Source organism: Nomascus leucogenys, chromosome 14 (assembly GCF_006542625.1).
Source record: "Nomascus leucogenys isolate Asia chromosome 14, Asia_NLE_v1, whole genome shotgun sequence".
Taxonomy (NCBI): Eukaryota; Metazoa; Chordata; class Mammalia; order Primates; family Hylobatidae; genus Nomascus; species Nomascus leucogenys.
Window position 1 is genome coordinate 24805770 of NC_044394.1, and position 72089 is coordinate 24877858.

Consider the following 72089-nt stretch of genomic DNA (forward strand, 5'->3'; position numbering starts at 1 on the left):
TTTTATGAGGCCAGCATCATCCTGATACCAAAGCCTGGCAGAGACATAACCAAAAAAGAGAATTTCAGACCAATATCCTTGATGAACATTGATGAAGAAATCCTCAAAAAAATACTGGCAAACCGAATCCAGCAGCACATCAAAAAGCTTATACACCATGATCAAGTGGGCTTCATCCCTGGGATGCAAGGCTGGTTCGACATATGCAAATCAATAAATGTAATCCAGCATATAAACAGAACCAAAGACAAAAACCACATGATTATCTCAATTGATGCAGAAAAGGCCTTTGACAAAATTCAACAACCTTCATGCTAAAAACTCTCAATAAATTAGGTATTGATGGGACGTATCTCAAAATAATAAGAGCTATCTATGACAAGCCCACAGCCAATATCATACTGAATGGGCAAAAACTGGAAGCATTCCCTTTGAAAACTGGCACAAGACAGGGATGCCCTCTCTCACCACTCCTATGCAACATACTGTTGGAAGTTCTGGCCAGGGCAATCAGGCAGGAGAAGGAAATAAAGTGCATTCAATTAGGAAAAGAGGAAGTCAAATTGTCCCTGTTTGCAGATGACATGATTGTATATCTAGAAAACCCCATTATCTCAGCCCAAAATCTCCTTAAGCTGATTAGCAACTTCAGCAAAGTCTCAGGATACAAAATTAATGTACAAAAATCACAAGCATTCTTGTACACCAATCACAGACAAACAGAGAGCCAAATCATGAGTGAACTCCCATTCACAATTGCTTCAAAGAGAATAAAATACCTAGGAATCCAACTTACAAGGGATGTGAAGGACCTCTTCAAGGAGAACTACAAACCACTGCTCAATGAAATAAAAGAGGATACAAACAAATGGAAGAACATTCCATGCTCATGGGTTGGAAGAATCAATATCGTGAAAATGGCCATACTGCCCAAGGTAATTTATAGATTCAATGCCATCCCCATCAAGCTACCAATGACTTTCTTCACAGAATTGGAAAAAACTACTTTAAAGTTCATATGGAACCAAAAAAGAGCCTGCATCGCCAAGTCAATCCTAAGCCAAAAGAATAAAGCTGGAGGCATCACACTACCTGACTTCAAACTATACTACAAGGCTACAGTAACCAAAACAGCATGGTACTGGTACCACAACAGAAACATAGATCAATGGAACAGAACAGAGCCCTCAGAAATAATGCCACATATCTACAACTATCTGATCTTTGACAAACCTGACAAAAACAAGAAATGGGGAAAGGATTCCCTATTTAATAAATGGTGCTGGGAAAACTGGCTAGCCATATGTAGAAAGCTGAAACTGGATCCCTTCCTTACACCTTATACAAAAATTAACTCAAGATGGATTAAAGACTTAAATGTGAGACCTAAAACCATTAAAATCCTACAAGAAAACCTAGGCAATACCATTCAGGACATAGGCATGGGCAAGGACTTCATGTCTAAAACACCAAAAGCAATGGCAACAAAAGCCAAAATTGACAAATGGGATCTAATTAAACTAAAGAGCTTCTGCACAGCAAAAGAAACTACCATCACAGTGAACAGGCAACCTACAGAATGGGAGAAAATTTTTGCAACCTACTCATCTGACAAAGGGCTAATATCCAGAATCTACAATGAACTCAAACAAATTTACAAGAAAAAAACAAACAACCCCATCAAAAAGTGGGCGAAGGACATGAACAGACACCTCTCAAAAGAAGACATTTATGCAGCCAAAAAACACATGAAAAAATGCTCATCATCACTGGCCATCAGAGAAATGCAAATCAAAACCACAGTGAGATACCATCTCACACCAGTTAGAATGGCCATCATTAAAAAGTCAGGAAACAAGTGCTGGAGAGGATGTGGAGAAATAGGAACACTTTTACACTGTTGGTGGGACTGTAAACTAGTTCAACCATTGTGGAAGTCAGTGTGGCGATTCTTCAGGGATCTAGAACTAGAAATACCATTTGACCCAGCGATCCCATTACTGGGTATATACCCAAAGGACTATAAATCATGCTGCTATAAAGACACACGCACATGTATGTTTACTGCGGCACTATTCACAATAGCAAAGACTTGGAACCAACCCAAATGTCCAACAATGATAGACTGGATTAAGAAAATGTGGCACATATACACCATGGAATACTATGCAGCCATAAAAAATGATGAGTTCGTGTCCTTTGTAGGGACATGGATGAAACTGGAAAACATCATTCTCAGTAAACTATCGCAAGGACAAAAAACCAAACACCACATGTTCTCACTCATAGATGGGAACTGAACAATGAGAACTCATGGACACAGGAAGGGGAACATCACACTCCGGGGACTGTTGTGGGGTGAGGGGAGGGACAGCATTAGGAGATATACCTAATGCTAAATGATGAGTTAATGGGTGCAGCAAAACAACATGGCACATGGATACATATGTAACAAACCTGCACATTGTGCACATGTACCCTAAAACCTAAAGTATAACAATAAAAAAAAGACCAAATGAACACTATTTGCATAATCAACAACCCAGAAAACTAAATTAATAAACTATTGAAACGAATTATCCAGTAAACTAGACAATTACAAAATAAATATATCTAAAACAATAGCTTCTTAAATAACAACAATAGCCACTTAGTAAATATAACGGTTAAAGAGGTCCATTTCAAATAGCAACAATGACATAAAGTACCTTAAAATAAATTTAACATACAGGACTGCTATAAAGAAAACAACATGCTTTACAAAGATCCATAAAGAATATTTGAAGCTAGAAATGCTATATCATGAGTATGGAAGATAAGATGTAATACTGAAAGCTGTAAATTCTCCTCAAGTTAGTGGAGTTTTACTCAAAACCACAATGGGAATTTTTAGAATCTGAAAGAAACAAAAGATTCTGAATTTCAAAAATTCTTTTGAAAAATTTAAAATGAGAAGAACTTGAACTTCATCTGCCAAAACAAATTAGAAATCTAGCAAATAAAACGATGCAGAGTAAAACAGAACAGAAAGCACCAAAACAGACCCAATCAGATAAGGATTTCATCTAAGAAAATGTGACATTTCAAATCAACAGGAAAAGATAAAATTATTAAGAAGTGGTTTCAGGACAACTATGTAACTATTTGGAAGAAAATGTAAATTCAATCCTTACTTCACATGGCATGCCAAAATTTCAAATAAATTTAGAAAACCAAATGTCCAAAATATAATAATAAAAGAACGAAAACATAGGTGAATATTGATCTGATGGTGAATATGAAAAAGTTTTCTGTAAATAAAATTAGGAAGGAAGGTAAGCAGAGAGAAAGGGAAAGAGAGAAGAAATATTAATAGACTTAACTATAACAAAGTTACTTCCAGAAATAAACATGACATATACAAATGCAAAAGGCAAATACTAACTTGATAAAAAAAATTTGCAACATATAACAGATAATTAATATGCTAATAACCAGCTTTTGCAAATATATATAAGAAAAATTAAAATATTGTTAAAGATAGACAAATGGCATGAACAAGCAATTCAAAAATGAAAATTGCAAATAATGTATAGTATTTAAAAAAAAAGCTTAGCTTCAATTATAACCAAAGAAATTCAAATTAAAACAAGGCACTACGTTTTGTTTAATTTCAGAAATTGAAATACCCAAGGCTGGTGAAGACATGGGGCAATGACTTTTGATACAGTTGACCCTTGAACAACACATATCTGAAGTGCATGTATCCACTTATGCATGGATTTTTTCCGATATATATATTGAAAATCCTTGGAAGATTTTTCAACTATTTAAAAGACTTGCAGAACTGCATCGACTAGAAATATCGAAAAAATTAAGGAAAAGGTATGTCATGAATGTATAAACCATATGTAGACACTAGTCTATTTTATCATTTACTACCATAAAATATACATAAATCTATTATAAAAAGTTAGAATTTATCAAGACGTATGCACACAAACACAGAACATACATGGTATCATTCACAGTCAAGAGATATGTAAACAAATATAAAGATATAGTATTAAATCAGAGCTGCATAAAATTAACTGTAGTACATACTGTACTACTGTAGTCATTTCATAGACACCTCCTGTTGCTATTGTGGTGACTCAAGTGTTACAAGTATCTGCTTAAATCGCCGTGTGTTTCTAATCATCTTCGGGTGAGCAGTTTTTCTCTCCAGTAAATTGTGTATCATAGTGAAAAGTGATCTCTTGTGGTTCTCTCATACTTTTCATTGTGTTTAGTGCAATGCCGTAAACCTTGAATAACACCATGGGAGCCACACGAAGTGCTGCTAGTGATGCTGGAAGTACTCCCAAGAAGCAGAGAAAAGTCGTGACATTACAGGAAAAGGTTGAATTGCTTGATATGTGCCACAGATGGAGGTCTGCAGCTGCATTTGCCCATTTCAGACAAACAATTCATCTTGTAAACAGATGATGTCATCTTACATTATCAGTAAATACAGCACAGTACTGCAAATGTCTTTTCCTTCTGATTTTTTTAATAACATTTTCTTTGCCCTAGCTTACTGTATTGTAAGAATATAGTATATATACATATACAAAATATGTGTTAATCAATCATTTATGTTATCAGTGGGGCTTCTGGTCAACAGCAGGCTGTTAATAGTTAAGTTTTCAAGGAGTCAAAAGTTATACCTGAATTTTTCAAGTGCACAGGGCATCAGTGCCCCTAACCCCCATACTTTTCAAGAATCAACTGTATATTCTGTTAGCAGAGCTTTATATTAATACACCACTTCTGAGGGGCAATTTAGTAATATGTATCAAAAGCCATACAGATATTCACCCTTTTGACCCAGGTTTTCTACCTCTCAAATTTTACGCTAAGAAAATAATCAAAGCTGCTTACAAAGATATACATACAAGAATATTCTTTGCAGTATTACGTCAATAAAGGAGAGTTTGAACCCTCTAAAATATATAATAGGGCCTTGATTAGGTGACTTGCAGCACATTCAACTATACACTCATGAAAATTTTTATTGCAGATTCTCTAACAGCATAAGAAAATGTTCAAGATACTTAAAGAGAATGTTACAAAAGAGTATGCGTAATATAATCTTAATCGTGTTTTAAAATTTTAATCACAAAATTTGTTATTTAATGTCTGTCTTGTTCACTCTAATGGTCCTAGAAGGTTCTCATCTCTGGCTGCGAGTTAGAATAGTCAGGAATGCTTTTGCAAAATATCCCTGCCTGGGCCCCACCCAAAATTAAATTAAATCAGAATCTCTGTGGGTGGTTTGGTTTTAATTTCTCCAAGTGATTCTAATGTGCAGTCACTGTCAGAAACTTTCTGTTGTATAGAGCTGTGATTCTCAACGTGGTCCATTTTGCCCCCAGGGAACATCTGGCAGTATCTGGGGACACTATTCTTTGTCTCAACTTGGAGTAAGGGATGCTACTGGCATCTAGTGGGTAGAGACCAGTTGTAAGGACTGAATTTACCCCTCCTAAAATCCTTATGTTGATGTCCTAATCCCCAGTACCTCAGAATGTAAATGTATTTGGAGATAAGGTCTTTAAAGAGGTGATTAAGTTAAAGTGAGGCCTTTAGAGTGGGGCCCTAATCCAATAAGGCCAGCACCCTTATAAGAAGAAGAAAGGAACCAGGGATGTGGTCGCACAGAGGAAAGGCCATCACGTGAGGACATAACAATAAGGCTGCGGCCCACAAGCCAAGGAGAAATCAACCCTACTGGCACCTTGATCTTGGACTTACAGCCTTCAGAGCTTTGAGAAAATAAATTTCCATGGCTTATGCCTCTCAGCCTGTGGCATTGTTAGGGCAGCCCTAGCAACTAATGCAACAGGAATGCTGCTAAACATCATACAGTGCACAGAACATTCCCCACAACAAAGAATTATCTGACCCAAAATGTCCATAGTGCCAAGATTAAGAACTCCCTAGAGCCTAGGTCTGTGCTGTGTGTAGATAACCAATAAATATTTTCTTTTTTTTTTTTCTTTTTTTTTGAGACGGAGTCTTGCTCTGTCGCCCAGGCTGGAGTGCAGTTGCACAATCTCTTGGCTCACTGCAATCTCCGCCTCCCGGGTTCACGCCATTCTCCTGCCTCAGCCTCTCCGAGTAGCTGGGACTACAGGCGCCCGCCACCACGCCCGGCTAATTTTTTTGTATTTTTAGTAGAGACGGGGTTTCACCGTGGTCTTGATCTCCTGAACTCGTGATCCGCCCGCCTCGGCCTCCCAAAGTGCTGGGATTACAAGCGTGAGCCACCGCGCCCAGCCACCAATAAATATTTTCTTACCTAGGTGAATGACATATTTAATAGGTAGAAATCAGGATCTGGTCACCCATTGAATGTGACAAGAGAGGGAGAGGAAGACTCAGGAATGGCAGCCAGATTTCTGGCTGGGGTGACCAAGTGAAGGGAAAGGGCAGAATCCCGGAAAGTGGACAGGAGGGAGTGGGGGATAAGGTGGGAGCTGAGGGAGTGGGGGCATCCCGTGCAGGTGCTCAGTGGCTGAGCAGAAATAGGTTTCCGGAAATGAGAACTAGGCAATTGTTAGCATATAAGCCATAGTTCAGCAGCCTCGGGGAGACAAGGCTGCCCAGAGCGATGAGCAAAGTGCCAGCTATGGAAACTTGATGACCATAAATACTTATAGAGTGGGCAGAGGAAAAGGAGGACAGAGGCACCACAGGGGCCTTAATGCAAGGGCAGGTCATGGAAGCTGCACCGGTGAGTCCTACGGACCTATGTCACCGAGCTATCCTACCCAATTATCCAACCAAACAGGAAGGTAGGTGTTGGGGAGGTGTTTGTACATGTGGTTGGCCTCTATAATCAGTTAACTTTAAGTAATGGAAATTAGTCTCAATAATGTGGGTAGGTTTCATCCAATCAGTTGAAAGGCCTTAAAAACTAAACTGAGGTTCCCCTGAGAAAGAAGAAATACCACCTGTCAAGGCCAGCTTCAGCTCCTGCCTGAGAGTTTCCAACCCACCAGCCTGCCCCCCAGGGTTCTGACTTGCCAGCCCCTTGTTCTGTTTCTCTGAAGAACCCTGATGGATACAGAAGCCAAAGAGGGGCTCCAGGGGAAGGGAAGCTGATAGCTCCGTTCTGCACCATCACACATTGGCTGTGGCACATATGACTGAAAAATAGAGGGTATTCCATATCCATGGCAAGAGCTCAGAAGAGAAATCAAGAAAAAAGAGGAGAGGTCTAGGAGAGAGGGCAGAGGAAAGCTTCAAAACTATGTGCCCACTGGGCACAGTGGCTTATACCTGTAATCCCAACACTTCAGGAGGCCAAGGCAGGAAGATCAGTTGAACCCAGGAATTTGCGACCAGCCTGGGCAACAAAGTAAGACCTTGTCTCTACAAAAAAATAGACAAAACTAGCCAGGCGTGGTGGTGAACACCTGTGGACCCAGCTACTCGGGAGGCTGAGGTGGGAGGATTGCTTGAGCCCAGGAGATTCAAGGCCGCAGTGAGCCATGATCGCACCACTATGCCCCAGCCTGGGTGATAGAACAAGACCCTTTCTCAAAAATAAATAAAGGAAACTGTGTGCCTACCTGTGGAAATGAGAAAGACAGGATAGGGCAACATGTAGAGACCAAGTCAGGAAACAGGCGCCCAGCTGTCCCTCCCTACACCCATCACCACTTAAGCGATCACCACACCCTGAGAGCTGTCAGCAGTTTACACGCGTTAATTCTCATTACAGTCCTTCCAGGGGGGGAGTTTTCATCTTTATTTTATACAAGTGGCAACTGGACCACTGTGAGAGACCGAAGAGTTACGCTAGACCTTTTGCTAGCATGTAGAAGATCCCAGAACAAAACTCAGGCCTCTCGGATTCCACACTTCTGTTATTCACCACAAAGCTGTTATTGTGCAAGCCACTTGGTTTGGTGGAAACGTTAGAGTGGAGAAATGGAGTTCTAAGGCCAACTCCACCCTGACGGGCTGCCAGGTGTCCATGGGAAGGTAGCAGGTGGTAGGAGTCATCTGCTGTCATGGAACAGCCCAGGCTTCGGGGTCATACACCTGGAGCTGCATCTCAAGTCTACCATTTACTAGTTGGGTGCTCTTGGGCATATCTCTTACCCTTCCCAAAATTCAGCCTCCCCATCTCCAAAAGAGCAATAAATGACATCTTTAAAAGGTGGTATTTTTTGAAACAGCATGCACAAGGCACAAAGCACATAGAAAGTGCCCAAGAATTGGGAATTCCAGTCCATTTTCAGTGTTTCACTGGTCCTTGGTTTTCTCACCCATTCCACCTCCTGCGGGGTTGTTGGGCTGGTCCAGTGAGATGATAAATGCAAATATACTTGACAAATTCAAGGCATCATCACCATGGAAAGACAGGATACACACACTATATTTTATACGAAATTTAGCCACCAGTTGTACAACCCTGAGCAAGTCATAGAAACTTCCTGTGCCTCAGTTTCCCTGTGTGAAAACCAGGCAAAGCGAAAGCTGCTCCACCCACCCCCACACTTAGCCTTACGAGGACACATAAGTGCAATTTCTAATAATTATAAATTGAATTTCAGGCCATATGGTTATACTGGATTTCTAAACAGCCAGATGTCATTTCTAGCCCCCTTCCCCAAAATCCTATCATGGAATATCATCCCCGTCACTAGCTCTTTGTTGAATTCTCTTTTGCTGTTTCAACCCCTGATTTGATTCACATCTCCTATCTTGCTCCCGCTGTCATTTTCTCCCAGACTCGACACGTGGCTGCACCGATATCCTCCCTCTGTTTCCTTTCTTGTTACTACATGTCCAGTAGTATTGCATAAAAGTGCTCAAAGGGAAGGGTCAAGCTCCGTTTCAAGTCTGAGGTCTGGGATTACATCAAATCCGTAACGTTTATCTGCCCTCGCCATCAGCCAAATACTTCCCAATTTAAGTCTCAGTCACATCAAGAGAAGACTGAATAGTACGGGCTGCAGAGTGCCCTGCTTTCGCCTCCATTTTTCTTACTTAATTCCAAGGGTATGGCTCCCAAACCCACTTAGGCCCTGTAATGGTCACAGGCAGTCTGGCCATTGGCAACCAGGCAGCATTTCACCTGAGGCGGCTCAGGGGCTGCGGGGCTGCTGTCAGAGCAAACAGACCGCCTCCGTGGAGTGGAGGGAGCAAGGCTCACATAAAGGGCTTTTTGTTTCAATTAAATAAGAAGTCATTTTGAGCCCAATTTCCAAAGTGCCTCGCTCTCCACGTGCCTTGGGCACACAGTGAACATTATTATTGTATGGCAGAACTCCCCTGTTCTACCTCACACAGCCCAAACTTAGAGGCAGGGGATATTGGCTTAGGAGGTGCCCCCTGGCAGCAGATGGGGTGTGCATCCGCTCTCTTGACCCTTGTGCAGAAATTCATCTTATTGCCATTAAACCAACAATGCATAAATAATAGGGTGCATCCCTAGTGCCTAGGACAGTGCCTGAAACCCCAGGGGAAACATGATGAATATTTGTGCAGTGAATAAGCAAATGAATAAAAATAAAACGAATAAAAAGTTCAAGTGGGGGTTAGAAGGAAAAATAGTTTCAGATTTTGTTTTGTTTTGCTTTGTATTTAAATGAAAGAGGAGAAGAATGAACTATAATTTGAGTTCCAAATTAGAAGGCAACTAGACCCAGGAAAGAGTAAGTCATTTGTTTGACCATTTGGGGGCATAGCAGTCAGCCAGCAGGTACCCAAAACAGACAGTGCAAGGCACAACTCCAGAAATACTTCCAGGTCCGAGAAGTCTCTGTAACTTCTGCCCCCTCAGCCTCCACTCTTCACTTCTGCCTTGTTTTGCTCTCCCTGCTCTGCGTACACAACCTGAATGAGGTTACTTAGCCCTGACAGCTTTCTCTGGGGAGCAATTAGAGCCTTTAAGATCTTACCTATGCTTCACCAGAAGTCTTCTCATTAAATAGTTACTTCAAATGTTCCCAGGACTGAAAACATTAAGATTTAAAGGGAACAATTGACTGCTTTTTTCCATGCCAAATCAGACCGTTGTTTAACATGGTGAGGGCTACCACTGAGGTTATTGAAGTAGAAAAAGGGGGTTATATGTTGCTGGAGAACAGAAACTTAGCAGGGAAATTAAAAACAAGGCAGGCTCTGAGACCAAGTAAGTCAAAGTGATGTCTTCAAGGAATCAGGCTTTGCAGAGGTCCTGCCGCCCAAAAATCAGACCCTCAATAGTCTCCAGGGCTTCCAAAGCAAATCTGTTCTGCATCCCATCTCACAAAATAATTGGGAGCTACCAGCAAGGTGCCTGCCATGAGGGGGCAGCTTCCTGGAGGGGGGCCCTTGGCCTGCCTTGAAGGCTGACAAGCCCAGCAAGGACAAAGTGTGGCAGGGTGAAGAGCAGTGTTTGAGACGGCAGGGCCCATCTGAGCCTGGAAGCTTGTTTTGAAGCAGAAGCTGAAGTTCTCCTTTCTGACCATGCCCCACCCTGCCGAGAGAACCTTGCCCTTCATGGGAAAGTGATTTGGGGAGCACCAAAGTCATCTGTGACTTAGTTGTGTGGGGCATTGAGCTGTCTTGGAATTGTGACTCATCCACTCATGCACTGTGGTTTAAGATAGGGTTCCAATATATTAAAATTTATTCATAATTTCTAAATGGTATCAGGTCAGATTTGAAGATGAAAATAAACATCATCTCCTTCAAAGTTGAAGTCAATTAACCTAGGACAGGAAGAAGACTTCTAAGTGAGCAAAGAAAGAGGAACACATTTGTTTGGTGTCCAGCTCAGGATACGTGGAAAACATTCCTTGGTTCCTTTTAGTGCGTATGGGCTTCTGTTTCCCAGAACTGTCCCAGAAAGAATTCTTCACTTTTCTAAGCTGCAAGTATACATAAGCATCAGGATAAGTCAGTAATTAAATCCCCACACAAACCAAACTCAGATGATTTTTTTTTTTTTTTTTTTTTTTTTTTGCCTTCTTCATAATTTCCCATGAAGACCTTGTTCTCTTGGCAGGGTGGAGCACTGTTAAAAAAGACCAAGCTGACATAAGCTTGCCTTCTAGCTTCCTGGTCTCCTTCTAGTTTCCTGGGAGCTGGACCCTATGCCCAGCACTCCCCCTTTCCATTCCCCAGTTGACATTGCCATGGTTGGTGATCACTTCATGACAGAAGCCACCTTCCTGGGCATCATTCTTTCCAGGGTCTCTGGAAGGTAATCTAGGCCTTTCGTTCTGAATAAGACTTTGAATTTTCATCAGACCTTCTGTAGACATCTCCTACAGGGAACATTGGCTCGTTCTTTGCCAATCCTTTCTATACCGGGGGAAAACCTCATGATAGCATTCTTGCCTCCCCAGTGTAGTCACAACTCAAACTGCCAGCCTCTCTTGTAGTTAGAATGCAGGCCTGTGACATAGTTCTGTCTTTGTACACACCTGCATAAGATTTTGCTTTAGAAATGAAGAAGTGAGCAGTGTAAGGAACTGGGCTCAGCAAGGGAATCCTTTCGCTGACACGGGAGCATCAGTTCTTGGGAAGCAGCTGTGCACAGGGTAGAAATGACAAGTTCTTATCATTGAGTCCTCAGTAGCTGCAATGGTGGTTTCATCTTCAGGCCAGTTCTACAATGTGGTTGGGGTACTTTTTCTGGAAGCTTAACCTGGAACTTTCTTTCCCTGGCCCTCAACTCCTAATGATCCCAAATATTCAATAGATCAATTTTATTCTTGAAACAGGCGTTGCTGTTGTCTGTAACCAAGAATGTTGACAGTGGGCATTTCAGGAGCTGAGGGCATTTCGGGGGATCGCTCTTCTCCTGGTCTTCAGTGACAGGGTGGGAGGCAAGGATCATCCCTTCCTGGGGATATAGAAAACTCATTCATTCACTCAATGTATAGCGAACTTGTGAGTTAGAAGCAATCCTTTCTGAGAATCAGTGATGTCTGCAGATGTAAATTCCTTTGACACCCACATAAAGCTACAGCACAGGGGAGCTTCGAAACACACAGGCTTAAGCTTCCACACACACCACTTTGCCCTCCTTCCCTGGCCCTCAATTTATCTTTACTTCAATCCTCTCCAGGCCACCAGATCTCTCAGACCCTTCTCCTCCACTAACCTCAGCCAAATTTGCAATCAACCTCTTTAAGGTATAATGACCAAAATGGCTTGGAATATTATCCTTTGCCAGAAGTATTTGTATGATACAAGAACTAGAGCCTTGGACTAAAAGGACAATGTCTCCTAGTGAAATTTCAGGCATCAGCCAGTCAATAAAGAAAATTTGTGTTTGATTTGCTTCAATTTTCATCTATTTGTTTGTTCTTACCAATGAGGATTTCCCTGGGAGACTACAAAGCCATCATCTAGGAAGAAAGGACTCAACATTTATGGACCATCTACATATATGCAGGTGGTGTGAAGGATGCTTTTTCCAACATACCACACTTACCCTGGCTCTCACCACTCCAGCCACACTGGCCACCTCGCTGCTCCTCCAACATGACACATGCTTTCTGGCCTGGGGCCTTTGCACTGACCAGTCCCTCTGCCTGCAGCACCCTTTCCCCAAAGATCTCCATGGCCCACTTCTTTGTCTTCAGGTACCTGCTCAAATGTCTGCAAGTAGACACACCTTCCCTGACCACCTGCCCTCCACCCATCATGGTTGGTATTCTCACTCCACCAACTCTGCTTTATTAGTTCCCCACATCACTAATCGCCACATGGCATACTTACTTAGTAATTCACTGTCCATCTGCTCCCGGCCCCAACCACCACCACTAGAAAATCAGTTCTAAACAGGCAGGGATTTTGTGTTTGCTCACTGCTCCTCTCCCTAGCACCTAGAACAATTATCAACACAGAGTAAGTGCTCAATAAAATCTGTTGACTAAATTAAATTCATACAGAATGATGCAAATACCACTCTCATTTTCAGAAAAATAGCGATGTTTAGAAAAATTAAATTGTTCAAGATTCATTAATCCATTAAGCCTTGCACCCAAACCTGAATCTGTGCAGCAAGAAAGACCGAGCTTCCTCACCCCTTCCTCCCTAGGCAAGTTAATCAGAGGGAGTATTCAGGGTCATGCCCTTAGCTCCTCAGTGGCCATCCAACCCCTTCCTGATGGGTAACACTTGCATAGCTTAAGGTAACATCAGTTGCTACAACTGGTAAACCTTCATATATAAGTGGGTTAACTCAGTAAAAGAGCATGATACAGGTATGCTTGGTAGGAACATTCTCCTCCAAGTGGTGAATCAGGGACCCAGGCTCTTTCTAATTTATGGTTCAACCACCTTCAACACATGGCTCTCAAGGTGGTCCTGGAAATCACTTCCATTCTAGCCATGGAATGAGCATGAAGATCACCTTAGGGGGTAGAGGGGAAACACTTCTACTCACATGAGATTGGCCAGCTCTCAGTCACATGGCTACACCCAACTGCAAAGGAGTCTGGGAAATATAGTGTAGCCATGAGCCCAAGAAGAGGAGAAAAGAGGTGTGGTGATAAATAACCAGCCTCAGAGGATCCCTTGTCATCTTCTATTAGTAACCTAGGTTTTAGAGTAGGCCAACCGCTGAATGGAAAGGTACCAGGAAAGTGGTTAACCACCTAGACCTGGAATTCAAGCAATCTTGGGCTCATGTTCCAGGCTCACCATTGACTAGATGCTTAACCTTAGTCTAGTTACTTACCTGTCTGAGTCTCAGTTTCCTCAGCTATAAAATAGGGACAGTACTAGCAGCTACCTCATTGGGTTGTGGTGAGGAACAGCTGAGATCATGCCTGTTGGGTATGTAGCAGTCCTGACGGGAACTGTTATGAGGGAAAAGATGCTCCAAAAAGGGGTCCCAGCTTCCTCCCCCAGTGCTCTTACATCCCAGCAGGCCAGCGATTCAGAGAGCCACTCTGGGTCTCAAAGCTTAAATGAGACAAGCTTTGTCCCCACTTGACAAGTGACCTGTGAATCCTCTCTGTTGCGTCCTATTGATGGTTTCTGACAAATCCCACAGTATCAGTTTGCATAAGTAAGTTTGAAATGCCCTTTCCATTAACGGAGGAGCTCTGCTATTAACTAATTACACTTTGGCTTTTCCTGTGTAAGCCACCGTGCCAGGGAGAAGAGGCAGAGTGTGAGGTGGCCTCTGGTGTGGCGAGAAGGCTTGTGCAGACTGGGATGGGCAGGGGCTGGGGTGAACGTGGGGGCTGCTCCTTTCTGTACTTTCCTTTCTATAAATCCAGTGATTGGGAGAGAGACCTTTGGAGGAGTGGCTCCCAATTTCCCACAGGAATGTTTTCAAAGGATTTGGGACAACTCCAATTTTCAGAAAACTGCTGATGTTCAGAAAAAGACTAAATGCACTGCTCAAGGTTCCCAGAGAGTACCTGAATCCATTGTGAGGTGGGGTCCTGACAGAAGAGCACTGTTCTCAGAAGCTACAGCCTCCAACGTGGTTCTGACCCTAGAGCCGACATCTGCCAGGTCAGTCCCAGGCCTGACTGGGGAGCAGTGGTCTGCCTACTCCGTCTTCTGCCATGCTTTCCTCCATGCTGGTCAAGAAAAAATTTTAAAAGCCTAGGTTTTAGAGTGAGTCAGATGTGGGTTCAAATCCCAGCTCTGCCACTTACCTCCAGCAAATTATATCCTGACTTGGAGTCTCAGCTTCCTTGTGTGTTAAATGAGAAGACCTATCTCAAGGAGTCACCACAGGATTAACTGTGGAAAAGGGTGGCTCAGAGAAGATACCAAGGAAACGTTAGTAGGTAGGTGTTCCTACCCTACTCTCACCCTGAAATCACTCCCTTTTCTGTAAGCCTTGATGTCACCAAGCTAAAAATGCTTTTGAGGGATCGCCCCTCTCCAATGTATTCTTACTGTAACAATAGATGCATTGGGTAGCTGAGTGGTGAGGAGTTTGCCATGCCTTGAATAGTGAGATTTAGACATCTCTGTAACACTGACGGGTAGGCCTGACAGAAATCCATTTAATGGGTTCTGAAGAGCCTCTTGGGGGGCAACTTCAAGTGAGAGAAGGAGTCACAAATTACGAGCTTTATCCAATAGAAAGCTTTTGGCATAGGAAAGGAATCGAGATTTTGAGTTGGGATCACTCAAATCTATTCCTATCCCAGCTGCATAGATCGGCATCTAGTTACTGGAAATAGAAAGTAAATAAATAAAAACAAAAAGAACTGAGCTCCACTTCCATTTAGGATGCCAAAAATTGCTGAAGACTTGCTCCCACCCTAACAATGAGAATGAACCAGGTAAGCTACAATATCACAATTGTTTAAAACCTATCAGAGAGCTTCAGATGCAAAGAAGTGAAATGAACTAAATTTCAGAAAGTGAAGATTCCTTCCTAGCAAGAAGAGAACCATTTTCATCACTAGGAAGGAGCAGAGAAAGATGAATCTGCCATGGATAGGGGTAAGGAGAAACCACCAAACTTTTTTTTAAATTAATTTTGTTTTGTTTTTTATTTATTTATTTTTATTTTTTATTTTTTATTTTTTGAGACAGAGTCCCGCTCTGTCGCCCAGACTGGAGTATAGTGGCACAATCTCGGCTCACTGCAACCTCTGCCTCCAGGTTCAAGTGATTCTCTTTCTCAGCCTCCTGAGTAGCTGGGATTACAGGTGCCTGTCACCATGCCCAGCTAATTTTTGTATTTCTAGCAGAGACAGGGTTTTACCATGTTGTCCAGGCTGGTCTCAAACTCCTGACCTCAGGTGATCTGCCTGCCTCGGCCTCCCAAAGTGCTGAGATTATAGACATGAGCCACCGCACCCAGCCCCACCAAACTTTTAATAGAATTGCAGCAGTGTGTGGGTTGGCATGGCAGATTAGGACCCTGGGGAGTGTGTGTCTGCACCAGCCCAAAACCCTCTGCTATTGTTCTTATCTAGTGCACAGGGCCAGTATGCTGTAGAGCTGGGGATGGTAGATTACCCTGAGGTATCCAGGGCCTTCTCCAAGTGCAACGCCGAAGCTGGGGTAGGGCAGGAGATCCAAGAGAAATCCCTCTGAGGCACCCATGGCCTCCACTGAGCTCACTGCCACCGTCCTCCAAAGACGCAAGCAGGACCACTGGGTGGAGAACTCTCAAGAGGCAGACATTTGGGGGCAACGCTGGAGGGCAAAGAGAATACCCCAGTGGGAAAAGAATAAAAGCTGGCAGCTACGTTGTAAAGTATAAAGAATTTTCTAGAATCTCACCAGTGTTCAGATCCCAAACTCTGCTGAAGGGAAAGCCATGAGCCTTTCTTCAAATTGTTTGAAGCCAGTTGCAAAATAAGTCTAAGAAAAAAAGTGGAATGTTAACAAGGAAAATGTATTTTTTCTTCTTTTTTTTGAGATAGTAGCCAAGTACTTTCCAAAATCCACCCATGGATCCAGGAAGCTCAGTGAACCCAAGTAGATAAATATGAGGAAAACCATACCTAGACATCACACACACACACACACACACACACACACACACACTATGTATATTTCCAACTTCTGTAGAAAAAAAAGACTCACTGTTAAAAGCAAAAATAATAATATATTATGGAGTTTATAGCATAAATAGAAGTAAAATATATGAAAACAATAGCATAAAGGGCAAGAAGCAGGTGAATGTAATTATATTGCTGTTTCTTGCATTGCTCATTTATTAGGAATGTATTTGAAAGTAAACTGTGATAATTTAAAATACACAGTCTAATTTCTAAAAAGCAAACACTATAAAAAAATACAAAAAGTATAGCTACAAAGTCAACAGAGAAGACAAAACAGAGTAATAAAACAATACTTGATTTACCCTAAAAGAATACAGGAAAAAAATGAAGCAATGTACAATGAATACATATGACAAATACCAGAATGATAAACTTAAACCCAATCATAAATGTTATTAGAGTAAATGTAAATAGATTAAATACATCAACTGTAAGGCAGAAATTGTCAGATTGAATAGAAAAGCAAGACCTACCTATATGCAATTTAAAAGTAACATGTTAATTATTAATATAAAAACAGAGATAAAAGAAGATAGATTGGGCTGGGCATGGTGACTCATGCCTGTAATCCCAGAACTTTGGGAGGCTGAGGCAGCTGGATCACTTGAGGTGAGGAGTTTGAGACCAGCCTGGCCAAGATAATAAAACCCCATCTCTACTAAAAATACAAAAAATTAGCTGGGCATGGTGGCGTGCACCTGTAGTCTCAGCTACTTGGGAAGTTGAGACAGGAGAATCACTTGAACCCAGCAGGCAGAGGTTGCGGTGAGCTGAGATCGCACCACTACACTCCTGCCTGGGCAACAGAGTGAAACTCTGTCTCAATGAAAAAGAAGAAAAAGGAGACAAAGAAGAAGCAGAAGAAGCAGAAGGAGGAGGAAGAGGAGGAGAAGGAGGAGGAGGAGGAGAAGGAAGAGGAGGAAGAGGAGAAGGAGGAGGAGAAAGATTGATTGAAAGGAAAATATTAGAAAAAGATGTTCCATGCAAACAATAAACATGAGAAAGCTGGTGGCTATATTAAAATCAGACAGTGGATTTTAGGACAACAAATATTACCAGAGATAAGTGAGTATTTTATCATTTTTTAAAGATCAATTTATGTAGAAGACCTAATAATTATAAATGTGTATATATATATATATATATATTCATAACAGAGTTTCCAAATTCAAAAAGAAGAAATTGACAGAACTAAAGAGAAAAATAGAGAAATTCACATTCATACTTGGAGACTATAACACCTCTCTCTCTCAGCAAATGATATAACAAACCCCCAAAAAAATCAGTAAGGATATAAAAGGATTGAAATACCACTTTTAACCAATTTGACACTTATAAAACTCTATAGCCAAAATCTGCAAATACTCGTTATTTTCAATTGCACCTAAAATATTCGCCAAGACAGATTACATGCTGAGCCACAAAACAAACGTAAAAAAAAATCAAAGGCTCAAAATCATATCAAAGGATCAAAATAATATTCTCTGATTGCAATAGAAATTAGATATCAATTATAATTAGATATCTAGAAAATCTTGTAATATTTCAAAATTTAAGTAACCACTTCTATATAACCCATCAGTCAAAGAAGAAAAAAAAAGGGGAAATTAGAAAATATTTCCAACTGAAGAATAAAAAACATACAACATAAGAAAATTTGTAGGATGCAGATAAATCTGGACTCAGAGGAAAATTTAGGGCTTTAAACGTCTATATTAGAAAAAAGGACTAAATCAAAGACCTAAATTTCCACCTTAAGAGGCAAAAAGTCAGGCACGATGGCTCATGTCTATAATCCCAGCACCCTGGGAGGCTGAAGAGGGAGAATTGTTTGAGGCCAGGAGATCAAGATCAGCCTAACCAGCATAGTAAGACCCCATCTCAACTGAAAAATAAAAAATTATCTGGGTGTGATGGCACACACTTTTAGTCCTAGCTACTTGGGAAGTTAAGGCAGGAGGATCACTTGAGCTCAGGAGGTAGAGGCTGCAGCGAGCTGTGCTCATGCCCCTGCACTCTAATCTGAGTAACAGAGCAACAACTCAATTCAAAAAAAAATGAAGCAAGAAAAAAAGAACAAATTCAAGCCAACATTAAGTAGAAGAAAAATAATAATAAAATTTAGTAGCAGAAATAAATACATCAGAAAATGGACAAACAAAAAAGTCAAAAGTTGGATATTTGAAAAAATTAATAGAACTGATCAATTTTTGGCAAAATCGAGCAAGAGGAAAAAACACAAATCACCAAAAGCAGGAGTAAAAGAAGAGACATCACTGCAAATTTTAAAGATATTAAAAGAATAAGAAGAAGATTTTATAAACAAGTGGACGCCAAAATATCAACAATTTATATAAGATGGAAACATGTCTTGAAAAATAAAATGTACCAGAACTGAAGTAAGAAGAAATAAAAAATCTAAATGGTCCTATGTCTGTTAAGAAATTAAACTCATAATAAACTACCTACCAAGAAAAAAATATCCAGTCTCAGATGGCTTCACCAATAAATTATGAAAATATTTAAGGAAGAATTTATACCAATCTTAGATAAGCACTCTCAAAAGTTAGAAAAGGGAACATATCACCAGTTGTTATATGACACTCATATAACTCTGATACCAAAACCTAACAAAGACATTGTGTAAGGAAATGATATCCATTCTCACCCCTTTTATTCAGTATTATACTAGAAGTCATAGCCAGTGCAATAAGGCAAAAAAAAAAAAAAAAAGACAGAAAGAAATATAACACATGAATACCAGAAAATAATTTAAACCATTGTTATTCACAGATAATATGATTGCATATGTAGAAAACCTTATGGAATCAATTTAGCAAGACCAAAATTTTAAAAGTAATTTAATTTTTATGCAGTACCAATAAAAACTGGACAATAATTTTTGTATCCCATTTACAATATCATCAAAAAACATTCAACATTTAGAAATAAAAATACTGAAAACTGTACAGGGCATAAAAATATTGCAGAAAAAAATTAAAGGTAAATAAATGTAGAGATATGTCATGCTCATGAAGTGGAAGACAAAATATTGTCAAATATGCATTCTCTCAAAATGAATCTACATATTCAATACCATTAAGATCAAAATTTCACATGCCTTTTTGAAAAATTCACAAGCTGATTCTAACACTCATATGGGCAAAAAATATCAAAAACAATTTGAAAAAGAATAACAAAGTTGGAGGACTTACACTACATGATTTTAAGGCTTACCATAAAGTTGTTCACACCAAAGGGAACAAAAGCAGTCTATCCCTACTGATTCTTACCAAAAATATAGATTCACGAGCAAAATAAATGTTTTCATTATTTTAAGCCAAATATGTGGGATAGTTTGTTATTCACCTATAGTTACTGGAACATTGTCAAAAAAAAAAATCTGTGCATCAAAAGACACCCTTAAGAAATTGAATTGGCAATCCACAGACTGGAAACAAATATTTACAATACAAATATCTGACAAAGGACATGTATTCACCATATATAAAGAATGCCTACAAACCAAAAATTTCAAAACCAGCACCATTAAAAAAATAGGAAAAAGACTTTTTAAAAATATCACAAGATATACAAAGAGTCAATTAAATATGAAAAGGTGCTCAACATAATCATGAAAGTGCAAATCAAAATCCTAATTTCAAAACTACTAGCATAATTAAAATGAAAATCACTGACAATGCCAAATGTTGAAGTCAATACAGAGGACATAAAAACCTCTTATACTGCTTGGTGCAAATATAAAATGGTACAACCACTTTGGAGAACTGTTTTGCTGTTTCCTGTGAAGTTAAATAGACATCTACCGTATGATCCAGCAATTTCACTACTATTTACACATGAGAAATGAAAGCATGCTTCCAAAAAAGACTTGTAAGGGAATGTTCGTAACAGCTTTATTCGTAATAGTCAAAAACTGGAAACTACCCAGCTATGCAAATACAGGAGAACAGAAAAACAAATTGTGGCACATCCATACTATGAAATACAATTTAACAGTATGTATTAAGAATAAACTATTAATTCATGCAACAACTTGGATGCATTTTGAAAACATATTTCCAAGTTAAAGAAGCCAGACATAAAAAAGTATGTATGGTATGACTCCATTTAGAAGAAGTTAAAGAAAACTAAGATGATAAAAATTAGAAAGTGATTGCCTCTGGGGAACAAAGGAATTGACTCTAAAGGGATATAAAAGAAATTTCTGGGATATTCTATAACTTTTTTGCTCACATGGGCATATACAATCATCAAAATTCATTGAACTAAACACTAAAGATCTGTGCATTGTATTGAATATAAATTATACTCAATTAAAAACTGGAAAGAGCTGTTTTTTTTCTAAGCTCTGTAACTCATTCATGCTCCAGTAGCCCTGCTGTGGGACCCCCTTTAACAAATGCCTCTAACAAAGACTACTAAGGCCTCCCTGTCCATCCCTCCCTCTGCTTTTCCACAGACCACCAGCCTCCAGTACAACAGTATATGCGAGCACATGGACACGGAGCAGGGCACCAGGGAGAAGGGCAAGACACATGATGAATAGACAGAGCCCAGTAGCAGGTCCAAGTTTGTTTACATGCGATGCTACTCAGTGCATTCCAGAAGTACTAGTAAACATTGCAGTGGGGCTGAGGTCATGAATTCTGCAGGTAGGAGTAACAAGTCAGTGAAATATGTGACTTCATTCATACCCTTATACCAGTGGGTCAGGTTATATAAGAAACCTGAAAAGGTTTAGAAATTAACTCCAATGAGATGACTCCTTACTGTATGTACTTCGTAAGCAACCATCCTCCCCACCTTACCTACTGCCTCCTCTACCCAACTGACAAGTTCTAAAACTCATTTCCATCATGTCTTGCATGAATACACATTATTTTCCAAAAGTATATATTCTATAACATTTATAGATACTGATTATTAAAATACAAGTTCACCTAAATGCATTACTGAGTTCATTATATATTTACTCACATAGTAAATATTTTAAAAGTAGAACTTCCATTGGAGATGTCATAATTTCTTTTTTAATTTTTTTTTTTTTTTTTTTGAGATGGAGTCTCCCTCTGTTGCCCAGGCTGGGATGCAGTGGCATGATCCCAGCTCACTGTAGCCTCTCCCTCCCAGGTTCAAGCGATTCTCCTGCCTCAGCCTCGCAAGTATCTGGGACTACACACCACCACACCCGGCTAATTTTTGTATTTTTAGTAGAGATGGGGTTTCATCATGTTAGCCAGGCTGGTCTCGAACTCCTGGCCTCAAGTGATCCACTTGCTTTGGCCTCCCAAAGTTCTGGAATTACAGGCGTGAGCCACCACACCCAGCCAGAGATATCAGAGTTATTTTTAATAAGTAATTTTCAGGGGGTTCCTTATACTTGGACAGATACATGGTGTCTGATAGACCTGGATCCAGATTCTGACTCTGCAACTTCCTAGTTACGTGACCTTGGGAAAATTACTCAATTTCTTTGACCTTCAGCTTGTCATCTGAAGAAATAGAGATAATGATAGTCCCTACCTATAGCAACATCAAGAGGATTAAATGAAATTAATGAAGGCTTTAACACAGTGTATGACACATAGTATGTGGTCAGTAAATACTAGCATTATTCAATAAAAACTGCAAGGTATACTTTAAAAAAGTCCAAGACCTAAGGACTAAATTCTGCTCCTGTGTCCCCACTTCTCCCCACATGATTTGAACATGTTCTTTAACTCTCTGGACCTCCATTTCCTTATATGCAAGATGAGAAGGTTGAGGCCAGCTCTATCAGTGGCTTCACCACCATTGAGTACCTTTCCTCTGGCATGGAACAAGATGCCCAAGGATGGAAATGTTTATCCCACCATCAACACAATCCAAACTGCAGCAAAATGCCAAAAAATGCCAGGGCCAGTGTGACTACAGCTGCCACCCCCTGCCAGTGGCACAGGAAATAAAGAAATGACCCAGGAAAATATCTGGTAAACAGAGATCTTGGACTGTTGAGCTAAGGATAGTCTCTTCCCTCAGGACTGGCAAGTGAATCAAAAGTTTGTTGGTTGTTTTGTCTTGTTTTGTTTTGTTTTGTTCAAATCCAAGCAAAGAGTACCTCAGGGATGGGAGGGGAATGAGTCTTTCCAGTGTGCATTTCCATTCCCATTACTACCACCTAAGTCAGGCTTTCAGAATCTCTTCTTAGGACAATTGTGAGGGCCTCCTAACTTGTCATGCCACTTCAAGCAACCCTTCCTCCAGCCTATCCTAGAGAGCACAGCCAGAGCTGTCTACCCAACACACAGCATAGATATGCTCTCTCATGCTCAAAATCCTTCCCCAGTGCGCATCAACACTAGACTCGTTCTTCCTTCCACCCAGAATACCTTCTACATTCTGATCCTTGAAGCCCCAGATCAATTCCTACTGCTTCCAAGAAGCTCATCCTCATGAGTTCTTGGATGAAATAGGGAGTTCCCACTCACTGGAGAATTTCAAGAAGAATGACTCAAGCACATGCTCAGGAATCTTTATTGGTTCTCCATGTTCTATTGAATTAAAAAAAAAAAAAAACTCAGACTGACAGTCAATACAATCTACAACATATACTCACCCAGATTCCCACCCTACTATTCCACCCTACCTGGCCTAGTCCCCTGCTAATTCTGAGAACATGCCCATGTCTCTATCTTTATCCATATCCCTACCACCTGGTACTCCTGCCCTCTGATTGTCAAAACTTGACCCCTGCTTTGAGATTTATTTCAAATCCTAACTAAACTCTGCTGCTTTCCCTAATTCTATCCTCCTTCCAAGCCCTTTAACTCCTTGTGTTTCTTGTTTTTCCCTAGGACTCAGAATCTCCTTGGCACTTCGGTCAAGGATACACTTGGAGAACATAAAGCCATTGAGACAGGGACCGACCTATCTATGCATTGTGACCCCTAGGTTAGCACTGTCATGTCATAGCATTTAGGAATTATTGAGTGAGGGACTCTGGAAGGTCCATGTCTAGGCTGTTGTACAAAACACACCAGCATTGAATGGGAAGTTGGACAAAATGACGCCAAGAGTCTCTTCCAGTTCTGGCCTTCCAGAAACCTGGATCAGCTCTAGGAGATCTTCTGAACTCTGCTTTTCCCAAATCCCTTTGGCCCCTTGTCACCCAATTCACATTTAGTTGTCTGGGTTTTTTGTTACTGTTTGTATTTAACGTTTTGCAAAGAAAATACATTCACACAGTTCAAAATAATTTTGTAATTCAAAGGTACAAAGGACAAAAATCTCACCCCCACCCCATCACATAACTGTGTAGTTAACACTTTTATTATCTTTTTATATCCTTCCAGATTTCCTTTACGCAAATACAAATATATGTTCTTACATTTTATTACACAAACAGTAGCTTGCATGAGGTTGTTTTTGTAATTGATTTGTGAGTTAAATTTGCTCACCAGCTGCAGTGAAATTGCTGTGTTGGGAGGGTCCTTCAAAGCTCCTTTATGCCCTACTATGCCTAGCTCAGGGCTAGGCACATAAAAATGCTTAAATAAGTGCTTCTTGGTTGGCTGCCCTTCCATAACCTTCTCCAGTCCTGCCTGGAGCTGAAAGCACGTGCCCTACTTACAGCTCCAACGTGTGAGGAGAGGCCCTGCACTCTCACTTCCTCAGACACATTTTTAGAGAATCATCTGAGCCCCGGGGGCAACGATGCAAGTTTCCATCTGTGGTATGCCAGGCCTCCCATCACCTCAGCCTTTCAACTTGGTGGGAGAGAAAATATAATGGGCTAGGAATCAGGAGACTTGGATTTCCTGCAGCTGTGTCCCCAACTTGCTGTGCACCCCTCAACAAGCCACTCATCCTCTCCAAGCCTCATTCTTCTCATCTTTAGAATGAGGAGATGGCCCAGGTGATCTTCCAGGGATCTGCCCACACCAGCACGGCCCTCAGCCAATCCCTTCCAGCCTCAGCTGTGCAGACATTGTGTGCTATGGGGATGAGGGCCACTTTGCACCCAGGAAGGCACCTGCATTTCCCCTGGACCAGTGCCCATTAATGTGTTGATCCCAGCTAAAATGGCACAGCCTTGCCACAGTCACACAACATTGCATGAACATCTTGAGGCAACAGTTCTTTCCCCTGGGGCCACAGGCCCGGGCCCCAGAGGCAGCTGCCTGCCCGAAGCAAGACTCAGCCTTTCCTGGCAAGTCAAGAGAAGCCTAAGTGAGGTCTCTGTGATGATCCAGATATGGACCCCATGACACCTAAGGACACATCTGGGGAGGCCAGACTACCCAACGATGTAGCCTTCAAGGCCAGCACTGCTCTCACTCACACCTTTGAAGTAGGTGGCACCAGAATGGGGGGAATTGTGTGGTTCCCAAGAGCCTCTGTTGGGGAATTCCTCTCCATTCCTCTCTGCCCCACTGCCCTCCTCACCTGCTTCCACCTGCTGTTAGGAACAGAAGAGATCTGACCTGGAAGGGACCTCCAAGACCATCTGGTCCACCTCTCTGTCTACAGATTCAGAAACTGAGTCCAGAGAGAGGAAGTCACTCACTTTGGGCATGCAGCTGCCTGAGTGGGGAAACACTCTTCAATGACAAGCCACTCAACACGTCTCAGAAAAGCCAGCCAGGTCTCCCTTCCCCCTTCTGGAGGCCGCGTCCACACGTCTACAGTGCAGCAGGTGCCCAGCCAAGACTCTTGACTCAGGGAACAGGGTGGGAAAGCTTCTCAGGGGGAGCAGCCAGGAACCCCGGGTGGCTGACTCAGTTCTCTGCACCAGTGGCAAAGGCTGGCTGCCGGCCTGCCTCTGGAGGCTTAATGTGGGTATAAACTTCTTGCAACTGTTGGAAGCAGGACAGGCAGGGAAGAGATGAAGGTGGCAGCATTGTCTTCAGCTGACCAGCGTTCAGGCTGGAACTGGGAGTTTTTGGCCTGAATTCAGACCAAAAAAAAAAAAAAGCTATTGTTAGGAGCCCCATTCCCTATAGGGATAGAGATCAGGGCTTGTGGCATTTACTTCTACTGAGTGATTCCCACTTCTCTCTGCCTGTCTAAATCCTCTCTTCTTTGAAAAGCAGTTCAGGGCTGCCTCTTTCTTGAAGCCTTCCTTGCCTACGAACACCCCCATGTGGTCTCCATCCTCTGAACAGCTTGCAGCATTTCCTTCAGGAGGCATCAAGGAACTGGACACCAGTCATGAGTTCTGGGCTGCCCTTAGATTGTGCATGTTCCTGAGGTCATGGGACCAAAGTCTGGGCGTCTTCAAGAGGAGCCGGATGTTCTACCTCTTTAGCGCCCTCCGCAGCCCGCGGCCCAGCAGAATACATAAAAGACGTGCAATAACAACCAACTTTCCGGTCGACTGATTACAGTTCCTCCCCCCGAAGGACAGCGAAGCCAACCACAAGCTTCTTGAAATGCTTGTTTCTCCTGTCAGACTCCTTCGTGTCCCCATGCCAGCACCCCCAGGCAGTTCCACGGGGAGAGGAGTGTAAGGTGGCAGAGTTGCCGACGGGGGTCGCGGAACTGGCGTCAGGCTTGAGGGTCGTTTTGGTGGACTCCACACCGCCTCACGGACCAGGTGGAGCGCAGCTGGCTAGGACCCGTAAGTCCTACCTTGCATCCTCCCTCCCATCACCACAGCAACACACACACACACACACACACACACACACACACACACACACACTGTCCTCATGTTTTTCCCTCTTTGGCTGCCCCTGAAGCCTATTTCCACTCAACTCCTCCTCTATGGATATGTTCGGACATGTGTAATTTATCCCAGGGCCCTTTTGGACTGGAGAAAATCTCACCCCCTAGTCTACACGCATCACCTGCCACCCAACTCGTCCCCCAGGGACTCCGTCCAGCTCTGGGAGAGGCCAGGTGACAGCAGTTCTCACACCGGCTCTGGTGTGGAGAGGGGTCAGAGTAAGTAAAACCAGAAACGGAGAAATAGCAGCAGTAAAAGCAAACGCCACTGTGTTGCTGGACCTCACGGAAGCCCCTGCCGACATTTAGAAAGATCCTATAATTTCCAGACCGTTCTGGTCAATAATAATCCGAGAGAAACCTTAATGTTTGATTTCTTCCTCGTTGTGATTTGTGGCTTGTGGAGCTCAAGATCCTTGAGGCCAAAATGGTGTTTTTGTTCATTAGGCAAAGTTGCAGGCCCAGGCAGCAGCGGCTTTCTCCAGTCTGCCCCGGCCTGGCCCCAGCTGAGGCTCAGGAAACCTCCTTGGCAACGGCTAAGGGTCTCACAGTGACATTAACCCAGCCACATTCCACACATGTAATATTCCCGAGTAGTAGTTAAGCTTGTAAATCCATTTTTTATGATGCAGAATTGTACAGCATGTGCAACGTGATGCGGATGTGTTAACATCACCGTGAGAAACTTAACTTTTGAATATCCTTGTTTTGGGAGGTACACATTTTACAACTTCAGCAATGTGTTACCAAACATTTCTTACACAGTTACTTCCATACAAGGTTCAAGGTGGTTGGTTATATTTAAATATAGAATTTCCCCCTACCTGATCACACCGAACAAATTAAAAATGGCTCAATTATTTGCATCAAGTTCTGGGTTTCTTACCGTCGCCCTTGCTTCCCTATTGTAGCTTTGAAATTAGACTTTTAATTGTGCTTATGAAACAAAAACACGGGAGGCCATTTTCATTGCAGAACAGAAAGTTACAGGCAAAGTTAAATGCACCTGCATTTCTTTCTTTGTTGGCTGGGGGCAGGGTAAGGAGGGAGGAGGAAGAGAAAGATTTCTATTTCAATGTCTCACTTCAGGTCAGAGATTAGAAGTTCCAAGCTCTGTGTGGACAGGGCACCTGCTCACCTTCTCTGGGCTGTGATTTCCTGCTCCAGCACCAGCGTGCTTCAGCATTGACAGGGGAGAAAAACTTATCCAAGTGACTCAGGCAAATATACCTGATTATCACAAGCCCTATTCTCTTTCTGTTGGCACTGATCGGGAAATGTAATTCACCACCCTCCAGTGCCATAGTCCATGGAGTGGTAGATTCTAAATTCGAATCTGTTCCAGGTCAAAGATTCTTATGTCAAGGCAGAAGAATAGAGCACAGTTTAGCAACTGATTAGCTTCATGTGTAAAGCTAATTGATTAGCTTTGTTAATTGATTAGCTTTTATTCATGTTAAACAATTTAGTCATGTGACAGGTGGATGTCCATTTCTACTCTTATTCTACTCTTCTCTTGATGATCGGCTGGCTGACCAGTTCCCAAAACACACCCTTTGCTTCAGTCAGAATGGCAATCCCACAGACTCACTGTCTCATTCCTCAACTACACCACCTCCCGCCTAAGCCTCGTTCTTCTTGGCCCTTCCCCAGGGTTACTCTCCCACCCCTTCCCTCCATCTTTCCATCCTTCCAAGCCTCATTCGGCCCCACTTCCTCTCTGAAGCTCCCCCTGATACCTTCCACCCTTCACAGACCTCCCTGCTCTCTACACACCTGTAGTGCTCCCAGCATATGCCACCAGCTTTGCCTCGTGGAATGACTGTTTTCATCACCTGGCGACTTGTACCAGCTTGTCTCTCCACTCTTGTAAACCTCTGGGAGGGCCCCTATCTCATGTGTCTGTGCATTCCAAAGAATGCCTAAGAGAGTGTTGCATTTAGAGCTGACACTTAATAAATGCTTGCCTGTTTGGGGAGGAAAATTGCAATCAAAATTTTAAATGCACTTGGCCTCTAACCTACCAGTCCCTCTTCCAGGCATCTAGCCTATAGAAACACTAGTCCACTTGTATAAAGATGTATGTTTAAATGAGTTTATACAGGGAAAAGGTTTAGAATAGGACCCCACCCACAGTAAGCACATTATTCAGGATTGATGGTAGTTGTTGCTACTGCTATTGTTGAGATGTTCACTGTAATATTGTTTATAATGCAAAAATCTGGAACAAACCCAAATAGCTAGCAGGAAGAGTATCGTCTTTGAAGATGATGTTACCTCAGTATAATTGTAGGTACATTTTAAAAAGAATTAAATTTATATATACTGAAATGGGAAAATGTCCCCATTATTAATGTTTATCAAAAAAGCAAACAACAGAACAACACATATACTATGATTTCATCTTTTTAAGAACTAGGTAGTAATGTGTATATGCACTATACATATTCATGGCAGCAGCATAAAGTCATAACTAAGAGCACAGATTTAGGACTCAAAACACTTGGATATTGATCCTGGCTTCACTGCCTACTACCTGCGTGAGCTCCAGAAAATTACTTAACATCTCAGTTTCCTTATCTCTCAAATGGGGAAAATAGTCATACTTGCCTCAGAGGACTAGCACAGGGACTAAATGAGTTCATGCATGTAAAGCACTTAGAATTGTGTCTGGCATGTCCAGATTCCCCAGTAAAGGTTAGTTCTTACCACTGTTATTATTTGCAAAGGAAAAAAGACTGAAAGGATATAAACCAAACTGTTAACAGTGGTTTCCTCTGGAGAGACAAATTAGGAGAAAAGGAAACCTTCTGGTTTGGTTTTGTTTTACCGCAAGCAGGTATAACTTACATAATATAAAAATACCTCCTATTTGTCAGTAGCATGGCAGGTTTGATTCATAAGGACAAACTGCTACCTGAGATGTAATGTAAGACGTCAGGATGTAGGCCACAAGCCACGGCTTCCCCATTTCTAAATCCTGATTCTAACTCCAATCCACAGCCAGAAAATTAAAAAATAAAAGATGTTATCACCAGCTGCTGCCCCACACATACTCTGCAACCCCACAACATGCTGAAAAATTGAGAACATCTGTTTTAAAAAATGAAAGCATCAATTACTATTTTAAACAGGAAGAAAGGGAACAGGAAGTAAATTTGGTGACAAGTGTATTTTTATTCATGCATCTTGACAGCCAAGGTAGGGTCTAGTGCTGCTTTAATAATCATCTTCCTGTGGTAGAAGATGGTTCAAAATACCATAACTTTCCTACTACTCCCTTTCACCTGGCAAAATCCTCGTCTTCCAAGACACCTTCCCAGACAACTGCAGTCTGCAGCATTCTCTCCCTACTCCCAACTCAGAGAGATGCTCTGCCCTCCCGCATCTGGGTGGCTCTCCTTCTGGTGACTCATGTCATGATTTAACATAAGCACCACCCAAGGCCCCAGAGCATGGAGAACAGGAGCCTCTCTGCCTCAGGTTTCTGTGTCCTCCACCACATCTCATGACAACCCTATCCCACTGGCTACAACAAAAAATCTAAAGTTCTTGGCCCAACACTCCAGGCCTCCCCACCATAGCCGCACACTCTCCAACTGGGTCCTCTCTCTTTCTGAGGATGCAGTCAGACTGGCCAAGTCCCTGTCCTCCAACTCCACCTGTTGCTCTCTGTTGCTTACTTTTTTTTTTTTTTCCTTTTTGAGATGGAGTCTCGCTCTGTCACCAGGCTGGAGTCCAGTGGCATGATCTCGGCTCACTGCAACCCTCGCCTCCTGGGTTCAAGCGATTCTCCTGCCTCAGCCTCCCAAGTAGCTGGGACTACAGGTGCGCATCACCATGCTCAGCTAATTTTTGTAGTTTTTTAGTAGAGACGGGGTTTCACCATGTTGGCCAGGATGGTCTCAATCTCTTGACCTTGTGATCCACCCGCCTCGGCCACCCAAAGTGGATTACAGGTGTGAGCCACCGCACCTGGCATTCCATTGCTCACTTTTGTGGCCACTTTCCCCCTTATATTTGCCATCTCTATGCTGTTATCAGCATCTCCTCCCTTGCTTTTCACATACCCACCTCTCGCTATTCCTTCAGGCCAACTTATTATAATATCCCCAAGTCCTGGTCCCCAGCCAATACATAAGGATCTATTTCCCCCCTTCTCCTCTGCACCCCTCATCCTGTGCCCAGCAGAAAACCCAAATCACTCAAGCCACCCTCTGAATGGGTAGAGCTTGTCTCTTTGACTGGATCGCAAATTCCTGGAAGGCAGGATACCTGTCAAACTTGCTTCTTTTCCTTTCTCAGATTGGGCGTGAGTGGAGTGGAGCAAAGCCTGGGAGTTGAGGGAAGGTGGAGTGAGAATCTTCCCCCAAAAGTTTAATGTGGACTTTCATTTAGTAGGGATATCTCTCTGACAGCTCGCTAACTTTGTATGGCAACACTTTCTTATTTGTCTTTTCATTCATTTTTCTTGCTGGGAAAGAAAAAAAAAGACAGTTAAAAATTAAATCCAAAACTTTCAGTTCTGATAAGATGAATTTTCTCAAAAGCCAATAATTCCACATGGCTCATCTAAAATTAGAGAGAAGTGACCAGGATTTTTAGTTGATTGGCTTTATAGTAGATGCAAGATAGTCAAAATCTATTTAAATGACTTTCTTAGGGAATTGGAGCAGCAGGCAATGTATCAGATGCCAGAAGTCCATTTAAATATTACACTAAGGGAAGGGAATTAGTTTGGTCAAGCTGCTAAAATGAACAGGCAGGGACAGAAATGCCCTGGAGAAGTGCTGGGTATTTCATCTTGAATCTATTTGAAAGATAAACACATTTATTTACTAAGTTTAGTACTTCGCCTATTTTCTGGAATCGGTATTTGTACAAATCCAGGCCGAGCTGGCCAACTGGAATTTAAAAATGACCAGGACTACAAAATTAATTTGATACTCCTCAATTTCCTTGTTTAGAAACACAAAACAAAGTCCTATTGAAATTGGAGATTTATACGATATTTCATTCTACAACTTGGAAACTGCCACGGCACACCGGCAAACAGCAGCTCTCAGCTCCTCCAGCCCCAACGTGCTTGCCATGGCGGTCCAGGCAGCAGCTGTTTATGAGCTTAAAATGCAAACATACTAACTTTTTTCTTCTGCAGGAAAAACATGTATTCCCACTGACACCTACTGCTGTCTTACAGATGGGCCTAACACTGAGATTTCAAACATTTTACAGGAAATACACGGACCCACACTCCCTGAGCAGGCCCCGTGCTACCCAGACACTTTTAAATTGCTTTTCCAGTAGGATCCCAGGAAAAGGTTCAGTTTTGCCACCACCTGCACAAGGCCAGGATATGACTGGTTTGACCGTCTCTAACCTCTGCATTCCTGCAGGGGTCCTCCGGGTAACTCTGCCCCCCACCCAGTTAGTGACCCCTTATGGACTTTGGATTGGGTGTTTGGTAGCCTGAGTTTCCTGTGGCCAGCAGAGGCAGGAAGACCACACAGTATCAGAAATAACATCCCACAAGATGAGGTGTGGCACAACATCCCAACTGTGCTGGAAACTGGGGCTGGCTGGTGAGGATGTCATTTAATGGATGAGCAGCTCACCAACCGGTTTCATTATTGAACGCCTCCCTCTGGCCCCTGAGTAATGGAGCTCTCGCAGGCAGGCCTGGCTCTTCCCCATAGTTCTCAAAGGTTATAGAACCCCGTTCTTCCCTTGTAAACTCTTTCAGCAATAGTCTGCCCTGCTCCCCCTACATTGTCAACACATCGTAGCTGAAGCCTCAGTGGAATACCCCATCCAATTTCCCATAAAATGGGACATGAAAATAAACACACATATTGTATGTTGGTTTACATTTCCTGCACAGACCCAGCAGGGGCGACAGGAAAGACATTAAGGAAACTATTTCTAAAGCAATGGGCTACATTTTAGCCAGAATACTCTCACTGACCCTAAAAAGAAAGCCATTCAGATGGCTAAAATCCCATATAATTCTTTGAAAACGCTCTTCAACATTCCCATTTTAATTTCCAAAATCAATATGGCTTGCTAGTGCCCCATGCTCCATGACAACAATTCATATTGATGGGGAGGAAGGGATGAACATTTTTCTATTGAATGGAAAATTTGGTTATTTTTAAGGACATTATTCCAAGAGAGAAAAAGGTCTTAAGTCCACTGCACCTGACAGAGTATTCTTTTGTTCCTAGAAGGCTGGTTTCTCTTGACATCTCTGCCCTCATTAAAAAAGCATATCACAGTTGTCACCTTTATGTTTTCAATCATGCAGTTTCAAGCCCCAAAACAGAATGTTGTCATTTATTTTTCTTCTGAAGAAATGGCACCCTGCTCACATGCACGCATGCTCAACGCCAAAAATCCGAGAGGACATTCCTGTCGCACCTCTCTAATTCAGAGCACCCGGCAAGTCTGAGTTAGCCAGTTGTCTCAACCAGGGGATAGTAAAGGCTATTTTATGTCTTCCAAGTATATTCACTAACTAGGTAATAATCACTTGCCATTAGCACATGAAAATTGTGCATAAGTGGTGCTGCTAAAGAGGTAGAAAACTGTTTGTTCTCAGGTAGGTAAATGGTCCCTCCTGCAGTCTTGTTCACACTGTTAATTTGCTGAGCAAACCCTTTCCTCAAAGACTGTGCAAACACCAGTTTCAGGCTCCATGTTAGGGAAGCTCACAGGCAGTCCTCTGCCCCCTTGAGATGACAATTCATCTTCCACCACAAAAAAGCCATTTTGCCACACCTAGGAACCAAAAAAAAAGAAAAGAAAGAAGCATTGCATGTAATATCATTGTCTCTATCAGCCATGGCCTTCCTTTGGTAGGGGCAAAATATTAGTCTCACACTCCAGCCGCAAGGAGAAACTTGACACTTCCTAACATTAAACTTCCTTCCAACCCTGCCCCCCACACACCTGCCTTGCTACCCGAATTCTTCCCCCTCTCCCACCCCCAAGTTTCTGCCTGTGAGGAGAGAAGGGTGAGGAAGTGTGGATGCCTGCTTCAGGGTGCTCTTTGGGGTTTCATCTATTCATACTTCTCACTTAGCACCCACTTGCCATGGAGGGGCAAGATGAGCCTGGGACCACTACCTTTGAGGGTTGGCCAAGAGTGGGCACCCTGGATCAACTATTCTCTGGCCTCAAAGAGAAATTTCCTCTTTGTCTGCTCTTCCCTGAGGATCTGTGCTTGCTCTTGTTCCAAGAGGGAAACTTGACAGACCAAGATCAGAGCGTGGGGCTAAGGACTAAGAGGACTACTAGACTGCTTTGAGGCTGGCTTTGAACTGGACAGTTAAGGGAATCCTAAGACCCATGCTGGTGCGGCAGATTCAACAGGAAAAGGAGTTTCACATCGAGCATGGGGCCAAAGCCCTGTGGAAATCAGGAGGCCTTTGCCAAGAGCACATACTCTGTGTATCTTTCTTGAGCCTGATCTGGGATTGTGTATTTGGGATTTGACTCATCACAAATAACCTAATGAGTGAAGAAATGTCCAAAAGCAGGTAAGTGGAAATGTGGAATATAAGAAGCTGAGATAATCCACACACAAATGACAAGTCCTCAAACGACTATGGGTTGCCTATATGTACTCCAGACATTTTCATAAACTAAGAAGAATTAAAATTGACCCAAGACTTTTGCCCTGCCTACATTGCAGATAACACAACTGCAAATATCTAATGCCTTTAGTTAGGGATGACTGAAGTTGACATTATAGATGTAGTAAGACCCACGCTCCAAGGATGTTAAGATTCACTGTCAGACAAATAATCTGTGTCAGCTCTGATAAGAAATCCACTAGAGTAATTGGTTCAAGGGTCATGCACCTCCCCACCCCTTTGAAGGGCAGAATCCTACTTTTGGAGACCATGAGATAGGGACTGAACTGGAGAACCTCAAGCAGAAGTTTGAAGCTTCCTGGCCGGAAGCCACGGTTCACGCCTGTAATCCCAGCAATTTGGCAGGCCGAGGTGGGCAGATCACCTGAGGTCAGGAGTTCGAGACCAGCCTGGCCAACGTGGCAAAAGCCCGTCTCTACTAAAAATACAAAACTTAGCCATGCATGGTGGTGGGTGCCTGTAATCCAAGCTACTCGGGAGGCTGAGGCAGGAGAATCCCCTGAACCCAGGAGATGGAGGTTGCAGTGAACCAAGTTAGCACCACTGCACTCCATGCACTCCAGCCTGGGTGACAGCGTGAGACTCTGGCTCAAAAAAACAAGAAACAACAATAACAACAACAAAACAACAACAACAAAGTTTGAAGTTTCCTGCTTTTATTTAACATTAATGCCAATTTTGCATTTGACTCCATCATGCAATGATGATCTTTCCATTAATTATGTTTTCCTCAAAAATTCTTAAGTAAAATAAATGCTCCGTGAAAGTTGCCATGTTTATCCTACAGCCCAGGGTTCACCCAGCATACCATTACCTCACTCAACACTCCCCAGTTTAAGAAGAAAAGCAACAAGGGAACAAAAGTACAATTCTGAATCTTGGAAGGAGAAGTGAAAAGAGTGCTTACCAAAGTAGGGGAAGACAGAAAAGAATAATTTTTGGTATTTTTCCCACAGTCATTTTCCATAACCACTGAGTCACTGTTAGAAAATGATTAAAGTATTATGTTGGCTTGTCTTGAACTTTTCCACCAAACTGTGTTCATTTGGCATGTGAAAAGTTTTCTCTCCTAGGGACCATCAGAACTTGGCTTAGGAACAGGCTCTCCAAACACCTTGAGAACTTCATGCACATAAGCCCAACTCCTTGATCCCTTAATACATCTAAATTCTGATGAAGTCACTGAAGGTGTCAGAGCAAGACACAAAATCCTCAAGGGACTACCACCAACTTAGCGTTTCCAGTTCACATGGAGATGTTAATTCCACTTTTCAAAGAGAAGTACAAAAAGGCACTCAGTTATGAAAAGCAGAAAGCAAAATGAATGATATTGTGAGTTGGCCTCAGCTGGGGTTTCCTGAATTTATTACCTTAGAAAGTTAAAAATTGGATCTGCCTCTTCCACCCAACATGGTAGTTGGTGGAAAGTAGTGTCTCGGAGCAAATTGCCAGAGTCATGGCAGCCTCCTCAAAGAGGAACAGCTACGCAAACTCCACCAACGCAAAGGGAGGAAGAATAATCACTTGGAGAAGAAAGTTAATGAAATCATGTGTGTAAAGACAAGATAAGTAAAATTTTAATATTATTATTAGATAGTTTGATATATGATGAAATCAAAAGGGAAAGACTTAGAGATATGAAAGAAAGGGGAAGTCAGGAGGCCAGGGAGGATCTGGGAGGCCAGGGAGGAGGAGTAGGGAACAGTAGGAAGAATGCAAAGCCCAGAAGAAAGAGAACAGAAAACACAGGAAGAGGAGAAGATAGGGGCCAGGCACAGTGGCTCATGCCTGTAATCCCAGCACTTTGGGAGGCCGAGGTGGGCCGATCACGAGGTCAGGAGATCGAGACCATCCTGGCTAACAGGGTGAAACCCCGTCTCTACTAAAAATACAAAAAATTAGCCAGGCATGGTGGCATGCGCCTATAGTCCCAGCTACTTGGGAGGCTGATGCAGGAGAATCACTTGAACCCGGGAGGCACAGGTTGCAGTGAGCCGAGATTGTTCCACTAGGCAACAGAGTAAGACTGTGTCTGACAAAAAAAAAAAAAGTTAACCATTTTGGGGGAAAAAAAAACCTAGTACTAGTACAAGCCGGAAACTTCAGAAGATGGACCTTCCACTTGAATTGTGGTTCAGCCCACCTTCTTGAAACAAAACAGTAATGATTTTGTTTCCATGGCCACATCTTCTGTCATGATTTGATTTATGGGAAGAGTTTACAAAGATGTGATTGTACCTAGCAAAAAGTATTGTCAACGGGTTTACTTATTAGAGTAAGGAGCATCATTTTCTCTATTTCATGCAAAAGTTAGGCATCGAAGCAAACCTCTCTCTCAAAAATACACACACGCGCACACACACACACACACACACACACACAGGAGCACCTACACATACAACACTCTCTCTCACACCAGCCAGATATTCATGTTGATACCAAGTCCCAAAGCCTCTCTCACCTGAGTTTCCACCATCTTTCTTCCTTATAAGCTTCAAAGCTGCATGTGTGATGTAGGGAACCAATTCTCACTTGCCATGTCAAAAACAGAGCCAAGGCCAGGCACAGTGGCTCATGCCTGTAATACCAGCACTTTAGGAGGCCAAGGCAGGAGGATCAGGAGTTGAGGAGTTCAAGACCAGCCTGGGTAACATAGGGAGACCCAGTCTGTTCAAAATCTTTTAAATTAACCAGTTATGGTGGCACATGCCTGTAGTCTTAGATACTTGGGAGGCTGAGGTGGGAGGGTCATTTGAGCCTGTGAGGTCAAGGCTGCAGTGAGCCATGATTGCACTACTACACTCCAGCTTGGGCAACAGAGCGAGACCCTGGATCAAAAATAAAAAAAATTTAATGGGGCCAATACATAGGCTTCTTTTAAAGAGCTTCTGGGCTGTCAGAATTTTAGGGTTCAAACAAAAACTACTTTTGACTTACAGGGTCCTTTTTCTCCAGCCTCCTGGTAAAGGAGACAACAAAACAGCCAAAAGGTAGACAGACCCTGGAGAACAGGTGTAAAGTGCTGGGAAATCCTCTGGTCCTGACTAATTGAAAGTAGACCAGGGATCCCTGTGTTCTATGAACCCTCCACTGCAATTGGACAGTAGGCTCCCTGAAAAGGCTCAAGCACTGCTCAGATCATTCCAAATTACAAGGGGGAAAATCCCTTGAATGAAGAGCTCAGCGAGCAATCCCCATCTATTTTAAAGTGTAAGGACACCACCAAAAACATGAAAATCTTCCTCCCACTCTTGTTCTTAGTCATTTGAGCCCACTACACTCATGTGCGTGGATGCAGAAAATAAAAATGGCTTGCAGTCCCTTGAAAAACTTTCCTTAATCTTGATGTTACTTTAAAGCCATCATAAATCATGCAACCTGCCAATCTTTTTGTGTTTTATAAACTGTGGGAGCAGTAGAGCATTTCTGGCCCAACGATCTCCTAGTAACAAATGCCAGTTCTAATGCCACTGCATTTTCTCAATACCACTTGACCTCTTAAACAAGGCCCTACAAATATATTAACTGTCATATTCTCAATTTCTTTTTTTACAATGGGAAGTGATATTCTCTTATGACTAGCCTGATGGAGCCAAGGGCAGTGTCTTTCTGGGCATTGAAAAAATATCCAATTGTGGTAGGTAGGCCTTTCCTGCCTGATAGCTACCACCCCTAACACTCCTATGAGTTATCGCTTCCCTATAAACTCCTAGGGTCACACCCCACAGGCTCTCCAGGTTCCTGCTGAATCCCAGCCTGCCCATGCTCCTCGATGGCATCCAAATCAGTGCCAAAACCAAGCCCTGAAGGGGGACACTCTGCATGGCCTTCAGGATCAATGGAAAAGGCAGAACCCAGGCGAGCTGAGGGCCTGGCTTGCCTTCAGGAAATTCCGGGCTGTCTGCAGCAGCTGTGCTTCGAGTAGTACAACAAATTCACTTACTGAATGACAACAGCTTTATTGGCAAGCCAATTCAATTAAAGCCCCTGCATCCAACAAAGTCTCCGGCAGCCCTCTCTGCATAAAGAACATGGAATCGTGCCTACATTTCCCTGAGTGCCCTCAGCCCTAGCTGTCCCTCTACATGAGAGGCAGAGGGATGAATGAATTAGACGCGGATGATGGTAATTAATGGCTGGCTGTCAGAGAGTCATTTTGGAGGCTCAGCCGTTGAAGGCTCCATATTAAAGACCGAATCCCAGTATAAACTGACCAGGACAGGCTAGAACTCCCTCTCTAAATGGTAGGAGTGTCGTGGGCACCTGGGGCAAGAAGGGAGGGGGAAGCAGGAGATGGCGAAGGAGGTTTAGAGGGGAAGTAGAGAAGCAAAACAACAGGCTGCTTGCATTGATCAATGCTTTTTACACTATTGATATATAAATAATATGTTCATTTTTCATTTTTACAAAATATGTCCTTTAGGCTACCATTACGGCAAACTGACTTCAGAGTTCTGACATGAGCTTATTAGGGGGCGGAAAGGGAGGGCGGGCTGTAGAACTATAAACAAAACGCATTTTCTTATAAAATATACATAACAGATCATTTTCGCCTTCAGTAACAAAGATAAAATCAGGGAGTTTTTTGATCCCTGGCACAGTCTCGCCAGCCATTCTTTTGGTACTTGGAGAGGCCTTAAGGAAGAGGGGATGGAGGATGGATGGAGAGGGATGGAGGAGGGGCACCAAAAGGAAGGACATGGTTAACAAATGGGCTCCAGCTGACTCATTTCCATGAGGGTAGGCAGCCCTCATTCTGCCTGCCACCAATGCCACCAACAGAGCCAAGTGCAGGTGAACTACCTAGCGGGAGATAACTTGGGTATTTGCGGCTTAATTATTCCTGATAGTAACAGGTTACCATATGCACCATTTGGAGCATAAACATAAGCCAGATACTAAGGGGCCAACCTGATCCTTCTCCAACAGTTCAAGTTGGGTGACAAGCTGGGCTCCCGGCTCGTTCTATTTGTGCAAGTCCTAGTCTTAGAGGCCACAGGGCCTGAGCTTCCACCCATGAAATGTGGGGAATTCTGTGACTATACTAGAATGAACTTGTTATCTCACTCCCATAGAGGACTAATTCCAGAAATTCCATTCAGAAAATTTGCCTCTCTGCTCATGGCGATCCTCCAGAATGTTTGCCTAGAATCGAACTTCAGAATTAACAGTTCAGAGCAAATGCCAACTCCACCAGGAAGCTTTCCCAGATTCTCTCAATAGGAATAAATTACTTCCTTGTTACATTCCTACAGAACCTGCATGTGCCTCTATCATGGTCTTTAATTCATTTCTTTTACCATCGTCTCCTCATGTGCCTTCCCCAGTAGATAGAGGCTTCCTGGAGCCGGAGTGTGGGCTTTCTATATAGCTGGTGCTCAATAAATCTAAGCAGAATTGAACTGAATGGCCCTTAGGAGATGGAAATAATTTGGCAATGCCTTAGTCTTGGAAAGTTGTATAGGGCCTTATTAAGACCCTGCAGCCATCAAGATTTCACTGCCGCTTTCTTCGCTGCAGCCACCAAATTGGTTGCCCACTTTAATTAGAACAGAGGCCAGATGTCTGGCCAGCTCTACCAGAACCGGAAGAGCTAGCAAGCTGGTGGAGTTTCCCAGCTGGGGGCCCAAGTGGCTGGCTTCATGTGGTTGGGTCACCTTCCCTTGCATACTTCCTTCCCTCTTGCTTGACTCCTTTCTCCCCCACCCCCATCCTGAGGACAGCTGTCCCTTTTATCACCAAAGCCCTTTCCTGACAACACATCTGTCCAGCACAATGTTTCACACTGTCCTATGATTCGGTTACCCAAGGCATTTGCATCTTTGATCACTGCAAGGGCATGAAACATTTGTGTCCATAAAGAGCCAGCAGAGACAGGGTATCCCCTTTCAGAAGCCTACCATCCACTAAGTAATGAAATCTAATATTTAAAGGGCATGACACCCGTTTATACTAGATTTCATTAATCAATGTTTCATGGAAAGGATAAATCCTTTATGCATGCCTTTTTCCTGATTTTTCCCCCATTTAAAAAATGCAATGCTGATTTTTCTTCCCTTCTATTAGCTCACATAGACCCACTACTGTGCACCCTTGTTCCCAGCCTCCCAAAACTCACCCTTTCACATTCACTCTGAGGTCATGAAGTTCAGTGGAGAAAACAAAGAGGTAGAATGAGGGACAGAACGGTGTTCTAGTTAGTCTTAAGCATGTTTCATTAAACAAAACCTTCATAAACCTTAAAAAAAGAGAATGTCATTGTAATTACAAGCTCATATTTGGCATGCCAGTGGCCAATACATCCAGTGCCTCCAAAATATTAAGTAGAGGATCACAGCCTTCATTTGTACACTCACTAAGTGCTATATCACTGACATTAAAGAAAACAAGAATGGGCCGGGCGCGGTAGCTCATGCTTGTAATCCCAGCACTTTGGGAGGCTGAGGTGGGCAGATCACGAGGTCGGGAGTTCGAGACCAGCCTGGCCAACACAGTGAAACCCCGTCTCTACTGAAAATACAAAAAATTAGCCAGGCGTGGTGGCACATGCCTGTAATCCCAGCTACTCGGGAGGCTGAAGCGGGAGAATCGCTTGAAACCAGGAGGCAGAGGTTCCAGTAAGCCTAGATCATGCCATTGTACTCCAGCCTGGGCGACAGAGCAAGACTCCATCTTGAGGAAAAAAAAAAAAAAAAAGCAAAAAAAGACAAGAATGGTATTCTTATTACTACCACAAAAACCCACACCTTAGGTGAAGTTCAGGTAAACAGGATATCACTGATATCCTTCCTGGAGGATGTTGACCAAAGAATATTCCGATTGCCTTGTTTAACACCTTTGCACATAGGCTCTTGTGTATCTGCATATGGCAGTGAAATCGCAATAAAGCAATAACAACCAGCACCAAAGCAAGTAAGCATGTTGCAAAGGACAGAAGAGTCCTAACAACACCACAAGACCTCTGAATGAATCACAGGTACTTTTAAGGTGTCTGAACACCTATGACTGTGGTAATACTCATAATGCTACATGTTCTCCTCAACTTATGGAATAGTGAAGACCCAATAAATTGTTAAATAATGCCCCATTTTCCCACTGTAATTGTTCTATAAAGCCCCTTTTCCCCATTAGTTTCAAATGCAATGCCTACTGTTGAGCAAATATCCTGGTTCCTGAATGACACTTTTTTAAAAATGCAACAAATAATACAAATATGGAAAAACAATATGCACAAATATGCCCATCACAATATGACTTATAACAGTGGTAAATTGAAAGCAATCAAAATGATTACAGTAGGTAAATGGTTAAGTAAATTATGATACACAACCATGGACCTTCATGTAGCCATTAGGAGGATAAAGACTACACAGTAACATGGAAAAATGCAAAATGACACATGCTAAGTGGTAAAAGAAACTGGAAATAGTATGACACTGTGGTTACAACTAAATAAAAGCATTTATTTTTTAAAAAGGCTGGAAGAAAATAAACAAAAATAATAATCGTGTGAGGGATCATGAGTGATATTATCCCTTATCTTTACTTCTCGAAATATCCATAATCCTCTGTCTTTATGATGCAAAAGAAATGGAAACCTAGCAACTCTTTAAATAACTATTATTTTTTAAGTAGGCATAATTTTGAAATAAAGAACAGTAATATGCAAAATATTCTAACTATAGTAAACCCAAATTAAGATGTTTCATGTGAAGACAGCTACCCTGGCAGGGTGAGTATCTCCCCACACTACTGCTTGCAGAGCTAATGCACATCCCAGGTAGCTTTCCATTGACTCAGAGTTATAGGCCTCTTTCTAGATATTTTCATTTCACCTGAACAGTTTATTTCAGTATCACTGGATGGGAGAAAGCAGCAGTGGCAGCAGGGAAACAGGGCTGGAATGTCAAGCGCCTGCTTCAACATAAAGGCCGGTTGTCCAATAGGCTGGCTGGTGACTTGGCAGCTGCAATGAGGCTGTTCATGGGTGGACCCTGGAACGGCCACAGGGAGAGACATACAGAGCCAGGAAGAATGAGCCTACCAGTTTAGAAAAACTCAAATCTTGGCTCTGCTACAGAAGATCCCAGGATACTAAAACAACTTGTAGCTTTGACCTGAGATCCGCTGTGTATGATCTTTGAAGAGTTAAGAAGAATGAGAACAAAAGACCCAGGACATTGGTGGGGGTCAATTTTATTTTCTTTTTTCTTTTTTTTTCTTTTCTTTTCTTTTTTTTTTTTGAGACGGAGTCTCGCTCTGTTGCCAGGCTGGAGTGCAGTGGTGTGATCTCGGCTCACCGCAAGCTCTGCCTCCCGGGTTCAAGCGATTCTCCTGCCTCAGCCTCCTGAGTAGCTGGGACTACAGGGGCCCGCCACGGCACCCAGCTAATTTTTTGTATTTTTAGTAGAGATGGGGTTTCACCATTTTGGCCAGGATTGTCTCGATTTCTTGCCCTCGTCATCTGCCCGCTTCAGCCCTCCAAAGTGCTGGGATTACAGGCGTGAGCCACCCCGCCCAGCCAATTTTATTTTCTTCTTTCAAATGTTACCTCCCATTTTTTAAGACAATGGTCTCCTCCTAGGAATTGGCTTTTTACCATGACACTTTTGATGACTTTATCAACGCTGGTGTATTAAAATATTCAAATTCAAATTCGTAAGCATAAACTATCTAACACTAGACTGTGAGTCTACTCCTAAGACTAGCTCTTTAAGCTGTTACAGCCACTTTTATATGCAACCTGAGTACAAGACAATATCATATTCAGCTTGGAAGCCAGACCTTATAAAGTGTGAAATCTTTTAACACACCTCCCATGATCCAGTGGATCATGCATACTTCTTGGCCAGAATCCATTACCAAATGAGCACCTCTGCGTCTCACAGAAAAGAGTGTACCTAAAATTTCGTTCATGGCAGCTGGAAATAATTTACAAGTATTTGCTGACAACAAATAACTTTCTAAATTATACAAGGAGAACTTGAATAACCAAAAGCTATCTGCATGATGTCCCACTCACACAGGTACACTATTTTCACTTCACATTAAATTTGTACAGGTAGCACATTTCTTGTATCACGAAACCACCTCTTCTACAGTCTTCAGTGAGTAGAACTTATGTTCCCACATAAGCTATAAATGCTAATAATTTTTTAAGACAATGGTCTCCTCCTAGGAATTGGCTTTTTACCATGACACTTTTGATGACTTTATCAACGCTGGTGTATTAAAATATTCAAATTCAAATTCGTAAGCATAAACTATCTAACACTGGACTGTGAGTCTACTCCTAAGACTAGCTCTTTAAGCTGTTACAGCCACTTTTATATGCAACCTGAGTACAAGACAATATCATATTCAGCTTGGAAGCCAGACCTTATAAAGTGTGAAATCTTTTAACACACCATAGGAGTGCGCAGAACAATTATAATAAGTATTGCACATATTTTAAAATATGACTCTTTTGCTGACCTCTTCCTCATCTCAGTGTTTTTGGTCTCACTTCTGTGGTCTGTACGGTAAGTTGTTTCAGCCATGTTCCTCTCAGGGAAATGATAGGAAGAATGAGCTCTTCTCCCAGGTGAAAGTCCTCGTCAACACCTGAATTGTGGAGAAGCAGACATGGGATAGCAAGAAAAGGCAAGAAGTGTCTCCCTGGAACAGTGATTTATTTTGTCTTTAATAAGAGGCAACACAGTCCCCATATTTTTGCTTGGCATGAGCAGAGTTTAGGAAGTTCTTTTCATTTCTGAAACAGGCACACAGGTGCCTTCTCACTCCACACTCACTCCCGCATCCCCTACTCTGTAACTTCCCCCTTGGACTCAGGTTTTTGCAAGTCTGCCTGAAACAGCTTTTTAAATCTACTGTTAAATCAAGTGCTGCCCTTCGCTACAGAAATCTCAGCCCACCCAGAGTCAAGGAAGAGGGTTATTGCAGAAATGAGACATTAAGTTGGAAGGATACTTGGGGAGCCTCTAGCCTAGTGGTCATCAAACCTGAGTGTGCCTCTGAATCACCAAAGGAGAAGATGCCCCAGCCCACAGACTCCGATTCAGTGGATCTGGGGAGCAGCCTGGGAATATACACACACACACAGGACATTCACACACACACACACACACACACACACACACACTTACATGTAACTTTGTCACAGGTGGCCCAAGCACAGCACTTTGAGAAACACTGCTGTAGTTCCATATCCTCTGAGGGTCAACGCAGTTGCCCAAGACACATGAACCATTGGCAGTAGAGTTAGGAGTAGCATTCAAGTCTGTAGACTCTTGCCACACCCTGCTGCCCCAGGGAGCTACAGGAAAAGCAATTACAACTGGAGCCTGGGCAGGAGTGGGGGTGGGCACTACTCTCCCCAGTGGATCCCAAAATGTGCAGTGGCATTTGAAGCCTAGAGTAGCTACTTAGTGGAGTTGGTAAGAAGTCTTAATTCCACCTTTAACTATGCCCATGGCTGATCTTGCTCACAGAAGCCACAGCAACAAAACTCTTTTCCAACCACCTGCATTTGATCCGCTATCTACACAGAATTGGGAAGCTGGGGCTGGCTTGGAGAATCGAAAATGCAGTCCCAGCTTCACAGGTGCCAGCCATGTGTGAGCACGCTACTCACCCTCCCTTAGGCTTCTGTCTGTTCATCTGCAAATGAGTCTAATACCTACCCTGCCTGTTTTTCTGATTTGTTGTGAGGATCAAATGAGATCATAGGATGTTCTTTGAAAATTAAAACCTTCCAGAAGTGTCAGTTCTTGTCTAGTATGCACAGACTCCTTATGAATCTTGGGCAAACATAGAATGAATCCTCTTCTAAAACAAGAATTACACAGGACAGAGTGTCTCAAAACTACCATCCTTGCTCATATTTTCTAGGAAGCCTATAGCCATTCTACACAGTGTTAACACAGACCTGTGCTAAGCAGACCGGAAACAATGAAGGCTTTAGGAGGCATTTCAGGACACGCTCAGACTTGGACCCAGTGGCTCCGTTGACTCCCCACAGCCAAGACCCACAGCCGCAGGACACGGGCTTCTCTGGTCCACTTAGCCCTGGTCAGCGCCAACAGTCCTAACGATTCCAGGGTCCTCTGATGGCCCTCCCGCCCAGCCATCTAAACACATGATGCTGAAGGCACTTCCTGTGCCTCCTCACCAGCCCTCACAAGCGCATTCCACGCAGGATTCCAAATAATCAATTTTCTGCCTGTATTTGCATGTTTAGAATGAGAAAAACTTTTCAGACCTTTGTTTTTTATTCCAGATGGAATCTGTTTATAGAAAACCAGAGCTCCCTTCAGGGACCACAGAGGGGTGGAGGAAGGTCGGCAGAGGGGGCTCCTGGGAAGGCTTTGGGGCCCCAACTTCCTCTTCAAATAGAGCAGCTGCAATTCTACCTAATTGGGCTTCCACAGAAGGCCTCATTTTGCTGATTTTTTTTTTTTTTTAATGCATGAAAACTAGTCATCTAATCCCCAGCTTTGTAGGTGAAGAGATCACACTGGAGAAACGTTAACTGATTTTCCAACTTCCTCCTTCAGCCACTTGTAGAAGAAAGATGGAAGATCCCGTCTCTGTAGAAGGCCTTCCTGCCAGGTCCTCGGTCTCAGCCTAGGCGCCTACTTGGGGCAACCCCTGGGAGGGGCTTCTCCTGCCCTATCCCGCACCTAGAAGCTCACAGTAGTGATCACGCCCTGTCCCACCTCATCAGCGCCTCCCTGGGGCCTCTCCTGGGCTCTCCAACTAATACCTGGGTCACATCCCCAGGGTTGCTGGCCTCCTCAGGCTGCTTGTTTGGTCCTCTGGTTTCCAGAAAGCACCAAGTTTACAGAATCAGCTCCACTCCAGGAGTTCTTTCAAAGGACAGTTCTCAAAAGAAACATATTAATGCCTCTGAAGTGGCACCAGGAAGCAAGTCTGAGTAATGCACCCTAGTTGTCACCCCTGGTTGCCCCTCAGGGCCCAGGCCTGCTGACTCTCCCTAGCTCAGGATGTGTTTGCAGGTCTCCAAGGCTGTCCTCCCAGAGGTTGTAAGGGGAAACTTTTGCTCTTTCTGGACAATGTCCAAACCCATAGCTGAAGGCCCTGGCAAAGCTTCAGGTTGTTCTTCATAGGTTCCCACCATAGGGTCCAGAGATGCAGATGGAGACTGACTTCCCAGCTATCTAAAGACATGATACTAGTGTTTTAAGAGAGGACACTGGGTGAACCTTAAACAATGACTTGGATGTCATACAGGGAGGAGTAGTATTTAGATATAAAAAAAACTTCCGGAAATTCTTCTTCCTTTGCTACAGACTGCCTCTGTGGTCTACTCTCTCCTCACCCTACCTCCCAGCCACAGGAGGAGTACACAAGAGAAAGCCAGGGATCTGCAGACTGAGCCTTTTTCCACAGGACAAGTTGCATCTCTCAAATACCTGACAAAAAGTCTCCAGGTGTCACCACCATCTGTGGCCTCCCTGGTACTTAAGTAGCAAGCCCAAGGACTTGGCTCACAAAGAGGGGAGAGGGGAACAAGGATCCAGAGATAACAGGGTGGTGTTCATCCCACAGTGTAATGTCCCAGCATCCACCACATGTTAATAGCTGTTTTGTTTTTGACAGGGATCCTTGAACCAGGGTTCCTTGGAGAGAATGGCTGATTCCAGCTCTGGGGATAAAATAGAGCAATGTGATCCTAGGACATTGTGAACCAAAAAGTAAGGATGTAATCAAAGATTAATAGATAGGATGAGGCAAGGAGAGGAAATGAAGAAAGAGAAAAGGAAAGAGAGGGGAAGGAAAGGAAAGGGAGCGGTTACAAAGGACTTTCGATACCAATTAGTAAATACGCACATAGCATATGGAGTGTTTATTAGATAACATTATAATATCTATGTAAAATTTATGAGACATGATAATAGTATTATGGCTATGTATAAAAATGTCCTCATTCCTAGAAAATATAGCCTGAACTCATGTGTATGTGTGGTGTGTGATGTGTTGGTGGGGTGCGTGTGTGTGTGTGTGTAGACAGGAGAGAAGGAGAGGTAGAGATTGAGAAAGAGGTAAAGCGAATGTAGCAAAATGTTTATTGGTGAATGTTGGTGAGTGCTGTACAAGTGTCCATTGCACTAGTCTTCCATCCTTTCCTTAAGTTTGAAATTTCTCTGAATAAATACTTGAGGGGTAGGAGAAGAGGTTTTGTACAGGGGCAAATGTACCTTGACGGGAATAAAGCTTAAGTGTCACCACCCCTCTCTAGATGGGGCCCTTTCAAGGCCTGGTTAATGAGGGTCATCAGTTTAAAGAATAGGTGAGATAAATTACTGCACCAGAAAACTCAGAACATTGTGAAATCTTACAGCTCACATATGAAGGAAACTTAAGAGATGTCCCAAATTTGTCAACAATCCCAAAACTTCACATGATAGTACCAATAACAAGCAACAAAGCTGACATTTTCTTAATTATTGATAACAAAAAAAATAAATTTTCATCAATCATGTTAGGGAAAGACTAAATTATGTTTCTAGCCTCTTTGTAGAAAAGATTTCCAAATTGTTGTCATATGAAGAGGTGAGCAAAGAGTGCAGAGCTATAAAATATAGAACGAAAAGTATTATAGAAATATGTCAAGCAATTAATGGGTAAAAATATTACCTTAGTTTTCTAGATTTTGTCATGTTTGTGGCATTTATCAGTGTTTTAATAACTGTGTAATTTGTTATTTATTTCCTCCTCTATAAGAATTCACTTTCATAGCCTCCTTCACCCAAATGTGTATGCATTACTTCCCAAACACATTGATCACATAAATACATACACACATACATACACACATACATACACACATACATACATACATACAGCTTTTTTTTTCTACAGCAACATCTTTTGTGCTTAGGGTTTTTTGGAACACATTTTGGAAAACAGTGCCCCAGGACAAAGTAGTCTCTTCTTATCCACCCATGGTAACCTGCACTTTAGCATTTGACCTCCAGGAAGATGTTTATTTGAAGATCTTATTTAAAGCAAATAAACCATATATTTGCTTTAAATTGATGACTGTCTTATATTTACAAACATTCTGCTTTATACAGCCACATTCATTAACCCAATTGAGTCTTGAACAGCCCCGTTAGGGAGGCAGGCCAGATCAGAAAGTTTAGCCCCAGGTCCCACTTAGCAGACACCCACCCCCTCTAGCCTCTGTTCGGTGCTGTAACTTCAGTGTTCCACATGAGTAAACTGAGGCACGGGGGTGGAGAGTAACTTTTCTTAGAACAAGGTATAGGATCTGGGCTTCCATTTTAGGAGTTACTGTTCAATTGTTAAGTGATTTTAACAGATTCGATGTCTGTGGCCTGCCTGTCCTTTCATATCTCGTGCTCTGAGTCATCAGCTCTACCTGGAAGAGAGAAACAGAAGACTGGCACTCACAGAGGGGCGGGAGAGAGAGTGAGTATGAAAGTTCACCCCTCTCCTTCTCCTCAAAGTGAAAACAGCTTGTCTTTGCCCCAAATGAAAAGAGTCAGACCTTGATACCTTAAATTATAGATAAGTTCCAAAACCAAAGAGGTAGCTTTAAACACTGAAACCCATTTTCAGGGAGAAAGGCAGCCACCCCCGGGCCCCTCCTCCTAACTAACCATCCCTTATCAGTAGATCAGGGACCAGACATGGTCTTCTGGACCATGAAAGATCTGGAAAGACAGAGCCACATCAGAGTGCTGGCTTTGCACTAAATCCTCATGCTTCTATGTGGAATTTAGCAGGAAGAAGGGAAGCCCTTCTTATTTACTATAACAAAATAGTAAACACTTCCTCCAACACTTCGATAGGAAAGTTTCATCAATTCATGGTGGCAAGGGGTACAGATTATTGTTGTACTTTGACTCATCCCAATAAGCGAGTAGCCGAAGCTGACCCCTGACCCCTGTGGTTAGGGGTCATCCTCACTTTCCCGCCTGTCACCCCACCATTACCCCAACATTCAGGACCAGCTGCACGGAGCCCCCACGGAATGAGAGGGAGGTGGGGTGGAAGAAACGACAAGGTTGGGGATAGCGAACACATGGGTTGGTGAGATGATCACCCTCAGATTCTAAAATAGGCCAAAATGTAAGAAACAATAGTAATTATACAGGCGATACATTAATTCATTTTCATTATGCTATTTAAACAATATGGAAGTTTATTTAGTTAAAATCGGAGTTCTCTCCTCACTTCCTTTCCTACCATAACTGTGAATACCTCAGAGGGTGTCCTTTCAGATTTTCCATCTGCATGACATGCAGATATATGCATGTAAACAATTTTGACCTAGATGGGTTCGAAAGTCCCTGCCCCCAAGATCATGGCTGGAAAAAAATGACAAGGGAACATTTCTAGAAAAGATAGAAAATGTCAGAGACCAGAGACACTGCTTCATCCCTAATCATGGTGCCAAGGGACTTACTTTACATCAAATTCCCTGGAACCAGACTCTGTGTCAGAGATTGTGGTACAGAGCAATTTGGGAAACACTCAGGAACAACCCCTGTCAGGGAAAAGGGAAAGCAGGAGGAGGCAGGTGAGGGAGTTGAAGGGTGGTGCGGTTGAAACAGAGGCTTCCTCCTTCCCTTGAGGAGCTCTGGAGGTGGGATGCCCTTCTGAGCTGTTCCACGTTACAGCAAGGCGGCCCAGCTTTTCTATTCCTAAGTCAACTAATTGGCTGCAGGGTCCCCCAGAAGAATGAGAGTAAGATTGGGTAAGGCTACTGCCTTCTGCCAGGGCTGGTTCTAGAGAAAGACCAGCTGTGGACCATCAGCAGCTGACTCTCCCTGGGCAGCTGGGACAATGGGTGCCTTGGTCTTGAAGCGGGGATCTGGGATGCCCACAACAGCCTCTATCACTGGATCCTCAGATGTTTCAAAACATTCTCTCAGAAAATAGCATCTCTTCTGGAAAGAATGAGGAGTAAATGGGGTAGGAAGGAAACGAGAATGTCACCACCCCAGTGTTGACAGAGCTCCTGGATCTGAATGCCAAGGCTAATACCAAATGTTCCCACAACTTCCTAGAAAGTTGCACTATGCCATACCCTGGACAACGCCAGTCTCAGAACCACAGCTACAATCGCCAGTAAGACAATAAGAAATGACTTTCCTTTCCCTCCTCTTTGGCCCAGGTTGTTGAGTTCTACTGGACAAATTCTACCTGTGTGTTTGGAAAGAAAAAAACAAAAACTTTCTTTTCTTTATAAACAATAATAGAGCAATGGAAAGCTTTCTGGGAAACCTCATTGTTGCATCAGGCACAAACCTCCCGAGACGCATGCCCTTAGCCCTGCGCCACAGCCAGCAGCCAGCCACACAGACCCAGAGCTCCTAGTGCCCTGCTCACCTGGCTGTTTTCTTTCCTTCTGGACTCAGCAAGAATGCCCAGCTCCAGCCAAGAGCCGAGATCCCAAGTGTCTGGGGTCGACATTGGTAGTCTTTGGGTGACATGTTCAAAGTATCGCATCGATTTTATTTTCCTGCAAACAATCATAATAAACATCCACTGAACCTTCCTAAACCAGGCCTAGGCCAGCGTGCTTTCCTAGGAAACCTTCCCAAGTTCCTTCACGGAGGATTTCTATCCAGCAAGAAGTGTCCAAAATTGTCCTTACTAATCTCAAAATAACACAATCATTATCAGAACTCATGGTGAAAATGGCCAGTAAACGTACCTCAGGGTCCTGGGCTCCTGCTCTGCAAAATGGGACGCTGCCTGCCCGCACTAAACTTTGCAGAGCAGGTCAGAAAATAGCAGTGCCTCCTGCAGCACTTGGGAAGACAAACTTTGTAAACAAAAAGTAGAACTAACTGACCAACCTAGTAGCATGACCTTGTCCATCCATTCTAGAACATGAGAGGAGATTTCAATTGTGATGGTGCAACTAGCACAGAATAAATTATTGTATGTGTTAACTCAAACACAAGGACCCTTTTCAATTGTGATGGTGCAACTAGCACAGAATAAATTATTGTATGTGTTAACTCAAACACAAGGACCTTTTTCCCGGTAGCTTCATATAAATACAAAACTGCTTTTGAGGCTCTAGGAAAAGATGGTCAGGGAAGGGTTGTTATTTAGGGGATTTATCTTTAAACCTTTTTTCCACACTTTTTAACAAAGATGGGTAATGCTTGGCCAATTTTCCACTCGCCAGTGACTTACAGGAAAATACTACAGAAAAACAAGGACCAAAGGGTCCCAAACACCTCTGCACCTATTTCTCCTGCAGGAATCTTGCATTCAAAGGGGGAGTACAGTATATGTCCTACATCACAGTAGCTAACACCTGCAGAGCACTGACCCAGACCGGGAACTATAATGAAGCCCTTCACATGATTAAGTCACTTCATCCTTACAATTACCCCAGTTTACTATTGTTATTCTCAATTTACAGATGAGAAAACTGAGGCCCAGAGTGCTAAGGGACCTGCAATCAGTGACCCAGGAGTCTGTGTACTTAATCATGATGCTATCCTGCTTCCAGAATGGAAAAACCTGACAAGGAGTGCTTTTACTTTGAATCCTTTAGTTGTTTTTATTTTCCAAATTCTCTTTGAGACGGGTAGAACCAGAGCTGCCCAATCCATGAAAACACCAGACCTCCATGACTTAACTGAGTCACAAAATTAATCAGTGATGGAACACAGAATAGAACCTAATCCAACACATAGCACAGATCCTTACAGTTCAGCCAAGCAGACAGAAAACTCAGACTGAAGACAGGCTTCTGCTCCTGATCAGAAGGCAAGCAGACCCACATGCTGGACAAGGGTGAGAGGTGATTGCTAAGCTCAGCCAACAGTAGCCCTAAGGCATGTCACATCCTCCCTCTATTTCATCCTGGGCAAGGGTTTAAACCTGTCTGGGCCTCCTTCTAGGAGCAATGACAGGAGTTAATACATTTCAAAAACAAAACAATAATAGACATTCGCACTACCCTTAATCATTTCCAAAACATTCCAAATGCATCATCTCATTTAGTTCTTCTAACAGTCCTGTGAAGAAAGTTTTATGGTATTCATTTTAGAGATATAGAAACTGAGGCTCACAAAAGTTGTTATTGATCCAGACTCACATAGCTCAGTCTTCATGCTTGATCCCACGCTGTCTCCACTATGTCCTTTCAACTGTTTTCTGGTTCAAGATCCAGCGGTTGAAGGTCAAGTTCAAAGAGAAGGCTGGGGAAATCTAGACCTAGACCATCAAACCAGAAACTGCTCATCCCCAGTACCTCAAATATATTATTACCAAATGCAAGAGAATGTTGGTTTTCATTATTTAACCAAACAGGATCTGTTCCATGCACATTCCCACTGCTAATCAGACATAGTGAATCACAAAAAGACATTGTTTTCCACGTTTTTATCTGTTTGCCTGATTCCTGGCCCACTGGTTAAAACTCTGAGAGACCCTAAGATGCCAGTGGTCAACTTGTGCAATCCAAGTATTATGTGATCAAAACACTAAACTGCCCTAATACAGTGTTTTTATTTGTTTGTTTTTTTACTAAAACACCACTGGCCCCCAAAAGATAATGGCTTTTTCTTTTTTTTTTTTTCGAGGTGTCACCCAGGCTGGAGTGCAGTGGCGCGATCTCGGCTCACTGCAACCTCCATCTCCTAGGTTCAAGCAATTCTCCTGCCTCAGCCTCCTAAGTAGCTGGGATTACAGGCACCTGCCACCACATCCGGCTAATTTTTGTATTTTTAGTAGAGACGGGGTTTCACCATGTTGGCCAGGCTGGTCTCGAACTCTTGACCTCAAGTGATCTGCCTGCCTCGGCCTCCCAAAGTGCTAGGATTACAGGCGTGAGCCACCATGCCAATATATTTTATGTTAGTAAGTCATTTATTTCTCCCAACAACCCTATGAGATAGTCACTATTGTTACTCCCATCTTACAGATAAAAAAAACTAAGACACAGAAAGGCTCAGGGACCTGCTTATCAGTGTCAGAGCCATGGTTCAGGTACGGGCATCTGATTCAGGACTCTACTCCTAACTGTGGACTCCAGAGAGCTCAGTAAGAACTTCTCGAGCAGCAATTCTCTAGGATTTGACTGCAGGGTTTGAGGATAGGAGTTTTGCTGTTTTGTAGGGTTAATTTTTTTTTTTTTTTTTTTAACGAGGTCTCACTCTATCGCCCAGGCTTGAGTGCAGTGGCTCAATCTCGGCTCACTACAACTTCCACCTCCTGGGCGCAAGCAATCCTCCCACATCAGCCTCCCAAGTAGCTGAGACAGCTGGGATCACAGGCGTGCACCACCACACCTGGCTAATTTGTGTATTTTTTGTAGAAACAAGGTCTCACCATGTTGCCCAGGCTGGTCTCAAACTCCTGACCTCAAGAGATCCTCCAGCCTCAGCCCCTCAAAGTGCTGGGATTACAGGTGTGAGCTACTGCACCCAGCCTTATGAGGTTAATATTTTAAGTTTCACTTTTTGTTTATCAATGAAGTTTATCACCACATCTTATCACTACAGTTTTATTCTTTTGGCTCATAAAGAGACTCCTCCCTCTCATTAAAATACAAATCTTGGAAGGGCAATGTCTAGAACCATTATCAGTAAATATCTTAGTTCTCAAGTAACGAATTAGCAGAAAATGGAAATGAGCCTCTGTAGAGACTTGGCAATACCCGAGATGACAAAATGAAGGGAAAGGATAGGGAGATAGAAGGTTCCCAAAACCAAATGCCACCTTTCCTCTCTCCCCTAGCTCTTTATGGCACAGTGCACACCTGTATTAATGACCACTCTGCTTACCAAACAGAAATCTATGGAAGACATAAAGATGGATGGGTTAGTCCAGAGACGCACAGCCTGGCTCTCAACTCCTCCAGGCCAGGCCAGCTGCTGTTCTCCTCACCTTTTGGCTCCCACAAGATTACCCCTACTTCTGATATAAAGACATGTCATCGTGTCTCCAGCGGCAGGTCTCCCGATCTTAGCCAGGCTCAATCTTGCAACCTTTCCCTTAGCCAGACCCAGCCTCCCAGAGACTCTGAGAGAGGACCCCCACTTCTCCTTCAGCAGCCACTGCCATTTACCCAATACTTATTTCCTACTTCTTGGCAGTTTATTGTATCAGGCTATCTTACTTCCATCTGTCTGAGTCAGTCAAGTACTGTTTTGAACAAGGCAAAGTAGTAATTCGTATATCAGTAGGTAGGTAAACATGGAAATCACACCAACAACAAAGCCAGAAGCAATAATGATAACAGTAACCACAACAGTGACCGTGTGTGAAATGCTCCTGTATGCCCTGTGCTTTACATATCTGATTTCATGTGACTCTCTCAACACACCTTCGAGGTAAGTATGTTTTACAGATGGGGAACTGAGGCTCGGGGATTTAACATGCCCACCTCAACCAGAAAGTAGTAAGGCCCAGCCCCATCTGTGGGGCTGACTTTCTGCAAAGTTCAGGCTTTTAATCCACTAGACTCTAGCCTAGACTCTTTAATCCACTCTACAACCAGGCAGGCTTTGGTTAAAGGAATTGATGTATTTCTTTGTTTTTCCCAGAATACTTGCTAAATTGATGCATTGCTGTTGTTAAGAGTTCAGCCAACTACAAAGTTTGAAAGGAGAATCCTCACAAGGCTTCCCTCATTTCAAACACTAGCTGCAAGTTTGGGGGTATCCATGCCATCCTCATGACACACCAGCTGGCTACTAATTTGGGGGACTCACACAAATACCCTCAGGTTTGATAATTCACTAGAATGATTCAGAGAACTCTGGAAGGCGCTATGATTGTGATTTTATTATAGGAAAAGGATACACATTTAAATCTGCAAAGAGAAGAGACACGTAGGGCGGAATCCAGGAGGGGTCTAAAGGCAAAGCTTCTGAGTTTCCTCTCCCCATGGAGTCATGGATGGTGTTGCCTCCTCCTGGCCACAATGTGAGACAATGCACACAGAGTATTGTCAACAAAGGATGCTCACCCAAGCCTTTAGTGTCCAGAGTTTTCCTTGGGGCTTAGTCACATAACGTCCACATGGTTGACTTTAAGTCTCCAGCCCTCAGTGGAGTCTCAGGTCAATATCTTATGCTTCTAGTTCCCATGGAGGTTAGAACTGATATGGTGTGTCCCAAAGCCCCCATTATGAAACACATTATTGGACTGTCCAGTTGCTAAAGCCCCCATACAAACAAAGACATCAGGCTGGACACTTCAGGGGCCTAGAGATTGCCTCCCAGGAGCCAAGGGCAAAGGCCAGACCCCTCTTTTGGTCAATTCTTCAGTATACAACTGTATATATAACACCAAAGTGCCATGACACAGATAAAAATAGAAAAAGATAGGCAGAGGAGTAAGAGAAGTAGAGAGAGAAAAAGAGATAATATCCACAATTTGAATTTTAGAGTGGAAATAAACTTCAAAAGGGCACGTGCCCTAGTACCTGGGTTCAAGCACATAACATATGAGACTGTACTGAGAGGGTCTAGAAAGGTTGTCCAAGATCCCATAGAGGTAGACCGGAAAAGAGCCTGTGATCCTGATTTCCGTGGTTTTGTTTGTTTGTTTGTTTGTTTGGTTTGGTTTGGTTTGGTTTTTTTTTTTTTTTTGAGATGGAGTCTCACTCTGTCACCCAGGCTGGAGTGCAGTGGTGCAATCTCAGCTCACTGCAACCTCCGCCTCCGAGGTTCAAGCAATTCTCCTGCCTCAGCACCCCCTAGTAGCTGGGATTACAGGCGTGTGCCGCCACGCCTGACTATTTTTTGTATTTTTAGTAGAGAGGGGGGTTTCACCATGTTTGCCAAGCTGGTCTCGAACTCCTGACCTCAGATGATCCACCCGCCTCTGCCTCCCAAAGTGCTAGGATTACAGACCTGAGCCACTGCACCCAACCTGATCCTTGATTTCTACTAAAAACATCCATTCCCCTCTATCATGATGCCACATATTCTCCCCTTCAAATCTCACTTGCCTATCCGAAACGTCGCATCAGTAGCCTGGGGTTTGCTGACGCACACATCTCTCGATACACAGCATGTTCAATAGGCCCTCCTTTCCCGTGCCCCTTTTGAAGATTCCAGGCAGGATCTTATGCTGAGTGGTCTACTATCATCCAGTTTCTCAACTACTGAAGCCTGCAGGCTCACATCAAGAGCTCTGGGGATCTAATCCACTCCAGAGCATCTGGGGAAAAGCCACTTGCTCCTGGATTCTAGGTGTGGTTCCAGAAGGGACCACCATCTCTGCTAAGACACACACCATCCCTGCCAGGAGCATCTGTGCAGGGCCAGGACAACACCATGACAAGAGGAAGACTCAAGTCCTTACTCTGCCCCAACAAGCTCTTCCAGGTCTCCGGGTTTACCTTTTATTCTTTGTGAAATCAAAGGCTTAGCTTAGAATCTTGATGCTTCAAGTGGGGTCCAACGACCAGCACAGGGCATTACCAGGGTGCTTTCTGGAAATGCAGACTTTCCAGCCCCACCTCAAGACTACCACATTTAGATCTGCATTTTAACAAGAACTCCAAGTGTTTCCTGTGAGCATGAAAGTTTAAGAGACACCAACTTACAGCATCATCTCTACGTCCTTCCCAAGAACTACATGCTGTGATTCTTGAAAGGCTCAATTTCCAAACCTCTGGATTGAGACGTCTCTTAGAACTGGGGGAAGCCAAGCTTCTAATCAGGAGTGGTCAGAAAGTGGAGTCACAGAAGGCGTCTGTGAAACCCAAAGCCCTTGGACAGGCAACGCTGGGACCGGGAAGCGGGTGGAGGAGAGCGGTTCATTTTTTCCATAGGCATAGTCTGTGTGCCAGCTGAGGTCTTTAATGTAAACCCTCCTGTGCTCCGACCTAAACAATGAGCGTAATTATGGGCTGTCTTACCCCCTTCAGACACAGGGCTTGGGGTCGGCCCTCCACAGGGTCCTGCAGGAGGTCTTGTTTCTGAGTCAGGGGGGCCTCTGGTTAACCAGAGCAGACCCGACTCTGCGGGGCAAAGTTGACATACCAGCGTAATTACACGTAGGTTGACCATATTTACTGCAACTCTGTTGTTCTAGAATTTCAAACAAAGGCTGAACCCCAGGAAAACACACCACTAAGGAGAAGCAGATTGTCCTGAGTGATTTATTGAAGAACAAAAGTGAGGGAAAGAAAGAGAAGAGAATTATCAGAGACTCACACATACTTCCCTTTCCTCCTGTCTGGCCTAAGGAGAACAACCAGTGACCACCGTGTTCCCTCCCTCCCCAACGGAAAGGCCTCAAAACACTGACATTTTGCTTTTTCAGAGACACGTCTTCATGTGGCCACATCAGATCCCAAAAATCCATTTAGACTCATTGGAAGAAAGCAGGCGGCGGCAGGGTCAGGGGGAGAGAGCTCTCCTCTTCCCTTCTGACTCACTTCACTCACTCCCCACTGCCCCCTCCATGACATGCATCTACATTTCATACAGATATTTTCCAAATGAACAGAAACCTAACCAAGGCTGGAATTTGGCTTTAGAGAAGCCAGAAGAACAGGTCAGGTATGTTACTATTCTTTTACTTTGGGAGGTGACTGGTAGGAAGGCTCTGAGTAAGAGCCAGAACTCGTTGGCCTCAGGTTTGTCCCATGTAAATTCATCACTGTGATGGAAAGCAGTGGCATTTCCAACGCGCAGCTGAGAACTTGCATTGACCCAGTAATTACAGGAAAGGGGCAGTTAGAAATCAGTAGAGTTAGGAAACAGCACCTCACCCAAGAATTAAAACTTGTGTACATGTGATTTAGGTATTCCCAATAGATCAGGGCTAGAGGGATCTCAGAGTATTTGCTTGTAGTTGCCAACCCTGTCCCCACCCCAAAACACACACACACACACTCTTGCAATTATAGCTCCCTAGCCAAGGAAGACTTATCAATGCCTACCATATGCCTAACAAAGAGAAACAGGGGATAGGCTTCCCGTCCTTAGAGAGTTTATGACATCTCCAAAGAGACAAGATCAAGTGCAAAAGACAGATTGGAACACTATAAGAAGGAACCTAGGCAAAGCTCCGAACTGCTTCTTGGGCAGAACCGAGTACCTGATAGACCACTGGGTACTGGGGTCACCTGGTAGGAAGCAGAGAGAGAATCATTTACCACGGAGTTACATGGTAGTTACCAGAAATTTGTTTTGTTTTGTTTTTTAAGTTGTTGTTAAAAATATTTTTCTTAGATATACTTACTGGCAGGGGAGATACCATGACCACAAAGGTGGTTTTCCGAGGATGAGGCTTATCCATTGCACACTGGATGTGCTGACCCCCTGCAATGCCCCCAAATGTGGGAAACCTGACTGCATAATTTGTGGTAGTGGGGAACTGCATTCATGCTTAAAAAATAATAATAATAAAAATTTGTTTTAGAAAGTGCCCACACCTTCATCCTTTCCTATCAAGAAGGAAAGGATTCCCTGCCAGAGTTCCAAGGCAGGGTCATGAGATTCCTAATTCAAAGTCTCGTCAAGTTGGTCATCTGCTCTGCTCGTTGCCTAGTACTCAGAGGGATACATACTCCAGGGCCAGGTGGTGCCACGCAGATGACAAAATAACAAGTGATTGAGCTAATTAGCCTATTTACAATCATAAAATTGTGAAAGAACCTTTTGCAAAACTACAGATGTTTTTAGTGTTCAGAAAGTCTGAAATAGAACACAGAATTGGGAAAGGATTTGGGTCCTACCAGATGTTCACAGAGGGAAAGTCCTGCTGAATGGAAAATTCCAAATGTGGCCAGTTAGAAACTCTGTGGGCTGAAAGCCTCTCTACAATCCTCGATAGTTCCTAGTGACATCACTTGAGGTCTCCAAGCCTGAGCAAAGGACAGGATCTGAGCCTAGATGCCCTAAGATGGGATGTGGCACCCTGGAAAGAACAAGGAGTGGAACTGTTCAGAAGTTCACCAGAGACTTATGTCAGCACCTTGACTCAGGCCAGGTGTATGATATCCCAGACAAAGAAGGGAGGCATAGAATAGAAGAAAAGCAATAGAAAATGTCCTAGACACTTACCAAACTGTCTACAAGAACAGCAGCCTCCTCTTTCGTGGGCATCTGGCCCCCTAACTCTGATTTTGCAGTTCTAGCACAAAAAAATCATAGTTACCCATCCTTCTGCCAGAGAAAAGGGCTCATGAACTGAACTGGACAGTTTCCCCCTCCCTCTGATTGGCCCAAGAATTGGCATGAGACTGAACAGGGAAACTAGGATTTTCCCCAACAGGAGAAAAGAACAAAAACATTTTATGCTCTGATCACATGAACCAATAAACACCCATCCCTCCTTTCTTCTACCATGTACAACCAGTGGATTTGTGACTAATAAAGGAAATATGTGGAATTCTCACCAGTTGTCTTCTGGTTTGTATCAGACTCCTACCCTGTGGCTAGGTCCTAGAGGACACCCTCTGGCTCATAGCTAGAGGACACCCTCATAGCTCAAGGGTAATGAAACAGGAAAGTGGCAGAGTGGAGGGGGCAGGTTCCTGCTAGTGGTGACAGTGACATTGTCTAAGGCGTCGTGGCATTAGGCACTGCGCTAATGTGCCACCCAGCAAGGCTGGTGTTCTGCTCAGGGGCACTCTGTGAACAGAGCTGATGAGAACAGATTCTCTCTATCAGCCTCTCCAACTAAAAGCTGCCCCTACCACTCCCAGCTACCTGCTTTCCAGCAGAGCTGGCAGGAGAGGCTACAACCCACCACCCTTACACACCTCCGGCAAGCACTGAAAAGGGAGTCCAAGGTATCTGTCCATTGAGAACATGAGAAACCTGCATTTTAATCCCACTTTTTACCAAAGATGGGAACTTGGTTAAGTAACAAAATCATTTGGACCTCTCTTTACTCATCTTTACAATGGGGATAGTGAAAGAACCTGGCTCCTCAGACTGTTGTAAGAATTAAGTGTGATAATGTATCAAAAGCATTCAGCACCATACCAGGCATGGTTGGGATTGTCATCATTATTATTGTGGCCAGTAGTATTAGGAAGTGCTCTGAAAATTGTACTCTATGAAATAAGTCAGGATCTGACATTGTAAAATCAAAAAGTACATTCTCCCTGGGAAATAGCTAGCAGCTCCTAGTGGCAAATTCCAGGCTTGGGTCTATTTTTTGCCTTTATATACTTTCTCATTTATGTTTTGATTTATGAAAACGCATCCATCATTTTCTAAGGAAAGCCTCCAGACACATGAACAAAAATGATAAAAATGCACAACAGAAACAAATAAAACCATTCGGCATGGCTAACAAGTCAGGCATTTGGCCCCAGCGGGGTAGATAAATCTAGAGCTGGGCTCAGCACTGGGACCCAAAGGTCAACAGGCTGGGACTTTGCTGAAGAAATAAAAGAAAGGAGATTCTGGAGCTTCAGCTAACAGCCTACCTCAGATCTTCTGAGAGCCTAGGAGTGAATCTTCCAGAGGCAGCCCCCGAAAGGGTCTCCAAGAGGCCAGTCCAGAAACCTGTGCACAGCTGCCCTCTCTGCTCCTTCACTAGTCAGTGGGAGAACCAGCAGACTTCTCCAGCTATGCCAGGCACCCCGTTTACCCCCGTGAAGGAGGGGCCATCTTGAGGAAAGACACTCAGTTAAGAGAACTCGGGCTCCCCAGGGAACCTGTCAGTCATCCTTCTGTCTTTATCCCCTTACTCAAGAGGCATTGCTATGAGGGGACTCCCTACCCAAAGAATTTGCTTCAAAACTCAGTATTTCTAGTTCCAATACAGATATCTCATTTTTGCCTGAGGCTGGGAACATGTGAGAGGAAAAGTGAGCAGGAATCCCAGCAGAATCAGGGAGGGATCCACATGGGGTGAGATGGGTTGGGGCCCTCACTGGCAGAGCACAGGTGTCTTTGTAGAACCATGCTAGCACACAATGGTTAACAGGGTCCACGATGGTTAACAAGGCATCTTGCAGAGCCTTTCCAAGGTGACATTCTAGGGGATGACACTCTAGAGGTGTCACATTGGAACGGCTCTGCAAGATGCCTTTCTGCCCAGAGTCTGAGGGGATTCTCAGTTATAGACTGTTCTGGCCATAATCCATCAAACAAGGGGGTAATTCATAGGCTGCAAACAGGCCAAAAAGGTGGCCCAGTGTGAACACTAGGGCCCCACGTGCCCAGTAGGGCTGCCCAAAACTAGATAACCCCTGGCAGAGCCAATCAGATCTTCTGTTGGGACATCTGACTGAGACATGGGGAGCTGTCATCAAAGAGTAATGGTACATGTGACAGAACAGAAAAGAGTAGCCAGCACTCCAACTCCCCAACACCAGAGTGGACAAAAATGGACCTACTTTTGTGGGGCAAAGCCGCTGTTAATAACAAGCATTCATAATAACAGTGCCCATGGAGCCACAGTTGACAACAACACTCATTGCGCATAACTTTTTGCCTGGCACTGTTAGGTCCTTGTGCACCGGATCTCACCGAACCTTGACAAGGAACCCCATATGGTCAATGCTATTATCGTCACCACTGTATAGATGGTAGGAAACTGAGGCTAGAGAGGTGACACAGTGGTAAAGGGCAGAGTTGCAATTTGAACCCAGCAGTTTGATTATGGAACATGGGGTTTTATTTACTAGATTACACAAACTCCTGTCAAATCCTATATGGCCATGGACGATACTCCAGTTCTCGGTGAAGCCCAGCTGTGACTGCTGAGAAGATTTACTGTTCTTTCTCACCTCCCAGCATGTCCTTCCAATAATCCCCCATCACCTAAAGCAATGGGATTATGCCATAGTCCCCTTAAACTGCAAGCATCTAACTAATACAGAGACACAAGTGTTCCAGAGAAGTGGCTAGTAACAGCAAAGAATGACAGACCCTCCAAATGAGGTTTGGTGGCCCCCTTTTACCTTTCTGAACCTTAAAGGAAGAAACACAAGCTGAGACATTCTGGACAGGTGGCTGGTGCTGGTGAAGTTGACCTCTTCATTTCCATCTTCTGGTCATTACAAGGGCCTTCCCTGAAGCCAACTAAATCCTTGGACAGAGAGGACCTGAGGCTGTTATTGCCCTGTGCTGCACAGTAGACAGCTCTTCTCCTGAGGAAAGGCTGCTGGCAAGGAGGGGCCAGCGACCCAGGCCCAGTTAGTCAGACCCTCTCTGGTACAGTCTGCTGATGTCATTGAAGAAGGCCATGTCTTCTCATCTCAGCTGCTGGCCTATGAGCCTGGGGCTGCCTGCATCATAGAAAGTGATAGGGGAGAGGGAGATAGAACAATCTGGGCCGGGCGCGGTGACTCACGCTTGTAATCCCAGCACTTTGGGAGGCCGAGGCAGATGGATCACTTGAGGTCAGGAGTTCGAGACCAGCCTGACCAACATGGTGAAATCCCCATCTCTACTACAAATACCAAAATTTGCCGGGCATGGTAGCACATGCCTGTAATCCAGCTACTAGGGAGGCTGAGGCAAGTGAATCACTTGAACCCGGGAGTCAGAAGTTGCAATGAGCTGAGATCATGCCACCGCACTCCAGCCTGGGCCACAGGGTGAGACTCCATCTCAAAAAGAAAAGAAAAGAAGAGGAGAGGAGAGAAGAGAGAAAAGGAAAAGGGAAGGGAAGGGAAGGGAAGGGAAGGGAAGGGAAGGGAAGGGAAGGGAAGGGAAGGGAAGGGAAGGGAAGGGGAGAGCTGTGGTGGCCCTCGTGCAGGAGAGGAGATGAGGCAGTTGTGTGGCCAACCTGTAAAAGGAAAACACTTCCCACCTACCCCAAGGTGACTCAAGGTAGAGGTGCCAAAATTAGGGGGAAAGGCTTCCAGCCAAGCACAGAGGAAGGGTATGAAAGAAATTTCTAGTAGCCTCAAAGCAAGATCACACAAAGATTCTGCAAGACTGCAAGACATTTTTCTTTTTTCTTTTCTTTTTTTTTTTTTTTTGGAGACAGGGTCTCACTCTGTCACACGGACTGGAGTACAGTGGCACAATCACAGCTCCCTACAGCCTCAACCTCCCGGCCTCAAGCAATCCTCCCAGCTCAGCCTCCCAAGCAGCTAGGACCACAATGTATGTGCCATTATGCCTGATTTTTCTAACTCTTGTAGAGTCAGAGTGTCCCCACATTGCCCAGGCCAGTCTGGAACTCCTGAGCTCAAGTGATCCACCCATCTTGGCCTCCCAAAGTGCTGGGATCACAGGCGTGAGCCACCAGCCCAGCCACAACATTTTTCCAGAAGACAAATGGACTAACCTCATATTGATCCTGGGACCATGAAAATAGGGCAGCCGGCAAGACTTGAGCCAAATATATAGACTCTACTTCATAAATGAAAACCTCCAGAAAGCCCAAATTTAGTATTTTTCATGCTCATGCGAAGGACAAGCTTCCTCCTCCATTGAAAGGAAGGGAAGGGAGAAGATTTACTACAGGGTGGCCAGAGCTTTTCCCTGGAATGGCCCAAAGGGCTTCTCTGTCCCCAGACAACTTGGGTTTGGGCTTTAGGGGACCACGTGTAATATTTTCTAGGTCCCTGTGAGCACACCCTTGATATACTGGACACGGGAGGTCAGATTTGATTTATATTCACAGGCAAAATTGAAGTTAGAACTCACTCCAACTCAGCGGAAAGGAGACTGTGGGATAGTGAGGACTCGAAGAGTAACTGTGAGGCAGCTTAAGTGAACTTCACTCAGGACACAGTAGGTTTTCTTGTTCTAAGTAAATATCTTAACAGTTTCCAGTTTTACAAATTGAAAAACAGCTAAAAATATGCACACTTATATTTTCTAGTTTTTGCAGATGATGCTGAGGCAAGTTAAGAGGGAACATGCTAACCACCAAAACCATCCTCATTTTCATGACTAGGTGGACAGGGAGGAACCGAGGCTGGCACTGCCCTGTACTGCATAGTAGATAGCTCCTCTCCTGAGGAAGGGCTGCTAGCAGGGAGGGGCCAATGACCCAGGCCCAGTTAGCCAGACCCTCCCTGGTACAGTCTGCTGATGTCATTGAAAAAGGACATGACTTCTTATCTCAGCTACTGGCCTGTGAGTTGGGGCTTCCTGCCTCATGGAAAGTGAGAGAGGGAGAGAGAGATAGAACCCTGACAACCTGGGCCGGGCACAGTGGCTCACACCTGTAATCCCAGCACTTTGGGAGGCCAAGGTGGGTGGATCACCTGAGGTCAGGAGTTCAAGACCAGCCTGGCCAACATGGTGAAACCCCATCTCTGCTAAAAATACAAAAATTAGCCGGGCATAGTGGCATATGCCTGTAATCCAGCTACTCGGGAGGCTGAGGCAGGAGAATCCCATGAACCCAGGAGGCGGAGGTTGCAGTGAGCCAAGATTGCACCACTGAACTGGGCAACAGAGCGAGACTCCATCTCAAAAAAAAAAAAAAAAAAAACACCCTGACAACCTGGTGCCAACCCCTGGATCCAGCTGTTCCTGTATCCCATATTCCTCTGCACTTCCCAGTTACATGAGCCAATTATTCCCTTTTTGTTCATTACTAGTTTGAGTTGAGTGTCTGTCACTTATAACTTAAATAAGCCTGCCTACAAATTCTAGCCAAGGCATTCATCTTCTGGCAAGCCTCTTTAAAGAACCTGTAGGTGCTGCTTTTGAACACGAAACTCCCTGCTTCATTTGATCACTGACTACCAGAGAATGCAAACTCTTGGACAACGTGAGCACAGCAAGTACTTTATCCTCAGTCCCTCCCCTTCCTCTGACTGTCAGCCTTCTTGATCTGGCCTGTCAGCCTTCAAACCCAATGCCAATCCCATCCCCACTTCCCCCTGACTCCACCATCATTACCATTGTCTCCCTTCTTCGTCTTTGTCAAAGTACCTCACCAGTGAAAGAAAAGTGACCTCTGCTTCAAGAATGAATAACTGACATGAATGTGGAGAGCCACAGCAAAGGAAACCACGCCTGCTTTGATAAATACCATGCAGCTGCTGCTTGGTGATGATGGTCTCGCCCTGGTGGAGCATTCTAGGGTCAGTTGTTTACAGAGAAAAGGCAGGAAGGTGCCAATGCTGGAACATCAGGCCAAATCCCAGGCTTCCCCAGCCTTCACTCATTCTCATGCACAAAGCAGAGGCCCTGCAATTGCTTCCTAAGACTCAATTTCCTTATAGGTAAGCTGGAAAACATTTAGTATTAACAACCACCAGAGCTATGTCAAAGGAGAATCATCCAAAACATTGCTGAGCCTTGACGAAGATGAACAGCACTCAGAGGAAGAATTCTAGGTGGATCTTTGGGTAATAGGAATCCTGAAAACAGCAATGATCCAGTAGGTGACATGTAGGGCGTGCCCCTCGCCTTTCTGGACTGGTGCTCAGCATTCCACTTGTATGATCTCATTTAATCCCCACAACACACCCATGCGGTGTAATATCATCTCCACTTTACAGAAGTAATTATCATCTCCACTTTACAGAGGAGGCTCCTGAGTCTTCAAGAGAATGTGAGACTTGTCCACAGTCACTCAGTAATGCAGCCACGGTGACCTTGAAGTCAGGACCGGTGTCTGGCCTTTGTGACCGTGCCATCCCAGGAATGTAAAAGAACTTGGCAGTTGCTCAGAATACCCCTTTTACCATCTCATCGACGTGGGCAATCAGGACTGCCTTGCTTCCTGCCGGGTTCCTGACTGAATCAGTGGGCATGACTTTGAGAAACAGAAAGCTCTATAAAAATCTTGGGTGTTATTACTGTCTAGGCAGTGCAGTCAGAGGTGATTTTGATGGTGGTGTCCTGTTTTACTCATCTCACTCTCAGAGGATGCTAATCACGTGGGTGGGAAATTTCATTAAACAACTGTCTCCTGGAGGCAGATGTTCATCCCAGAGCAGCTTGGCATTCAGTCCCTTCTCCCCAGCTGGCCTGCAGAGCACTGGCAGCGCAGGCCATGCTCCAGAGGTGCTGGGATGGAAGGTCCTGAGGTTAATCCTCTTCCAGCATTCTCTATCCATGCATCCTCTAAGCTTCGCTTTCTCATCTGTGAACTTTCTCATCTGAGGAAGGGCTGCTGGCAGGAAGGGGCCAGTGATCCAAGCCCAGTTAGCCAGATCCTCCCCGGTACAGTCTGCTGATGTCATTGAAAAAGGCCATGTCTTCTCATCTGAGCTGCTGGCCTGTGAGCCTGGGGCTGCCTGCCTCATGGAAAGTGAGAGAGAGAGAGAGAGAGAGAGAACTTTGGTAACCTGGGCTGGGCTAGGTTATAATAATACCTGACTGTGAACTGGGAACCATAATAATACCTACTATGGGTTTTTTAGGAGGTAGGAAGTTTGTCTTCTACTTTTTTTTGAAACTACAAAATACTTTAGACATCCAAAATGTAAGCATTAATATATAACCAACCAGCAGCTTAAGAGATAAAATGTTGTAACTGATGCACTCCTGCCCCAGTTCCATTCCTCTCCTTTCCCTTCCAGAGGCAACCATTCCCCCAAGTTTGATATAGATCAAGACTCAGAAAACTTTCTGAAAAGGGCCAGGTGGTAAGTAGTTGCACCTTTGCAGGCCACACAGTCTGTGGCAAGTATTCAACCCTGTCCTTGGAGTACAAAGGCAGCCAGAGTTGATAGGCGAAAGAACAAGTGTGGTGGTGTTCCAGCAAATTTTATTTATGCTCACTGGAATTTGAATTTCATATAATTTTCAGGTGTCACAAAAGAGTGTCCTTCTTTTGATTTTTTTTTCAACTATTTAAAATTGTAAAACCCATTCTTAGCTCACAAGCCACACAAAAGCAGGTGGTGGGCTGGACTTGGCCATGGGCATAATTTGCCAACCTTGGTATATATCATTCCCATGCATATTTTAATACTGCAACTCCATATGTGTATATCCATATAGAGTATTGTTTAGTGGGTCTTAAAATTTCATATAAACAGTATTATATGGTACTTTCGCTTCTACAGCTGATCACTCTTTTTCAACATCATATTTGCTGAGATTTATGTGAGTTATTACATGTAACTTCGGTTATTTCATCTTAACTGCTGTATAGGAACTCACTATATGACTTTACCACAACTTATATGTAGGATTATTTATAGGATTTTACTGTATGAATTCACTGCAACTTATTTATCCCTTCTCCTCTCTGTGGACATTCAAGTTGTTCTATACTTTTACAAACAAGGCTGCAAGAAGCACCTTCTGCATGTCTCCTTGTGCATGTGCACCAAAGCTGCTGTAGGATTGCTCTTCCTAGTAGAATTCCATGGTCACAGGGTGTTTGCTGGTCACATAAAGCCAGGAAGGAAAGGGCTCATACCCAGCACCTTGTGTATCAATCACTGGCAGCTCCTGTTCCTCTGGAGCCCCCTCAAGCACCGGACAGAGGAATGAGCATATATAAGTGCTTAATACACACTTTTTCACTTAATTCAAAAAGACAAGGGGGCTGGGGGCAAGGGGAGGGAGAGCATTAGGACAAATACCTAATGAACGTGGGGCTTAAAAACTAGATGACAGGTTGGTACGTACAGCAAACCACCATGGTACATGTATACCTATGTAAAAAACCTGCATATTCTGCACATGTATCCCAGAAATTAAAGTAAATTTTAAAAACTAAATAAATAATAAAAATTAAAAATTAAAAAAGACCATCAGGGAAAAAAATCTGTGGGACAAACAATGGGACCTGTGAGTGATCAGGGAAAGAAAAACTCAGTTAGATCAAAATCTCCAAGAATGGCTTTTTAAAAAAGCAACATAGGGCTTGAAGTTGGGAGGGATGGATGGAAAACAAATGCTTCTGATGAAGGCACTGACCTAAGTGGGCTCCGAGGTGGAAATGAACATGCCATGTGCAAGGAAATCCAGGAGACCAAGTAGTCTGGAGCATTTGCAAAGTTCTTTTCGCAGGCATTGAATGCCAGGCAGGGGGCATGGGGCTTGACTTGCTGGTCAGTGGGAGCCCAGGAAAGGCCAGCCTAGGATGGCCAGGGCTACCCACTGAGGATGTTAACTCAGCTGGTCCTGTGTGGTGGAACCTTGGGAGCAGAGCCTGAAATCACACACACCGTGAAAATGGTACGTTGGTGTTGTGGCTCTTCCAAGGCTGAGCCAAGCCTGATAGACCTTGGCCTTTTTTATACCATACCTTTAAACCAAGTTAACATTTGTGGCTCAGGCAGAAGTGGATATACTATTAGTCATCCAGCTAAGACTGTGGAGGCTCACATTTCCCACTGCACACACAAGACAAACAATTATTGTTATTAAGGGAGAAAACTATGTTTGACATGAAATCAGAGAAAAAGAAAGAAGAACAAAGAAAATCAACAGCATCTCTCCATGCTTTCATTCAACATATGCATATTTATTAATCCCCTTTTGTGTGTGCCAGGTACAGCAGGGCCACAGGAATGTATAAAGCATGGCATGTACCATCCACCCGATGGGTTGAGAGGGCCACTGTTGTTTTCCAATAGTAATACAAAGCAGCATAAGGTAAGTGCCAGAACTAATCTTTTGAACAATTAACATAATAGAAGTTCAAGGGAATAAAGAACAGCTAAGGAAAGCCCAGAAGAGGCACTTCCAGTTGGCTTTTTGAAGGACTTAGAAGCAGAGAGGGAACAGGAGGGAACCTCAAACAGACTGGGACGAGCAGACATATGGCGGTGAAAATGAGCAAGACATATTTGGGCAGAGTGAGGCCCAGAACGGCAGGCTCCTACACTCACTGTAACACAGCAGCACCCAGTGCTCCTGATTTGGGGATGCAGGCTGCCCCACACGTCAATATTCTCTCTTCCCCCCCATCCTGGTGATACACGTGTCCCCATCTTCCTCTCCCTCTTCCCAGACTCCTGTGGAACCAGGCACCCCGGGTATGTTGGCTCTGTGGCTGGCTGGCCTTATTACCTCGAGCAGATTGTGTAATCACTCTGAAATTTCATTTATTTGATGGGTAAATGGAGTTGATCATGCCTCCACTCACCCAACTGTTGTAAATATTGAAGGGATTGGCCACATTGGGTCACTCTGCAAGTAGGAAAGGATCCTTCCTGCAGACCTGCTCCACTATCATGTCTACAGTGAAGTTTCTATATAAACATCTGGAGTACAGCCAGATGCAAAATCTGAAAGGATACCATCAAGCCATAAGCAAGAACACTTCATTTAAAATGGAAGCTCCAGCCATGGGTACTCTGACTTCTGCAACTGGCCCTCATCGCCACATCCCCCCCAATGCCATGCAGACAAAAAGACTAGATAGGGCTGCTGGACGGACATCCAGAGAGTTCGTGGCAATTGTTAAGGTTATGTCCAGAACTACCGCCATGCTGCTTTGCGTTTGGGCAGGACACCTTCTCTCTCTGGGTTAAATGTGAATGGCTCAGAAATACATGCTAAAAGTTCTCTCCAAGACCTTTCCCAGGCCGGGGTTAGAATCCTGGATGATGGTGTCTTAAAAATGGAATTTCCACACCCAGAGTGCTGCACATGATGAACCACTGGGATGTGGGGAGAAAGTATTAGAGCTTCTACCTTCATTTTTTCTAATATATAATTACGTTCATTTTCTGTTGCCACCAAAATAAATTACCACAAACGTAGCAGCTTAAAACAGTCCAAATATATCTCAGTCTCTGGGCCAGTTGAACTCAGTGGGATCCTCTGTTTAGTGTCTCAAAACCCAAAATCAGGGTATCTGCAAGGCCTCACTTACTCCTAAAGGTTCTGGGGAAGAATGCTTTTCTAGCTTGTCCAGGTTGCTGGCTGAATTCGGTTTCTTGTGGCTGGAGGACTGTTGTCTTTTCCTTGTGGCTGGCAGTCTTTGTTCCCAAAGGTTGCCTGTGTCCCTTCTCGTGCTTTCCAGGTGGGTTCCCCAGAAACAGTAGGTCGGGTCTTTCTCACACTTCCAATCTCTCCAACGACCTCTTTTGTCACATCTGTTTGACTCCAGCCAAAGAAATCGCTCTGCATTTGAAGTCTCATGGGATTAGATTAGACACATGGATAGTCCAGGGTACTCACCCTAATTTAAGGTCTTTAACCTTAATCATGTCTGCAAAGTCCCTTTTGCCATAGAAGGTGACATGTTCAGTTTCCATGGATTCAAGCATAGTCACCTTTGGGGAGCATTCTGTCTACCACAATCCTCAAGGAAAAGGCTTTACACTCAATGACCGCTGCTGCTGTGGGACACAGGGTCAAGGTTACATATGATATCTGAGATGTCTTGAGGGAAAGGTGGGAATCTCATGACAAGGAGCAGTTGACAGTGACACCCTCACTTGCTGGTTTGCTTTTAGCACATAGTGACAGATGAAAACCTGTGCCTTCACAGTGGCCAGGATTCAGAAATGAGAGTCCAGTTCCCTTCTTCCATTCAGATTTATGTCTTATATATCTTTCTTAGCTATAATCGCCCAAGTATTGAAAATCAGAGCCAGGCTTTTGACTCACTGTGCCACAAAATATTATACCCAGATTTTTAAAAATAATCATGCCTATCCAATCCCATTGCTCTCACTAGAAATTTGATTAATAATAATATATTTTAATGAGAACAAACAGGGTTTCAGACAGTTAATAGATAAATTTTTTTTTTTTTTTTTTGAGACAAAGTTTTGCTCTTGTTGCCTAGGCTGGAGTGCAATGGCACAATCTCGGCTCCCTGCAACCTCCGCCTCCTGGGTTCAAGCGATTCTCCTGCCTCAGCCTCCCGAGTAGCTGGGATTACAGATGTCCACCACCACACCCAGCTAATTTTTTGTATATTTAGTAGAGACGAGGTTTCACCGTGTTGACCAGGCTGGTCTTGAACTTCTGACCTCAGGTGATCCACCCGCCTCAGCCTCCCAAAGTGCTGCGATTACAGGCATGAGCCACCACGCCCGGCCCTATTTTTAAATATTTATTTCCTCTGTATCAATTTTTAAATTTGTGTTTAGATATGTTTTTAAAAATACAGAACATATTAGTACAAAAGTATGTGTACAGAAGTTATAATAAGTATATATGTGTTAGATGTGCATTCTCAAAAATGTTTTTATTAATGAAGTTGCTCAAGTAAAGTTTGGAAGACAAACCCTTGGGTCATAAGACAGACATTGTGCTGGGGTAATCGCAAACCTTCTGGAGATATTTTAAAGCTTCCTCAAACTTCCTAAATATGCTGTGTTTCAAAATATTTGGTTCTTGGGTTGCGATCGGTTTTTCAGGCAATTTAGAGAATCTCTTTTCCAAGCAGCCCCTTCCCTACACTCTTGTTTTAGCTGAAGAACGTTAAGAAAAAAAATGGAGTTCCCTTTTCAGGTACCGTTTTCTGAGGTGCAAAATGAGAGACAGGGTCTGGGCCTCCTAGTTTCTTGTGTTTGGGTCCAGCAGGAGTCGTGAGCCTCTGAATGGCCATGCTGGGGGGTTTCCTGTGCAAGACTTTACACATTTGAGGTTCCATCAATCCGGCACCTATGGGACAGGAAGCCAACAAGGTTTGTGGAGCCAGATAGCCAAATAAAAAAGAATCACCTTTTACTTTCCTGAAGTTAATTAATGCTGAGTGGAGCAGGCCAAGTACAAAAACTGATCAGGCTTTCTCTGAGCAAAGACTCCACATTTTACCCATAAAGCCAAATAAGCCTGACCCTGGGACCCCCACAAATGCAGGTCAGGCCTAGCTGGGAGGTACAGAGGAACTAACACTTTTCCCTTCACGCTCCTTCTGGTGTTTCCCTTCTGGGTCTTATTTTTATTCATTTTTCCAGTTTATAAAACACACTCACCGATGCGCCCTTGGGGCACATGTGGAAAAGCTTAAAAGACGCAAGTACAAAAACAGACTGACTTAGCGTCAAGAACCAAAACCCCAAGAATTCTCCTCCATCTCGCCCCCACCCCCTACTCCTGCCCGAGTTACATTATGGGCCTTCCCCTCCCATATTTCCTAAAAGGGCCATAAAGTTGGGCTTTTTCCAAAGGAAAGGGAGGGAGGTATCAGAACTATTCTCTTAATATCTTGATCCAAAGTTTTCTCGGAGCCTGGTGCTGTAGCCTAAGGTGGTTTGGCAAAGGGGTTGCTTGAACAAAGAGGTCAGGCCTCAGTAACGGGCAGTGAGGCCTCTGCTCCTAGGCCCTGGACAGCCTCCAGAACATCCGGGTCACTCCTAAGAATCCAGGATCCAGACCCGGTACACACATAT

At 43.6% G+C, this 72089-nt stretch overlaps 1 long non-coding RNA gene and 1 other non-coding gene across 2 annotated transcripts; one reads left to right on the plus strand and one right to left on the minus strand.

The window, feature by feature from the left end:
- Positions 1 to 32399: 32399 nt before the first annotated feature.
- Positions 32400 to 56582, minus strand: LOC115838389. The gene is made up of 4 exons (XR_004033401.1): positions 56490 to 56582; positions 52026 to 52144; positions 43385 to 43513; positions 32400 to 33032 (listed from the first exon to the last, which is right to left on the minus strand). It is a non-coding gene; the product is annotated as an uncharacterized LOC115838389 (long non-coding RNA).
- A 1545-nt stretch (positions 56583 to 58127) lies between these two features.
- LOC115838487 lies at positions 58128 to 58286 on the plus strand. The gene has a single exon (XR_004033512.1). It is a non-coding gene; the product is annotated as a U1 spliceosomal RNA (small nuclear RNA).
- The last annotated feature ends 13803 nt before the right edge of the window (positions 58287 to 72089 follow it).